We start from the raw sequence: 72089 nt of genomic DNA, 5'->3' as shown, positions 1-72089 counted from the left end.
TTGATTCATGGAGTCTCTTCCAGGAGACTTCATAAACGTAGGGAATTTTGTTCTGCTCACATTTGTATCTTCATATTTAGAAGTTGCTCAATAAATACAATGATCAAATTAAACCATTACTGGTTCTATTAGTGTATATCAAGCATAGCAAGGAGGATTCATTGTGATGTGTCCATACATGCATATGATGCATTTTGATCAAATCCAAGCCCTCCTAGCAGATACTGGTTATTCTTCACTATGGCTAATATTTCCTTTGCTACCAGTTTTTCCCTTTACTCTCTTCATCATTAGCACTAGGCACCACTAGACACCGTTAGTCTGGTGAACATCCTCCTGGACTGTTCACATAGTTTTACCTCTCTTATTGTTCACCCCATTTCACTTTCTGTTGTCTTCTTTTTATTTGATATTTAAGCCTTCTGAAAACCAATTGGCTTATAGAGAAGGATCTGGGTTATATCTTCCAAATTATCTTATAATCTGCCAAATGGTTCAGATGCCACTCTCTGATCCAAAATAGATATGATCATAATAGCAAGATTACAGAGCCCCAAACCCCAGATTCTGTATATAAGGGACTTCCTGTATGGCCTTCTTGAAAAGGTGCCTTGAACTTGGCAGACTTCCAGCGTCACCATTCAAGGCGACATTTGGATGTATTACTTCATGAGCAAGCATAGAAGGGAAATGATTCAGAAGAAAATGACCAAAGGTAAGATGTATCACATCTTACCACTTGGTGTTTCAGGGAAAACTTAAGTTTTCTGCTTGCCTTGCCAGTGCTGTGCAACTGTATCATTCAAGTAGTGAAATGATTAAAATGTGGACCTCTAGAGAGAAGAAGCAGGTTTCAAGTGTAATGTTGGTATCTTATACAGGAAGTTTGTTTTTTGGTTTACTTGCCACTCTTGTTGAATGCTTCTTCTTTCTCTCTTTGGAAGATCCTTCTAAACAAAGTTGTTGGTTTGAAGTTTTCTCTGGTTTGAAAGGTTATCTGTGTCATCTGTCACTCTGAAAAACTTACCTGTATAATGTACAAAATATCATGGTTGTTCTTGTATCAAGAAACACTATGTGTGCGTGCACGTGTGTGTGTGTGCGTGCATGTGTGTGTGCATGTTAGTATTGAGGTTTGGATTTTAGGCCTTTGGCTCTCATTCAGCTTTCTTATTTACACCTGGTACTCTACCACTTGAGTCATGCCTCCAGCCTGGCTTTTTGCTGGTCAATTCAAGAGGGAGTCTTGAAAACTTTTCTGCCTAGGGTGGCTGCAAAATGAGATCCTCTAGGTCTCAATCTCTGAATAGTAAGGTTTACAGGGATGATCCTTTGACAGGAGGGGATAGAGTAGAGTTTTTCTGGATTTTAACATGTATCAGGGGGGTCAGGAGTTTGGCCTGGTGGTAGAGTGCTTGCCTACCATGCACAAATACCCGGGTTCGATTCCTTGGTGCCACATACATAGAAAAAAGCCAGAAGTGGTGCTGAGGCTCAAGTGGTAGAGCTCTAGTCTTGAGAAAGTCCAAGGACAGTGCTCAGGCCCTGAGCCCAAGCCCAAGACTGGCAAAAAAAAAAAAAAAAAAGATGTATCAGGGTCTGGGAGCATGATCTAGTGGTAGAATGGTTCCCTAGTATGCATGAAGCCCTGAATTTGATTCCTTGATACCACATATGCAGATAAAGCTGGAATTGGTGCTGCTGCTCAAGTGGTAAAGTGCTAGCCTTGAGAAAGCCTAAGGACAGTGCTCAGGCCCTGACTTCAGTCCCCAGGACTGGGACACACACAAAATTGTAACAGTGTGATACTGCATTCAATGGTAGTAAAATTTCATTGAAATAAGGCAAAGAAAGAATTTGCTTAAATTTATATTTTAGAAGATACTTTGGATCAGACAAGTGAACAGAAACTCCACATAACCTTGTGTATTAAGAACCTAGAAGGGCCTAAAAGAAATAATATATAATTTGGACTCCATCTGTGACTGGAATGTTGAAATCATTCTCTTAATAATGTTTGTTTTTTTTTAAACACAGATTTTGTTGTGAATGAGGTTATGGAGTCTTCTTTTGGGGACAGGTATTTTGGGGTTACAGTCACTCCCTCTACTAGCTGTAATTGTGGCGCCATAGCTCATCTCTTTTTTAGCTTACTTTTGTGGGAATCCTGTAGTTGGTCTTGACAGTTACAGTAACTTTTTTTTCTACAAGGGAATAAAAGCAAGTACAGCCTTTGGTGCAATAGTGGACTTTTGTTCTGGTGAAAAGCCCCTGGGATTGGTGGCTCATGAATCACTCTGGTCAGATCCTTGGACAAAAGCTCTTCTGGTTGGCTGTCTGTGGGTCAGGTTCCCACCCTGCCTTATCTCAGTCATACCCTTGTAGGCCAACAAAGAGACTGGGTGTAGGACGTGGCCTAGGCTGGATTTTTGCCTAGTACTTGGTAAGGTCTATCTTTTACCCTAGTGATGTCAAATGAGATGTCAAGAGATGGAAATGCAGTTTGGAATAGCCTATATACAGCAAACAGAATGTTATCAGCAGATACAACCAGTGTGATATTAGGAGTGCATGCGTCTTGGACTCAAAAATTTGGGGGAATGATTCCCCCCCCGCCCTCAGGTTACTTTAGTTGATGATTTTGTACACATAACTTTTATTAACTGAGTGTTGTGTAGGTTTATACATTTGAAAGTGAATACACTAAGAGTTTTGTTGGGGCACAAGGCTAACCTGGATTAAGAAATGATAGGGAAGCAGAGTTTATGAATGTCCATAAGCATGAATCCATAAGCAGGAGCACCTTGGAGAAGCAGTACCCCATCCATTTCACTTACGCCTTGAAACCAAGATGCTGAGGGACTTGTTGTTTCATGTCACCATGTCATTTGTGGCAGAAACACAATTAGAACTCAAATCTTCCAAATTCTAGTTGTACCAGCCTCAGTATCTGAAGCCTGGATTCAAATCCAGGTTACTGTACTTATTGTCCTTTAAGCTTTCAAACCTTAGAGTGTGGCAATAAATAATCCTTCTCCACCTGCCTCCCAGGGTTGTGGGAAGTAGAATACATGCCAAAATATTTTGCCAAAAACTTACGTAAGTGAAGGTTATATTGCATTTGTTTGCTTAATTCAAAATAGTATTATTTGATACCATCTGGTTGGTAAAACCAATGTTGTAAATAAAATCATGAAAATGAAAACCTATTTTGTCATTTTACCCCTTAGTGTTTTGTGCAGGTTGTGTGTAATAGCACTCAATAAATGCTTGTCAATTTATGGAAGAGCGATTATTTATAGATTCAAATGTGTGAGAAGAGTTCACTAGTTAAAAAGCCTTGTGTATATTTATATATGTGTGTGTGTGTGTATATATATAGAGAGAGAGAGACTATAAGTCCATTTTTCCATACTATGGATATTATTTTCCTTTCAAAATGATGAAGAAAGCAATTATTTTCTTATTTGTTAGGAAATATTATGCATTTTTAAGTTTTAAGTTTTGTTTATTTTCCTGACTCAAGGCAGTATAATTTGCTGACTTTCTCCTAATTTATTATTGTCATCCATTCTAATTCTTTACAAGCTCACTAATAATCATTGAAAAACCCTATGGAGCAATTAATTATTTATTCTTTTGAAACATCTAGACCGCCAGCACTTACCAGAACACTTTTTGCACAAGCTTGGTGAAGACACGCTTTAGAACTATCAGTATTATGATATGAGATTTTATGGACTTGAATTTTACATTATGAGAAATTAACCATTTTAGAGGGTAGAAATCAGTGTGCACAGAATACAATAATATTATGCAATCACTACTTGTAATTCCAGAACATTTTCATCACCCAAAAGAAACTTCCAATTCACCTTGCTTCTAAGACTTTGAAGCCACCCATTTCTTTTTTTTTGCTTTATTTTTTTATTGTAATTAGTAAAAGGGTTACATGATATTTGCCAGATAGAAGGTGCATTAATTTACATACATTGATACCCTTTCACATGTCTTGGTACCCGTTTCCCTCCCCCCCACACCCCCAACCCGTCTTGGTTTTCTCCCCTTCCCTATCAAATTTCAAATATCCAAATACAAATAAATTCAATATATCAGATAACAAAGTGAGATACTATACCAATATGAGATAACCAGGGGACAGCAAAGGAGATGAGAGACAACATAGTACATTAAGGACAACAATCATTCATTATATGAAGCCACCCATCTCTTTTCTGACTACAGATTTATTGGGACAATCCTAATTTATTGTCTTTTGTTCCTCTGTCAGCCAATATGTCCTTTACTGTCCTGCTGGTTCTGAGGAACACAGTCACTTCCAATTTTCTCATTGCAAAAGAAGATTTTAAAGAGAAATCAATTGAGCCCTGACACATGCATGAGAGGCATTGGTCAGTTACTCCAGAAATGGCAGACATGATATATATATATATAAAATACAAGTTGGTATGTGCCTATTCATAAATACCAGACAGTCTCAGAATATGAGACTGAGTCTCAACTCAAGTACATTAGGTAAGACAGGCATCACGGGCTTGTGTCATTCCGTACCTCCTAGCTACTTGCAAGGCTGGGTTAGGAAGCATCTCTGTTTGGAGTAGACAAGTTCTACTCCATGGAAAGCTGCAGGTGGTGGCACATGCCTGTTCTCTTAACTACAAGAAGCCTAAAATAAGCAGCTCACAGCCCACACAGGAAATAAGTATCAATCTCAAAAAAGAAACAAAAGGATTGTATGTAATAATGTTCCTTCCTTCATTTATTCCTTCAACAAAGACTGAGCAGCTAGTTTCTGGACAGTGTGTCATGAGCAATTGTAGCAGGCAATCCAAGTTCAAATTCTTAAGGGCAGAGAGTTTTGTAAGCACTAGTTCTTACAAATGGTGACATGCTAAGTAAATATATTCTTAGAGAGGGACCCTGGAAATACAATCACACACACACACACACACACACACACACACACACACACACACACAATTTAAAAGCCAAAGCTCCTTTAACTAGTGATTTTTCTCCCCTAAAGCCTTTGAAAATGTTTAATAATGTATCTGATATTCACAGAGAGCTATCTCATGCATTCTCTGACCATAGACGGGTGCTCCCAATGGCTGACTGAGTTGACTGCTGAACTAGTCAACTTGTTGAGGATTGTTTAAAAGCCTCTTCATCAAGTGATCTGCAAATGTGCACATATTCAACCCCACTGTTGTCTCCCATTGAGACAAGTCCCTTGATGCCTTGATGTCTAGCCAGTCCTCTTCTCTGTGTGTCACTCATGTGGATGTGTTTGTTAAGATGGTCTGTAGGCAGCAACATGGGAAAACATTGGCAGGCCATTAGAGTGACTCTTAAAAATACCAATAATTTTTGGCCTGAATTTACACTTAATTTAATCCTTTTTCTGTTGTTCAAAAGAAAGAAATAAAATTATTCATGGAACTAGGACCTGGGAACCATAGCCCCTCCCCAATATCAAGGGTGCCTGGGCTGCTTTCATGATAAGAAGTTTCAGGTTCTTCCATTGAAATGCAAGGGACCAAAGAGTGTTTGTTATCTGTTGCCTTTCAAAGCCCTCTAAGCAGTGAAATACTATCTGAGCCAGTGAAAGAGATACAAGACCAGACTAGCAGATGTTGAACCCCAAAAAGGTGAAAACATTCTCAAAAACTGCCCGTATAACTTTATTTTTGTGCCTTCAGGTGAGAATGTCTAACTAAGGGAACGTGAGCTACATTTTAGTCTTATGGAAGAGGTTTAGAAATTTTATGGCATAGGTGTCATAAAGAAACCAGTTACACATTGTGGTAAAGAGTTTTTCATATAGCAGAGAAAAGATGACTTGCATAAGAGTGCCTCAATGAATAATTTGTAAGTTAGATCAAGAAACACTGGGCTTTGGAGCAATGTTTTACTCAGGAGGTTCTTAGCGGAGTCTTTGCCATTGAGCCCATTGCTTGTCCTTCAAATGAAGATGTTCACGTTGTAGTGCACCAGACTCAAGACTGCCATTTGACCTTGAGAATGAGTAAGGACCTTTAATGATGCTTTCTTTTGTTTTCCACTGGACTTTGGTGGCCACATCAAGATTCCACATCATAGATGATCGTTTTTGTTTTTGTTTTCCCCTCATTAAGCTTGACTATTTTTATATTTTGCATACTTCTCTGTCTCTCCATTCTTCCCTAGTGATTTCCATCCTTCTCTAGCAATCTCCATGCCTTTTCTCTTTCAAGTTAAAACTCTTTCCTAAATCTCTGTTTTCTTCAGTAAGTACTGCAGTAAGTACTCTGCAGAATGTCACACAGAATGCATTTGGCTAAGTTGGGAATGTATTTCTATAAGTAATTTGTCTGGAGGATATTGTTTTTTAAGATTTTATTAACATTAATTTTTTATATCATATTTCAAATGTTATGTTTAACAAATAAATATTCAAGAAGGGAATCTCTATATACAATCACTGGCACTTAGACTTTAAAACATAATTAAAATCAAGCCGAGGGTTTGTATGTCATAGATACATATTAATCTAAGTAATAAAACATTATGTCTATAAAGTATAGAGCCCATCATAGATTTTTATGTCTATGTAATTACGTTTATATCTCTAAGACCATGTCCATAACCTTGGGTAACCAAATATTGAGTCTTTGCTCTTGTACTGTTTGGATCTAATATCCACATATTAAGGTACCATGTGCCTTTTGTTCCTTTGGTCTTGACTTATCTCATTCAACATGATTCACTTTAGTTTCAACCACTTCCCAGCGAAAGCCATTATTTTACCTTGTCTAGTGGCTATGTAGAATTCCATTGTGTGTGTGTGTGTGTGTGTGTGTGTGTGTGTGTGTGTGTATATATATATATATATATATATATATATAGCTTTTTTTGTATCCATTCATCTGCAGTAGGGCATCTGGGTTGTTTCCATCGCTTGGCTATTGTGAATAGTACAGAGGTGAACATGGCTGAGCAGGTGTCCTTATCACATCCTGGATTAGATGCTCAGGGTAGATGCCCAGGAGTGGTATGGCGGGATCGTAGGGAAGGTCTATTTTCACTTCTTTAAGAAACTTCCAAATTGCCTTCCAGAGTGGCTGAAATTGTTTATATTCCCCCTCAGCATTGCAGTAGAGTTCTTCTTTCTCCACATCCCCACCAGCAAAATGTTTATTGTTGTCTGAGTTCAGAATATTGGCCATTCTAATTGGGGTAAGGTGGTATCTTAGAGTTGTTTCTATTTGCATTTCCTTTATGACCATGGATGATGAGCATTTTCTCATATGTTTTTCTTCCATTTTAACCTCTTCTTTTGATAAGTCTCCCTTTAGTTCCCTTGCCCATTTAGTGATTGGTTTGTTGTTTTTTTGGGGGGGAGGTTAGTTTCTTGAGTTCCCTGTAGATACTAGATATGAAGCATTTGTCTGATGTATTATTGGTAAATATCTTTTCCCAGATGGTTGGCTGTCTTTCTACTTCAGTAGCTATGCTTTTATCTGTGCAGAAACTTTATTTTTAGATAGCCCCTCTTGTTGAGTCTCTCTCCAATCTGTTGTGACCTTGGGACTCCCTTCAGGAAGTTTTTGCCTGTGCCTATGAGTTCCAGTGTTTCTCCTACTCTATCATGTAACATTTTCAAGGTTTCAGGACTGATATTGAGGTCTTGGATCCATTTTGAGTTAATGTTTGTGCATGGTGATAGGCTGGGATCAATTTTTAGTTTTCTGCATGTGGCTGCCCAGTTTTGCCAGCACCAATAATTGAATAGGCTATATTTGTTCTACTGTATATCTCTGGCTCCTTTGTCAAATATAAGTTGACTATAGGTATATGGTTTTTATTTCTAGATTTTCTACTCTGTATCATTGATCTTCTGGTCTATTTTTGTGCCAATACCTGGAGGATATTGTTTTAACTTCTCCAATTAAGTGACTGTGTGCTTTGTATAAAAAGTTCTTCCTCAAACCTGGAAGCAAGAAAGATCTGGTCATGGACTAGAATCATATCATTCATCCTTCTTATATTGTATACATGTATGCTCTGGGATTCACATCCCTGTCCCACACGTCAGGCTGCTGTCATGTCTGTAGCCTTTTGAGTTGCTTGGCCTTGTCAATCCCTTCTATTTTTTTTGGCAGCTCTTCCGGGTAAAGAGTCTTTGCACAGCCTGTCTGAATCATTCTGTTCTTTCTCTTTATTTTGTTAAGTCCACTTCAATCATTTAATAAACACTCATCAAATATTGAACTTTGTGTCAGACATAGTTGCTGGCCCTAAGAGTCATGTTCTGAAGATAAACAGCACAATCTGCTTTCATGGGGTTTAAATCACAATGACTAGAAACAGATAGTAAAATACCACATATGTGGTTATTTCTCTGCATAACCCTTATACCTTGGTAAATTTTAGCTTGTCTCACTTCCTCTGGGACATCTTCCCTGAAGATTATTTCTAAGTGCCAAATGTTAAAAGTTCCTATATTGCAATGTTACACATGTCAGTATAATTTTCCAGTTAAACCCTGCACCCACCACTACCCATGCAAAGGAGGACAGAGACTAAGCCTAGTGACAAGCACAGCATAAGTACTCAGTAAATTCTTCCTCCATGGAAGAATTCAGGCATCCCATCAGAGCAGCTTTATAAAAAGACACTTTTCACAAATGCCTTAATCAGGGTCAAATTTAGTTGGCTTTAGTAGAAATTCAAGTGACAGAAAACAAGAGATAGAGCGGATGGCCTTCGGGGATGCCATCCTTGACACGTCAGTGATAGATCTAAGGGCAAAAAGCTCCAGAGGCAGGTCAGCTCCTTCCTGATACCCAGGAACCATTGCTGGTGTTTTCTTGGATTGGGAGTAAATCTGTTTTTCAGACTGAGCATAGCAGGCTGGGAAAAGATTTTCCAGTGCTAGATTGGGTCCATGAGCTGACATATATATTCTATTAGCTTGATTTCCACATTCATGCATATATAAATCTATGTAATATATATTTAAACCTCTTCTTTCTGTTTTTTCCTTTCCCTCCTTCCTTCCCTCCATCCCTCCTTTTCTTCCTTCTTTCCTCTCCCCCCTCCTCCTGTCTTGTGACTACCGATTAAGATTGAAGATTAATCAATCTTAGCTCAAGATCAAGTTAACTAATCTTGGATCAAAAATGTTTGAAAATCTAAAAAAGTGTCCATCCTGTATAGAGATTTACACTTTACTTGGCATTATTCTCTGAAAAATTCAAGATACTTATTTAAACAGCATTTACCATTTACATTGTTATGTATTACAAATGTCATGTAGAGATGACTTAACACAAGCAATTACATATAAGTAATGAAGAAATAGTAGACATTTAGCCCAGGGACTTGATTGTCTAGAAGTTTTATCATTGAGAGGCCTAGAAACAATCCCTGAAAGACACTGAGGTATGAGTTTATATCAAAACATTATGCCATGTGCTATCAATACATGCAGTTTTCATTTCTCAATGAAAAGTAAACTTAGAAATTATTTTTCTTCAGATATTATTGAAGTGGTTATTTCCATGAATATTAAGGAAAATTCTAAATGATACCAACAAATAAACAACATTTTCAATAGAAACCAGATACTATGACTCAAATGCCATAAATCTTTGTATAATTCTACTAAAATAAGTCTTCTTCTCCCAGTTGGCACTCTTCAAATTTGATGTTTGGTAAAGGAAAACTATCATTTTTTCTTCTACTTTTTGTCGCTCATTTTCCTCTTCCCTCTTCTTTATTCCCTCCTCCTACCTTCTCATACTTTTTTTTCTCGTTCTTTTGTGATATCTGAAATAATACCAGACAATCATTTGTTATAATCATCTTGGAACTGAGGGCTGTGACTCTGCATAAAAATAACAGTATATGTATGCCAAACTTATTATATTGGACAAATAACTTCCCCACTTTCCAAACCCTGAGGATTAAGGTACCTTGATATGAGGCTATGAAACCCTGACTTACATATTTTATAAGATAGCTTTTCTTTTTCCAGACAAAAACTAAAACTCATGAGAAACATTTTTCCCCTCACTTTGATTACTGATAATTTTGTTTTTTTATCATTAAATAGTGTTTATAATAGTCATTCTAGTCTTTAATGAAATAATCATGGATAAATAGATCTGATTCATTTTTGGCTGACACTACAGTGTTTCCCCCTCCCCCATCCTCATTGGAATTCATGCCATAAAATGCATTAGCTAGTGCCAGTGGCTCCCATCTGTAATTGTATCTACTCAGGATAGTCAGATCCGAAGTGCTAGTAAGCCTGTTGAGGCAAGAAAGTGACAAGAGACTTTTAAGTCCACTTAACCAGCAAAAAGTTGGAAGTGGAGCTATGACTCAAGCAGTTGAGTGCCAGCCTTCAGTAAAGAAGCTAAAAGACATAGCCCAAGCTTTGACTTATTCTTGGCCCCAGTTCTTGGGGCTTGGGGGGAAAAGCACTCTGCTTTTAGGCTGTTCCTAAAAATGGAACCAGACATGCTGTGAATGTTAATATGCTCCAAGTATTAGTTCACAGGTACATACAGATTCACAGCCTTGCTTTGTGAGATTGTTAATGTCACTGGTTGAGAGAATTTTAATCTCCATGGTGGACCTCTTTCAGAAAGAAAGGGGGAGGGGAGGACAGAAAGAAAAAGTACACACCTGCAACCTATTTCTTTTTGAAGCAAAGCCTTTGAGCAGATGGAAGATGAGATAGAAAAACAGGCCATTTGCCAAGAGAGGTTTGTTTACAATACAGGCAAGTTCCTTCAGAAGTTGATAGGAAGTTGTTGCCATGGAAATGAAGAGCAATCCCTGCAGGGTTTTACAAAACAAATTCCTATTACAAATGTACCTGGATTTGAAGATGATGGAGATGGGAAAGGGAAACCTGAAGAAGTTTAATGCTTCTCTCTATCTTTGCAGAAGTTGTTTTCAGAGCCTGCCTGTGCATTGCCTGGTGGTGTAATGTGGTATGTAAAGTAGGCAAGCCAAAGATTTGTTGCTGTTTTTCTCTACTGAATGGAATTCCTAACTGGAATAAGCAAATTAGACAGTGTTCAAGTGTGGAGTCAACAGTACATGATATATTACAACTTTGGAACACGAATGTTTATAAAACTTCTGGAAAGTAAATTATCCTTATTAAAAATGAGCTGAAAAAGCATTTTGGAATGTAGACTTCAGTAGCACAGTGCCTATACTTGTGGTTTACTGTCCCAGGAATACACATGTTAACCTTTAACCAATTAAGTAAGATGAAACAAAAATCCCTGAATATAAAATGTGGTCCTGTTCCAAAGCTTGATCTTAAAGACTAGGGAGATAGCTCAGTGGTAGAGCACACAGCCACATATGCAAAGTCATAGGTCCCCTGGCAAAAGACACACACACACACACACACACACACACACACACACACACACGCACATCTAAGCTTTCATTTTAACCACTCTGACTTCCTACTTTGCTGTTGTTGTTTTTTTTTCAAGTATAATATACAAAGGGGTTAGCTTGCAACATGTCAGTGTATGAACACAGTCCTATTAAGGTAACTCACCCCTCTCATCACTCTCGTCCATCTCTCCCAACCCCAACTGAACTTGCTAAGAAAGACAGCTCACAAATTATGTTTTATGAAGAACAAATTGGTTTCTAGACAAAATGTAGAGAATGCTTAATCAGCTGTTTCTGCTTTCTCCTACTCCTCCTTACTTTTTCTCTTCCTTTCTCAGTTTCAGCACCCTATGATGCCAACTTTTCTTTTTCTTTTCCCCACTACCCGTCCTTTCATCCAACTAAGGTTGGTGCTAGGTTTTAATTGAACAAAGCAACACCTGTGTTTTTTTACTCAACTTCAAACTCTTATTCCCAATCCATTTCTTCAGCTGCCGACAAGGGTTGTTTTCAGTGACAACAGGTAATTAGCAACTTCACACAGATGGAGGAAGAGCAGTCTAGAAGCTATGGAAACCTTTGTTGTCTACTGCTCAAATTCAGTTTTGAGGCTGGTGATCAAAACACCGTTTATTAGACACCGAATAGTAAGAATATGGAAGGAATGACAATTTTAAAAATTAAAAAAACCAACAAACAAAATCGAACCTGAGTTGGAAACTTGATTTCTCTTCTTGGCTTTCACGAGAAGCAAAGATAACTCAGAAAACTTGCCTAGCCCATTCTAAACTTAGTTTTCTAAAACTCCACTGATCACGTAGCAAAATGGTTAACATCTTGTAATTTTATTATTCTCATAGAATCATCTAATTCAAACAATAAAAGATGCCCATGGTTTTCAGACGTCTATAAACTTTTTTTTCTACGCCTTTTGTCATCACACACACACACACACACACACACACACACACACACACACACACACACACTGTTCTTTCTCCTTCACATGTTGTTTCTATGATACACAATAAACCAGTCAACACTGTTTTAGCCATCGGCTGCCATCTGGTAGGATTTCCAGCTCACTGTCTCACTTACTCCTCAGTTGCTGTCTTTCTGTTTGGACTGTACAAGGAGATTCTCTCCAGAGAGTGTGCACATTGAAAGCTTGCCATAAGGGTTGATCTGCACTCCTGTGGGCTTGAAGACTGGTAGACAATGTGAACATTCAAACAGAGGAACCAAGGCAGATCAAAGGCTGTGTTCTTACAGATGTTCAGTGTCAGAGCTTGGACAATCGGAAGTGGAGTACTGAAACATTGTCTCATAGCCGTGTGACTTCACACTGGGAGATCTGCATTACTTAAACTCTCCTGTTTCCTCATTCTAAAATATAGACATTAGCACTACTTACCCTATGAGGTTGTTTAAATGAAATCATAACATGTAAAATGCTTACAGCCAGGTCTGGCAAAGAGCAGGCTATCCCCTGGTATCTTGTTCTTCCTGGGATTAAAAAAATTAAGTTGTCAGGGATCTACGTTAGATCTCCAGTTCCTAGAGTGGCTTGGTTTTTCCCTACTTTGCAATTAATTTTATGTCTTTGTTGATTGTTGCGTCCTGTGGCTCACTATTTTATTCTACCATACGCATTGTATCCTGTATCTAGACTAATCTTCATCACATAAAACTAAAGGAGAGACCATTTCTCATCAATGTAACCTTCTGAAGAGGGCTCTATGGAAGTAGATTGTCTTACCTCACTGAAATCTATCACCCACTTAAAGGCAATTAGTTCTATGGTTCAGGAAAGGAGAGTATTGATTCCCCCCCCCCCCTTTGATCTGATGGAGTAGTTGACATCTTTATGTTTTATTCTGCATTGCAAGAACTTGCCAGTGGGTATCTTGTTCACAAGTGATATCAGCCTATTTGTGTATAATGGAGCATCATTTAAGCAATAGGATTTCAGGACATGTTCCTTGATGTGCAGATATATTTATTTAATTATACTTTAAAATAGTGAGAGGAAAGATGAAGGATAAGAAGCTTTTCCCAGAAAAGCTCAGAAGCTCTCTGTCCCCCCTGTTTTCGGGATTTCAGAGTAGAGTTGGGCTTCTATCCTTGCTGTTTCCCTCTGCTAATGATGCTAGTAATTTACTGCTTGCTCTGCTGAATTTGAAAGAAAGATCAAAGCTGGGAGAGGTGTCTCAGGCCTGTAATCCTAGCTACTCAGGAGGCTGAGATCTGAGGATTGTGGTTCAATGCCAGCCCAGGCAGTAAAGTCCATGAGACTCTTATCTCCAATTAAGCACCAGAAAACCAGAAGTGGCACTGTGGCTCAAGGAGTAGGGCAATAGCCTTGAGCTGAAGAGTGCAGGGACAGCGCCCAGGCCTAGAGTTCAAGCCCCGTGACCAACAAAAAACTTAAAAAAGAAAGTAAAAAGAAAGATCAAGAAAGCTTATGATTTCATTGCAACCTATTTAAAAGAACCTACCTCTCCCACTGTGTTAATCCAGATTTTTCTATTATAATGAAAGAAAAAGATTTCATTTGGCCCATAGTTTCTGAAATTCAAGCCCATAGTGCTGGCATCAGCTCAGATCTAGAGGGCCTTCTCCTGGCATAGCCCTCATGGTTACATGATAAAAGATAAGATCAATAGTCTCTAGGTTGTGTGTCTGGTCTCCAGCCTCCTTCTAAAGCCACCAGGAATCCAGGTACTGGCGGTTCATATCTGTAATCATAGCTGTTCAGGAGGCTGAGATTTCTTGAAAGAGTTCAAGGGATCAGACCATTTTCAAACAATGAAAGCTGTATTTTCAGTCACATTTTCTCCTACAGTCTAAGAGAGGACATTGAGCAAGCTTTGGGTGCTATACTTCACTCCCTGAGCCTCCATTTTTTTCAACTAGAATAAACTATTGATAAAATAACAATTACAATGGTTGGCAGCAAGTATTTATAAAATGGAGCCATTATTATTATTCCCTTTCATATATTACAAGGTACCTGCTTATCAGTCCTTTTGTGAACATTCATTACTCGATCATTATTTTCCTTCCTCCTTTTCTTCCTTTCTTCTGTCCTTCCTTTCTTCATCCCTCCCTCCCTTCTTCCTTCCTTCTCTCTTTCTCTCTCCTCTCTCCCTCACTCTCTCCTTCCTTTCCTTCTTTCTTTCTTTTCCTTTCTTTCTTTCTTTCTTTCTTTCTTTCTTTCTTTCTTTCTTTCTTTCTCTTTCCCCTCCCTCCTTCCCTTCCTTCCCCCTCCCTCCCTCCCTCCCTTCCTTCCTTCCTTCCTTCCTTCCTTCCTTCCTTCCTTCCTTCCTTCCTTCTTTCTCCCTTTCTTCCTTCCTCTCCTTTTCTCCCTTCCTTCCTTCTTCCTTTCTTCCTTCCTCTCCTTTTCTCCCTTCCTTCCTTCTTCCTTTCTTCCTTCCTCTCCTTTTCTCACTTTCTCCCTTCCTTCCTTCCTTTCTCTCTCTTTCTTTCTTTCTTTTCTCTCTTCTCCCTTCCTTCCTTCCTTCCTTCCTTCCTTCCTTCCTTCCTACCTTCCTTCCATCCTACCTTCCTTCCTGGCTGCCATGAGGTAAGCTGCTCCATTCTGACATTCTTTTCACCACTATAGACTGACGCTTCTGAAACTGCATCTCAGTTCATTCTGTCCTCACTTAACATTGTTTTGCATAGATGTTTTGTTGCACTGTCAAAATACTAACACAGGACCAGGAGTTTGGCCTAGTGGTAGAGTGCTTGCCTACCATGCATGAAGACCCAGGTTTAATTCCTCGGTTGTCGGGGTCCTTCGTCCCCAGTCCCCCTCTTCTAGTAGGAGGATGAGGAAAAACACACCCTGACCAGGCCAAGCTATGAGAGGAAGGGGCCCACTGTACTCCCACACCCAGCCTTCTTACCTGGAGCACGAACAGAGACGCCACGCAGCTTCATCAAGGCAGGAAGATCTCTCTCTCTTTATTCCCTAAATCCCTCCTCCTTATATTGGGTGAGGGAGCCTTTCAGTATAAAAGATGGACAGGACAAAGAGGTCCACGTGTTTTATTCCTATTACAAGCCTCAGCAGAAAGTTATTAGACATGGCTACTCGGCCCCCAACACTCGGTACCACATACATAGAAAAAGCCAGAAATGGTGCTGTGACTCAAGGGGTAGAGCCCTAGCCTTGAGAAAGTCCAAGGCCAGTGTTCAAGCCCCAGGACTGGCAAAAAAAGAAAAAAAAAAACCTAACACAAACCATATATGCAATTAATAACATGAACGCCCAATTAAAGAACTAAGCTAAGCTGAGTGTCGAGGCCCATGCCCATAATCCCAGATATCAACAAGAGGATTGCAAATTGGAGCCCAGCCGTGACTACCCACACTCAAAAATAGTACTAGGATATATTGCAGCTTCCTATAGACCACTCCTTCCACTTACATCTCTTTTGTTATTGTTCAAGAGGGCTCTTTGGTTATCATTTCATTATATATGCTTATAGACAAACAGCAGGTTTTTTGTTATTTTTTATTTTATTTATATAATATATATATGATACTATTTATTGGTATCTTATTGTATGGGTTCTTTGGTGACTTTAGTTTGTTTTTTTTTTAAAGTTGTCCTTATAATTCTGAAATTCATCCATAGAGAATTAAACAGTTGAGAGTTTTCAGGTTTTTTTAACTGATGTTTAATATTTTCTTGATGGGGAAATAACAGTATGTATATTCTAATTTGGGGCATTTGGGCTGCTTTCAAGCCATTTCCTCTGGAAGCAGTGCAGCTGATCATCTCCCTCTGTATCTCTCTTCACATGCATTTGTAGGTTACATAGAAGTCCTTCTATTGCACTGGGATGCCACACTATTAAAATTTCATATTATATATATATATATCCTTCAAGGAAATCATAAATAATTTAGATGTCCTTCACTCTGGCTAAGTGGATGTGAGTTCATTGCTCTTGAGTTCAGGCTTATGGAGCTGAGACAAGGAGAGATTAGAATATTTGAACTTCGAAATCCACTATCTTATGTAGTTTTTGTGGAATTGTTTTACAAAATTTGAGAGGACAGAGTTGTTTTTCTGTTAGCTGTGTTACTCTTTGTGATGTAGTTAAACTCTATGGGGGTTCCATATTTGGGGTAGTTGGACTATTTGGAAGTTCTAAGATGGTTTGCTTTGGGAGGCATAGTATTCTGCATGATAGAGCTAAGTTTATTTCAGAGATTAAAATATATATTCATATACTTTAGATATAAGTATGTGCACTTAATATAGTATATACATACATACATGTGTATATATATATATGTATGTATGTATGTATAGTCTCCAAAATTTTCTTTCCAGTCCACTGAATAACTTTTTAACCTGTTCTCCTGAATAAAAATTCACCCCTACCTTTTTTTTTGTTAGTCCTGGGCCTTGAACTCAGTGCCTGAGCACTGTCCTTGGGCTTTCTCAAGGCAAGAGCTCTACCACTTTAGCCACAGCACCATTTCTGACTTTTTCTATGAATATGTGGTACTGAGGACTCGAACCCCAGTCTTTGTGCATGCTAGGAAAACACTCTATCACTAGGTCAAACTACCGGCCCCCAAAATTAACCCTTTTTAAAAGCTAATATATTCCTCTAACAGCATATACAGAGTAAGCAATTTAAGAAAAGCAGAAATAGTCTTAATTACAGAATAGAAGGATGTATAAGTTTCTCAAAGTGGGGACAATTTAAGGGAAGAATGATGTTCCCAGGGTCCTTTGTGATAGCATGGGATGACTTTTGCAGGCCTGTGATACAGTGCTAGTATCAGAGCTTGATATTAGGGCCTCATGCTTTCCTTTGGCTAATGCTATACTTTTGAATATGGCTAATGCTATACTTTTTTTTAAAGATTTTATTAACATTGATTTTTACATCATATTTCAAATATCATGTGATGCTGTACTTCTTGAGCCATATTTCCAGTCCTACTTTTTTGTGAGTTCTTTTGGAGATAGAATCCCTTGAAGTTTTCTTCCCAGGCTAGCTTTGAACTGCGATCCTCCAGATCTCAGCCTCCTGACTAGTTAGGATTACAGGCATGGGCTCACCAGCACGAGGTGTGCAGACAGACCTGTATTTAATAGTACCCAGGCAGATGGGGTAGATTGATGAGTTTCATGGGAAGTAAGCTGATAATATTTGTGTAAATGTGCAGAGAGACAATGTTTTCCACAACAAGGAACTCATAGGAAGAAACTTGTTCTTGCAGCAGAGCCAGCCACCTTGGCTACCTAAAGGTATTGTTGTTTTTCATTCCTATCCTGGAGTTTGAAGTCTGTACCTGGGCTTTGCCTTGAGCTTTTTGCTCAAGGCTAGTGGTTTACCACTTGAGCCACAGCACCACTTCCATCTTTCTCTGAATAGCTTATTATAGATGAGGCTCTCGTGGATTTTCCTGTCAGGGCTCACTTTAAACTGTGGTCTTCAGATCTCAGCCTCCTGAGTAGCTAAGGTTACAAGTATGAGCCACTGGAACCTGGCTTGTCCTGAGCTGTTTTTGCACCAGGCTAATGTTCTGCTACTTGAGCCACAGCTCCACTCTGGTTTTGTTTTTGTTTTGTTCTTTTGGTGGTTCCTTGGAGATAAGAGTGGCTCAGTCTTTCCAGCCCTGGCTGACTTCAAGCTTGCTCCTTCAGTCCCAGCCTCAGGAGTAGCTAGGATTACAAGCATGAGATGTTGATACTTAATCAGCCCACAGTCTCTCCCACCATGGAAAGTCACATTGTTGTAAGGTTAGGACATGGATATGTTGGGGAGAGAGAGAGGCACTGTTCTGTTTTGTCAGACTGTTTAGATAATTGCAATTATTTTTTACTCTTCCATGCGTGTATTATAAATTTCGTTTGGAGATCCTAGGCACTATTTTTCTACGAGTATGTCACCAAAAACCTTGCAGCCAACCGCAAACCCAAATCCCTCTATTTCCATCATATCTTAGCACTTAATACTGTACCCACTTCATTCTTATAGAAACGCACCACTCACTATCCTCTTCTATGCATTATTGAAAACCAATATAGCATTTCATGTCTTCAAACCCCTTCTCTTGTTTAAAAGAAATGTATTTAGATTGATCCATTACTTGTAATTAAAATGTTCTTCTTTTCTAATGTCTTATCATGCCTCTTATTCATGGTCCCAATAATATACATACATACATACATGCATGCATGTATACATACACATTTATTTGGAATAAACAACTAAGTTTGGGCTTAGAAGTATGTGGTGGCATTTACCCTTGTCCTCTAGGTAAACACTTAGAAGATATTCTAACAGATCATTACTGTTCTTAAAACATTTGTAGCATGCTTCTGGAATTTTCTAATGAGGAAGAGTTCATTTCCCTCTTACTATTTCTTATGTTATTATTTGTCTTGCCATAATATTCACAAAAGGGGATTTCATGAATACCAGCATATATTTTTGTTGTCTCTTCAAACTCTTCTCATCAGGATAGAGCCTCAATTTTAAACAGCTGCATTTTTTTTTCACTTTCTCTTCACTGATGTAATACACTTTTGACTATGAATGAAATGACAGGATGATAAGTGTCAGACATGCTGGCCTTTCTTCATACTCTTACTTAGTTGTTTTGAGTTTAGAAGAATGTTCTAATTGATTGTATGAAAACAGAAAAAGCCAATTTACAAGCTTAAGAAAATGCTTTATATGCATCAATAGCCTGTTTATTTTCCTTTATACCAACACAGTTATAAGTCAGTCAGACTATCTATCTATCTATCTATCTATCTATCTATCTATCTATCCATCTATCTATCTATCTGTCTCTGAAGAAAAGACCTCATGGAGGCTAAAGCAGCCAGAGCCTAGGAGACATGAATGTGGCTGTGATGGTTGGTTAGCAGTATAGGAGGGATAAGATTGGGGCAGTCAGCAGGAAGGACTGCAGCTTTCATAGTTGTTGAGAGTGGAAGGAGGTGCAAAAGAGCAGAGAATGTTATACCATAGCATCACACACTCTCCCCACAGAAACAACTTGGTAGCACCATTAGAGGTATGTCTGTAGCAAACAGAAATGAGTTGGAAGTGATGACTTCATTTCACCATGATGTGTCTCCTTTTCACTAGGCTTGTCCCTCTTATTCATGTAATGGACACAGATGAGAATAAAAGCATATTATCAGAAGCTCCTAAAGTTAGGTACTGGTAGCGACTTAACAGTGTCACTAACTACTATGAAACGTAAGCATCCCATCTGAAGCCTTTCTTGAGATAAGTATAATAAATATCTACATATGTGTGTGTATCTATAATTTGCTGTATGTCCATTTGCACTTCTAAGTTTATAATGAATTAATGTCAGACTCAGGTTCAGTGGGGACAAGGTTTTGAGATGGAAGATAGAGAGTAGTGAATAATATGAGGGTATTAGGATTACAGAAGGACAGACTCCCTTGTGGTTACAAGGTCCAATAGAGGACCTAGACTCTTGTTTAGAAATGTTCAATTTAGTAGGGAAAGACAGAGGAAAAGAAAATATTAAAACTGCACACAGACAAGAGCAACAGAAAGACAAGTAAAATTTTCCAAGAAGAGGGCACAGAGGGAAGCTAAGGAAAGTCAAGTGTTTGTGTGCCTGTCACTCTGGGCTCCTCCTGTTCTCTTATTTTGACATGGGAACTGTGAAGTGAATTCTTGAGAGGAAGACACCATTGCTAACCAGATATCTATATTCTGTGATGTAAGTACTGCGTGTTAACCGATTGCGCCACTGGAGAACCCTTGCAGATATCTGTATTCTGTAGCCATACTTTCTTACTGGGTTCATTCCCAACTCTTTCTGCCAGTAGTCTTTTTGCCCACATTTCTGGTAGCATTCCTGGAAATAATAATGTGATACTGTAATTTGAACCGGGAAGCAGGAAAAGAATGATTGAAGATGGTACTAGTCTACCAAGCAAAGAGCCTTCCCTTCCTACCTCCCTCTTTCTCTCCCTCCCTCCATTCTTTCCTTCCTGTCGTCTGTCTTCCCTCCTTCCCTTACTTCCCTCCCTTCCCTCTCTCCCTTGCCAAGGCAGGAGGGGGGGTGTTGATTATAGGGATAAAAAGTCTTATGTGACTGAGGCAACCAGAGGGACACCCCACCCAACCTGTGAGATTTGAGCGAGGGGGCATGCAAGGGTTCTATAGATTTGTTATGTCAAAATGTGAGTGTTTTTAATAAGGTTCCTAGGGGAACCTTAGGCAATTAGCTAATGGGCCAGTTGTTCTACTGAGTCTCTTCAGAGGATTCTTCTCTTTGTATTCACTTCTCTTTTTCTGATTAAGCACCATTACATTTGAGAACTGATTATTAGCTGCTACATTTAGCATTAATTTAATCCTAGTGTCAAATTCATTTTTCTCTTTTATAATTGATGGGGATGGGGAGGAGGAGACTATATCAATCATGGTTTTATTCATTCAAGAAAAAAGGGAGGAATTTATATCATGGAGCATGCTATTTCTAATACCAGGGTAAATAGCCTAAGAAAATAATTTTGAATTCATATTTTTGTTCTTGCCAGTGTGAGCTTATGGTTGCTGAATAACTTTATAGGTCAATCTTTCATTTCAGCGATTACAAGAAAATGAAGATAAAAGTACTATGTCAGGAAATTAAGATTTAGAGAACATAATTATAAATATCTTCCTTAATAATTTTAGGTATCACGTTTGCATTGAGTTAACTTAGGAACAAGGCAAATTAAGTATATATATGTATAGATATTTCTAGATATATCTATATATAGATATATCTTTTTTTTTTGCCAGTCCTGGGGCTTGAACTCAGGGCCTGAGCACTGTCCTTGGGCTTTCTCAAGGCTAGAACTCTACTACTTGAGCCACATCACCACTTCTGACTTTTTTCTAGTGTGTGATACCAAGGAATCAAACCTGGGTCTTTGTGCATACTAGGCAAGCACTCTATCACTAGGATAAACTCCAGGCCCAAACTGATTATATTTTTACAAATTGTAGAGATTCTACTTATCTGACAAACTTTGAACTAACATAAAAGTAGAAAGAAAACAGATCTGATAATAACATGTTAGAAAAACAAAAATAAAGTAAAAAATAAAAAAGTAAAACTTAACTATTTGTTGTTTAACTTTTCCCACAATACTTTATATTGTGTTCTTTAGCTAGCACTAGTTAAAAATTTACTCACCAATTCATTTGTGGGACATATGTCTCAGCCGACATGTGGTTAACTGCAGATAATTTGAGCTTTATCATAGAAAGCAAGTTTCACGAATAGAGTAAGATACTATACCTATAACCAGCATGTATGGTCCTCAAATATTTACAGAAAAATCAAGAAAATGCTTTTGGATAAGACTGCCAGGAGTAAAGTTTGACCCACAAATTCATTGGCTGTACAGTGCTAAAGGTTATGTTTTCTAGAGGATAACACATCCATTCACAGTAGTAGCATTTTTAGAAGGAAGGAGTTAGAGGGATTTATAGTAATGGATTGTTACTCTCTCCATCATGCCTAGGGAATAAGCTTTCTAACCTGCTGGATTCTAGTTAAAGTCTTAAAGATGATCCACTTGATAGAGGTTTGATTTTTTTCCAAGCATAGAAGAAAATGGGAAGGGGCTGAAAAAAAAAAAAAAGAAAATGGAAAGGGGATGAAGAAGGTTCTCCTTGTTGATACCAGTTCTATCTAGTTTTTGTAATGTCAGTTACCATACCTTGAATGTATTTTTATATAGGGGTGAGATGGATTTGGTTTACTTCAGGACTTCAGTTGTGTTTCCCAAATAGCTATTTGAGTTTTTTTTTATGGCATCTGTGATCCTATTTGGCTTTTATTTCTATTTATTATTGGTTCAGTGGGTTCATACAATCTGCCATCCTCAGTGCAGTATTCCAGGTTGCAGTTGGCAGTTTCGGCTGGGAATAAGGATACCAGTCTCCCTTCAGTGTTTCCAAGATAGCACTGCCTTGCACTGTACTGTCCTACTAATTAAAAACGGTAGTATAATTTGCTACCTAGAAATAAATTGTGTGCGTGTGTGTGTGTGTGTGTGTGTGTGTGTGTGTGTAATTTAGCAAAGTTCGTGGACTACCTATCAGAAACCATAAATTAGAGGTTTATTTTTTCTGATGATATATATATATATAATTTGATATTGGTCATTGAACCACAGAAGGGAATAATTTGTTAAATAATGAAATAATCTTAGTGGCCTTATCTTTTCACTATTCTAAGAAATGCAAAAAGACAAGGGAAATACCAAGTAATCTTTTTGCATTGTGGGTCAAGAATTCAGACAAAGCATAGTGGAAAGACTTTACTTCTATTTCATCATGACAGAGGCTTTACCTAAGGGAAGATTAGAATCATCACATCAATCAAAGCATCAAATGGGAAGACTTATATGGTTAACTTATATGGTTAGTCCATGGGCTGAGGTGACTTGAGTACCGGACTCATAAGGCTTCGTCCACCAACACTCTGACCCATCTCTGTATGCCTGGACCGTCTGGCCTGGCAGCCACTGGGTGGACTTGTTGACGGGGTGGCTTGGAGCTGAAGAATGTGCCTTCCAGCAAAACTGGGTGGCAGTTCTATGGCCTTTGGTGACTCAGCGTTGGAAATAACTTCTGCTGCACTGGTCAGCTCTGTTGTGATCACCATGGATTCAAGAGTAGTGAGTAGACTACTTCTTGGTGGGAGAAATGTTAAAAGGAATCCTAGCTCTACTTGAAAACAGCCCTGGAAAGCATGTATTTCCTCAGAATTAGCTTCCTTTGGGTATTGTGGGTAGTGCTTAATAGTTATTCTTTGATGTCTCTGTAACTGTTCTATGTGCATCTACTACTCTATGAGAAAAAGGTAAAGAGCTAAATTTTATTGGGTTCTCACTGGCTTCATGTGTTCTGTCTACTCTTTGTAAACTCATTTCATCATTAATTATACCTACTTTCTTCTGGGACTGATACCTTCTTAGTGACTTGAGGTGTTTCTTTCCAAGTTCATTGAGAGCTGGAGGAGGATTTGGCTTGGTGGCTCAGATTCCTCAAAGATTGCCTATCTGCACTGATCTAAATGAGCCGACACTCTGCGCCCTCACTAAGAGCCTATCTCAGATTTGCTCCCAGAGTTCTTATTGGTTTTTCTTCTTTTTGGCAGTACGGGGGTTTGAACTCCTGAGGTCAAACTCCTTTCACTTGCTAGGCAAATTCTCTGTTATTTGTGCCATCTGTCCCAGGTCGTTTATGCTTGAAATCAGTTGTTGGAGTTTTGTTTTTTGTCCACATATAGTTGATAGGTAATGGCTTGTGTTTTTTTTGTATATACTTCCATATTTCTAGAATTACAGGTGTTAGCCACCTTTCTTGGTTCCTTCATCTGGCGAACAAATAAAATTAAGAACAAGGATAGAAGAGAGCTCAAATTTCTGCTATGATGACAAATGTTGATTACCACTTAAATAATCATAAATATTTGGAGTGGCTTTATGAAAAGGTACAAGGTCCTTGAAACAAGAGGACAGAATCTGGTCCTTAAAGAAAAGTATACAAGTTTATCTGGCCTTGCAAAAATGTATGTCCAGTATAAAATGTGTATCCAGTTATATGTTACATTATTTGATAAGTAATGTAGCATATAACCAGGAAGAGCCATGTTTTTTTGTCAGTCGTGGGACTTGAATTTTGGGCCTGGGCGCTGTCCCTGAGCTCTTCAGCTCAAGGCTACTGCCCTACCCCTTGAGCCATAGCACCTCTTCTGGTTTTCTAGAAGTTAATTGGAGATAAGAGTCTCATGTTTTTTAGTGACTGGGCTGGCTTTGTACCATGATCCTCAGATCTCAGTCTCCTTAGTAGCTAGGATTACAGACATGAACCACTGTGCCTGGCTGGAATAGCCATTCTTAATAGGTAGCTGATCAAGAACGAATGCACAACGAAAGCCAGGCAATAGTAACAAAGAATGCTTGGTGCTGAAGGCGACTCTTAAGAGGAAAAAGGAGATTGATTATATATGATGAAGTAGACAAATTAGAGTGGGAAGGAAACAGAGTCTCTGTACAATTCTAAAAGGTAAAGTCCTCTGCTCTCAAAGGGTGTGTGTGTGTGTTTGTGTGTGTGTGTGTGTGTGTGTGTGTGTGTGTGTATGAATCATCAGGCTTGAACTCTCAACCTGGGCACTATCCCTGAGTGCTTTTGCTCAAGGCTAGTGCACTGCTACTTTGAGCCATAGCATCACCTCTGGTTTTCTGGTGGTTAATTGAAGATAAGAGCCTCATCTCATCTTCTTTTCTTGCCCAGGCTGGCATCTACTCAGCCTCCTGAGTAGCTCAGATTATAGGCAGGAGCCCTCAGTGCCGGGCTCAAAGGAGATTTTTGACCATCATGAACTTCTGTGGCTAAGTCTAGCTGCCTGGGGGTATTTCCTGACCAGTACCTTCCTCTCTGCCACCTGTATCTTCAGCTAGATACCAGGACCATAGATTTACTCCTTACCAAATCAAAGTTCATGTTTCACTAGGCTTGGTGTCTTCTGCAGAACCAGAACTTCAATCAGCACTTCAATCCAGGATGTGTCAGTTTCATTTTATAAGGCCTAGAACAGATGTAGGCCTATGTCTCATGACTTTCTCATCCCTTCTAGATCTCCATTTCCTGACTTGCTTCTCCTGGTGTTATTCTTAGGTCTGTTTTAGAATCCAGAAACTTTCCATAAAACAGTGCTATTCCTTTGGAGCTCTACACAGCTGATTTTATCAAGTAATCATTATGGTAGTTAAGCTCTATTATTTTAGGGGCATATCAGCTCTTGTTGAGTGATTTCAGGGCATAAGCCAAACATAAAACAAGCAAGCGTGCACAAACACACTCTCTCTCTCTCTCTCTCTCTCTCTCTCTCTCTCTCTCTCTCTCTCTCTCTCTCTCTCTCTCACACACACACACACACACACACACAGCACAGAGTCTTACATGTATGTTTGTTCAAAATGCTCTTTAAAATATTCAACATATGGGCCAGGAGTCTGGCCTAGTGGTAGAGTGAGTGCCTAGCATGCATGAAGACCCAGGTTCAATTCCTCGGTACCACATACATAGAGAACAAATGTCAGAAGTAATGCTGTGGCTGAAGTGGTAGAGCTCTAGCCTTGAGAAAACCTAAGGACAGTGCTCAGGCCCTGAGTTCAAGCCTTGAGACTGGCAAAAATATTATTCAACATATTTTTTTAATGACAAGTAAAACATGTAATTTCTTAATCATTTATTGTCCCTACTAATACAGTTTTGTTTGTACTTTTTTAAAAAAAAAAAACCTGTTCTCATTTCTTATAGAAACAGTTTCGGGCTTCTGACTGGCTTTCTGCCACCCCTTGTGCAGATGCAGGTCACAAATCCCCAATCCAAAGGTTTCTCTCCATCTCAGAAAGGCCAAGTCAGAACTGGCCTGCAGAAGCTGTCATGGTTGTCCAAAAGTTGATTCAATACTCTTTATGTTAAAGCATTGATCTTCTGAACAATGCGTGCTGGCTCTTTGGGGCCAAGTTTGGGGAGGGAGAGGTTGGTTTGGGTTAGGTCCTAACCTGGTTATCAGGAAAGCTCTAACACCAAAGACTCTAAATTTGACACTCACATCCTCACAATGGAGATGAAAACAAAACGGAAAGCGATCCTGTAATTGTGATCTGGTAATCTGAGCTCTGCCAGATCATCATCTTGCCTGGCTGGTTTTGTGGATGCAGCATAATTGTGACACAGATTCCAAAGGATCTCCAGGGCTTGTGGGTGGAGTGGTATGTTATGTAACCAACCTGAATGGTGGCAAGTTTATCCAAGGCTGATAACGAACAATTCACAGGTACTCACTTTGGTCTAAAATCCTGTGCTGGAATTTCACAGTCAAATGTACTTAGTTAAGGACTTATTTTCTGGTTCAGATTTTAATTCATTGTATATATGTATAATTTCTTAATTGTTATACCACATGTTTCAGTTGTGTGTCTAGTTGAGCAACAATGCTGGTAGGTGGTAAGAAATAATATGTGTAGCTGGGTGCTGGTGGCTCATGCCTGTAATCTTAGCTATGCAGGAGGCTGAGATCTGAGGATCTCAGCAAACAATGAAATGGACAAGAAATCCTGTTAGATTTTTTTTGTCACTTTCTATTGTCTAGATATTTCCATTATGGCTGATCTGACACAACCATAGTGACATTTCTGAACACAGAATTAGGAAGAGATGTCCATTCTCTCTGGAGCTACTACAAGCCAGAGTCCTGGAGGGATAAGTTGGGGAACTGTGTATTTAGTTCTCTCAAAAATTTTCAGCTTTATTAGAGGTAACTTCATATGAGACATTTACTCAGTTTTACTTATCACTCCAATGTTATTTGATGACATTTTCTATCAGCATTCATTCAAATGCCATCCAAAGTTAACTGATAATTTTGTCTGGCAATCTGGTAAGAAAATGATATCAGCCACTCCAACTATTGACTTCCGGCTCAGACCCTTACTAACTCTATAAAATGTATAACCGATATGTAATAAGACTGACTTTTCCCTCATTATCCATCTCATAATAATTGAGCACTGTGAATGTTGAGGCTGTAGCTTGGGAGAAACTAAGCTACAGAGAGGTGATCCTAGCTGGCTTTGAGCACTGACTATTCAACTCACAAGGGCAGGCAAGTAGCAGCAAGTGGCTGAGTGAAGAAGGAACTTCATTGACATCAAGGTCTACTGATGTTTATTCTGGGTTCTGTCTGCCATAATCTTCCCAGCAGTCCTGAAGGAGACTCATTTTGCTCCAAAGCGCCCAGCTTTTTGCAGGCTAGGTATGACAGGTTCAATGACATCTGTCCTGTGAATGCTATTTTATATAATTTCCTCAGTAGGCTTTGTAGAAGAATATTTTTTGATAATGATTTAATTTTTCTTCTGAGCTTGTTACCTGTGCTTGTGAGGGGAATAAGATTGAGGGTTGGGTGCTTTAATCTTGCTAATTAACTCCATTTTTGTCTCTTCCTGTTTAGATTATTTCTTTTGAATGACTCAGGCTCTTTAGGGTAAATGTTCTGTACAATATTTTGTAAGATATTCACCCATTTTCTCCCTCATCTCTGGGATGGAGTCATGTTCCACAGAGTTTGGGGCCACGGGAAGACCTTATAATACAGTGTCAGTAGCCTCTGACTGACTGCATTTTTGTTCATTTATTTTTGCAGATGAAAGTCATAACCCTTTTCTTTATATTTGTAATATCTTTAATTAGAATCCCTATTAGCATACATTACATTGCATTGCAATTAGTTTCATCCTTTTCTCCCAGCATTTTTTTTTCATGGTTCTATTAAGCAAGACCTAAAGAATCACAATCTGATGACATTTGTGTCTGCCTGTTTTTTTCTTCAAGTCCAATGCCAGGTCTGTAGTAGCTGATCAATTCAAGAATGAAAGAAGCAAGTCTAGGAAGCCTTCAGGCAAACAGGCAATAGAAAAAGCCTATCTCAAATGCCAACTGTGAGGCAGGGACAGAGTGACTCGGCATGAAGCTGTTTCATGACAAGTGTATTACAGAATATTGGAAACTTCACTGTCAAAAACTAGGACGTTTTCCTCAAAATTTTCCATTGTGAAATATCTTGTATGAACTAGTCAAGCAACGGGGAATGTGAACTGATGGTCCAGATTCATCACTTTTGATAAAATAAGTAGACACAATAAGATACTTTTTTTTAACAGCTTTAACGCAAATGCTTAGTAAATATAATCCAAGAGCTTAATAACTGGCATGGTGCTTCTATTGTAACCAATTGGAAGTGTCCCGAATCTCCCTTCCCTGGAATAAATAGTCATCTTTTTATTTCTGTGCCTGGAATGAGGCAATGAAAGCCCAGCTCTTGAAGCTATCTTGTAACCAAGATAGCCGGGAAACCTGCTAGCATACTGGTACCCAGAGCTGGAAGGTCATGTCACTGATAGAAATGGGAGTTGCCACACTGGGCTTCATGACCCACCTCTAGACTTCTTCTTAAGGGAGGGTCTACATGGTTGGAATAAAGTCTGCCATTGTACTTCCAGAGATAGGTGACCAAAGAAGTCAAAAGAGGCAGATTGGACACAGAAATGAAGGCTCTTTTGCAAGGTAGTGTGTGCTTACCGACGGAAGTAAGGCAGAAGTGAATCAATTTATGAGAACTCTTTAGAACAGTGTCTGACTCATAATAAGCACCATGTATTTGTTATCATTGTACTATTGTTACTATTGCTGATAATACTACAACCAATTATAAAAGATTTAAACTATTTGTTATTTTTAATCAGTCCATTGCAGCCCTTGGTAGTTAGAATTCTGTTCACCGCTTCTACAAGATCAGCTTTTATAGATGACATGTGTGTGATATCCTGTTGTCTTAACTTGTCTGTCTGAATCTGGCTTATTTCACGTAACACAATACCCTGCATAAACCTCCAGGTTTATGGATATTGTTGTAAATGAGTGAATTTACTTCTGTTTTGAGGATGAATAACATTTCAATTTGGACACAAGCATACTTTCTTCAGCTGCTTATCTGCTGATGGACACTTAGTTGATTCCATATTTTGGCTATTGTGAATGATGCTACAGTTAACTCTGGGAATGGGATTGCTTCTCTGACATCCTGATTTCAAGTCCTTTGGACCTAGTGAGGTGGCCAGATCTTAACAGTTTTAAAATTAAAAGTTAATAATTATTGTAGGAAACTTAGTACAAGTAAGATTAAAAAGAAAAAAAATAGGCAAGTGAGATCTGAGGATGGATGTTCAAAGCCAGCCCTTGCAGGAAAGTCCATGAGACTTATGTCTGATTAAGCACCGAAAAACCAGAAAGCTTTCAAGCCATAAAGCACTAGTTTGAAGGGAAAAAAAAAGAAATCCTCAAAGACAGTACCTGGCCCTAAGTTTCAGCCCTAAGGCTGACACAAAAAAAATCAAATAAAAAAAAATAATCTACATGCTCTCTGATGATAATCATTATTAGCAGTCCAGTCTATATATCAAAAATTGTATCATTTTTGTAGTGTTTTTGTTTTCACTTAATTACACTATTGCCTTTTAAAAATGTTCCATTTTCTTTTACAAATGCTATTGAGTTGAGATATTCAATTTTATGAGATAGTACTATCTGTATTTATAAATATATATTTGTATGGTTAAAAATAGCATTTGGCTTCATTTAGCAGGGTTTTCTTTCTATTACGTATAAAGAGCCTTCTGTTCTTTTTGTGTGTGTGTTTGCCAGTCCCGGGGCTTGAATTCAGGGCCTGAGCAGTGTCCTTGGGCTTTTTCCTCAAAGCTAGCACTCTGCCACTTGAGCCACAGCACTATTTCTGGCTTTTTCTATGTATGTGGTCCCAAGGAATCGAACGTGGCTCTTTGTGCATGCTAGGCAAGCATTCATTCAGTAGGCCAAACTCCCAGCCCCAGTCTTCTGTTCTTTGAGAAATTATTTCTTCTAACATAAGAAATTTTTTTGCTTGTTTAAAAAAAATGGGTAATACAATTGATTAATAAATCATTCCCTGGGTCTGGCTTTGGGTCTAAGGTTTAGCTGTGACTATTTCTCCTGAGATTCACACTGTGTATGTAGATTGTCAGAATGTACTATCTGCTGAACATACTATATGCTACTTTGTTTTAAATATGAATCCAACTCCTGCAGAGTGCTAGTGTTCAGGCTTTAAAATAAGGTGTGAAAGGGTCTCTCAGCTCTGTGGAAAGATCTAATCAATATCTGAATCTTTATTTTTAATTTTATTTTTTATTGCCGGAGTAATGTATGGAGGGGTTACCGTTACATTCGCCAGATAGTAGGTGCATTACTTCTCACACCTTGATACCGCTTCTCATATTTTTGTCCCCATTTTCCTCCTCCACCCCCTTCCAATCATCTTGTTTTCCCCCTTCCCTTTCCAGTATCTGAATCTTTAATGGTCTTTGGCCCATCTGCCATACTGATGTCAGTGTTTCTGAAATACTATTTTCAGCTCAGACCAAACTGATGCTCCTAAAGGTTAAACCAAGAATTTAAAACGAAATGAAATAGTTAAAAATATCCTTCATGTTCAGTATCCCAAATGAACAATTGCCACTTGTTTGTAGTAAGAGAAAAATATAACAATCTGACCAAAGAGGTCAGCATAGTATTTTGTATAGAAAAAGATTAGAAATTCATCTGTCTAGAAAGCCAAGATAGGCAACTGAGTGTAAGAAAAACATTTAGAATTTAAATATTTAAATTCCTTTTTATGGCACCCTTTATTATACAAAAGATACTAGCTTTCTTTGCTTTATTATCTGTACCAGGTAGTTCTACATAATGTGGATTATATAGAGCATTCTGCTACCACCTTTTGTCTTAGTTTGGGTATATTGTGAATTCAAATAATTCAGATCTGGCAACCCAGAATCACTGTCTTTATAGTTTATGACATTTAAAGCTAGAGAAATTGTCAATTGACAGTGAATACATTTTAGTACCACTATTCTGAAACAAGACTGCCTTCCTTTGATACTGACATTGGGAATTCACTGAACAATAAAACCATTGTCGGCACAAACCCACAATTCTGTATAGTTGAAAAGGTCAAAGGTTGTAGGAGAATGGAAAGTAAAATAAAAAATAATTAAATGTTGCCTAAAAGTATTTTCTATTTTTTTTTGCAAAGAGTGTTCATTGGATAAAATAAACTTTCTTAAAAAAAATCCTTGGTGACTTTTCACTATAAAATATTTAATTATATTTGACTGTAAGTTCTCATGTGCACATGTGCTAAATCACAACATGGTGTGATTTTAAATGTCTTCTAAGAAACAGAAGCTAATGAGGAAAAGGGCCAAGTTCTGGGGTGAATTATTCATGGAAAGTGACATCTGCCAAGCTCAGCGTCTAATAAAAACACAGGGCAAGTAAGTAAATGTTTCCTTTTCTTACAGACATTGAAATTTTTGTATGAGACAGATGTTGTTACATTACCTGACTCAAATGACTACTAGAGAGTGAAGAATAAAAACAGCATTTTACTTTTTATGGTTATAAAGTTAAGTGATCTAATTTAATTTGCTCATTTAAATAAAAGACATTTTAATAGCCCTATAAACTAGGACTCTGTTAATTAGTGGAGAGTTCTGCTGCAATAGGATATATTTCTGTTTATCTCTGCTGTAGGGAATACTAGGGGCTTTACAAAAACAATACTTAATGACCAGGGTTGTATTTGTTAAGGGTAAAATCACTATATTGGACTTTTCAATGTCTAAGGATTGTTTCACTTTAAAATTCTAAAGTATCTCTTAATGAGAAAAAGAATTTTTTAGCTTTGGTCAACATCACAGAAGTAGAGAGCTTACACTATTCTGTATTCCTTACACTATGATTTAACTGCTGTACCATTGGTAAAAGTGGATGCATAATAATACATTAAATCCTTTGCTATTTTATATTTTTGAAATGTGCAATTATTCATGGTTCAGGGATAAAGAATTGAAATTTGGACTTTGATTGTAAATAGCACAACAAAATGATAGGAAATGATAGAACAATTTAATTTCTCCAACAGAAATTGTTGACTTTTAGGCTTTGGTATAGGACCCTGGGACAGTGAAGCTGAGACTGAAAATCTCTAGTTTCCTCTCAGACACCCCAATGTTGGCATGGTTAGAGCTCCTCTTGGACAATCTTAGAGGGCAACTAGTGCACTGTGTGCTGGTGAACATTTAAATCCTTTGAGAAGCTACCAGGAACAAGGTCACAAAAGTGCCTGGATGGATGAGAAAGATCAAAGAGGAAGTGGCCACAGAATGTAGGGGGGGATGATGAGAAAGTAGGAAAAAACTAGACGTCAATTATGTTGTGGTAGTGAAGGGAATTTCATGGATTTAACAGTTGTCGAATAGCCACAAAGGAGAAGACACTGTGCATGGAGTGGCCAGTTAAGTGGTTCAATATGCAGTCATCTGTGACTAGTTACATGTAAACTTTATGAATGAAAACCAGTAGAACTCAATTTCAATTCCTGAATCTATTGGCTCTATTTGAAGCACTTGGTAGTCTCACTATGACTAGTGATTACCATAATCGACAAGCGACACATTGATGTCATCACAGGAAATTCTTTTGGAGAAAGGAGCAGAATGAATAGTGGTTCTGGTACTTTTCATGCTGGTAACCCATGTGAGGAGATTAGGAAAACAAATAGCTGTCATGAAATGAGTAATTTAGGTGGCATAGACAGGCTCATTAATGAATGAAAACAGCTCAAAGCTCAGGGTGCTTATGAGACAGTTGTATTTTGGACATGTATGTTGTCACAGTGACTAAAAATAAAGGTGACTAATACACATACTTAACAATGATGGAAGGCACAGTGAGTGACAAAATCTGTTAAAGAAACCGTGAGTTTCAGACAATATCATGTAGGCTGGGGTAAGGACTCAGGGACAATGAAACCATGACATTGCACAAATTAACATTGACTAATAAAAAGTTGGCAGGAAAAGACTTGAGGAAGACAGGGCACCTGAAATGATTCCATTGGGCTTCTGATGCTAAGTCCTTGAAAACTGAGTTGAGATTTCTGAAAGGGAGGAATTGTTAAACCACTAGAATTTCTGAGTAGAAAATATGATCTGAGTATTATTTCAGGAGAACAGAACTGGTAGTGGTGTGAAGAGTGGATTGGGTGGGGGGGGGGATATGTTGATAAACCCTAGTAAAGTGTGTTGGAAATAGGGACATGTGCAATTGTAAGAATCTGAACTTGAGAAGCTCCAGCTTACTTTGGGCATTTACTGTATTAAACCCTCAATAACTTATTTTGTCACAGTACTCTTAAAAATCTATGTTGTCAGAAATCCCAAAATGATTGATTTCTTTTTTTTTTTTTTTTGCCAGTCCTGGGGTTTGAACTGAGGGCCTGAGCACTGTCCTTGGGCTTTCCTCAAGGCCAGCCCTCTACCACTTGAGCCACAGCACCACTTCCAGTTTTTTTCAGTGTATGTGGTGTCAAGGAATTGAACCCAGAGCACTGTACATGCTAGGCAAGCACTCTGCCATTAGGCCAAACTCCCGGCCCTATGCTCTATTTTATTATCAGCATTGTCAGACAAATGGAGATTGCTCATGGTTGAAAAGCAGAGACACAGGCAGGACTGGGGTTCAAGAAGACAATAGAGAAGGAAAAGCTAAGGGAAGAGAAATAATGTAGCTTGAAGAAAGAAACAGTCAGGCAATTTAACAGTGGAAATTACTTGGGAGGTTTAGAGAGTCAAAGTCTACATCTAGAAAACATACACCCTCAAAGACTATGTCTTGAGTCTGGAATATGGCCTAGTGGTAGAGTACTCGCCTAGTATGCACAAAGTCCTGGGTTTGATTCCTTGATACCACATACAGAGAAAAATCCAGAAGTGGAGAGGTGACTCAAGAGCTAGAGTGCTAGCCTTGAGAAAGCTGGAGGCTGGGAAATGCTGTACTGTGCATCACTTTTCAAGTTTGCTTTTAATCAAGGCCCATGGTAGAAGTATTTATGCTACAGTAATTGGCAATCCCTGATGACTTAGGCTGGTCGACTTATAATATTTTGACTTGGTGATGGTGTGAAAGAGATACTCATTTGGTGGAAGCTATATTTTGAATTTTGAATGCTAATCTGTTTCGGAGCTTATGATATGCGGTCAATGGATGTCTGGTTATGGTCGTCAGCCACAGCCGGCTGTCAGCCATTTGATTCAAAGGGCAACAACTGATACTCTTCAGTGTGCTGTATTGCTGAGTTCTGATGTTCTGCAGGTTAAATACATTCTCCCACTTACAGTATCTTCAGTGTGGGATGGGTTTAGCAGGACATAGTCTATCATAAATGTAGGGCTGCCTCTGTGTTCAAACTGTGCCCAGAAAGCTATGTAATCATGGTGCCCACAGAAACCACACAGACAAGATGAATCTGTTCTTTAAAATATGAGGCAAGAAAGTTAAGCCACTGGTTTCTAAGTAATCAGTCGTGTGAGAGCAGAAAAATGAGTTCTTCCCAAGTAAAGTTTCTAGTTCTTGGTGTACAAATGGACTTATAGTGCTTGTAATGTCACACTCTTCCTAAGCCACACATACACACACACACACACACACACACACACACACACACACACACACACGCTTCATACATAGTAAGAACTTTTGAATTTATTCTTCCTTTCTTGCTGTGCCTAGCACTGTTGAGGAATCACGAAATAGGAAGGAAACTCCCTCTTTCTGAGTTCCTTGTACAAGTTTTACGTAGCTTGGCCTGTGATTTATGGACAGGAAAGCTGCCTGCACAGTTACGTTCTGTTCATATTAATTGAGTTAGATGGCTACCTGCCTTTAAGTTTAGATAATAAAACTCAACCTTTACCTTTATTTTATTTATTTATTTATTTATTTATTTATTTATTTATTTATTTATTTTGTGCCAATCCTGGGCTTGAGCTCAGGGCCTGAGCACTGTCCCTGGGCTTTCTCAAGGCTAGAGCTCTTCTACATGAGCCTCAGCACCACTCCCCGCTTTTTTTTTTTCTATGTATGTGGTACCGAGGAATTGAACCCGGGTCTTCATGCATGCTAGGCAGGCACTCTACCACTAGGCCAAACTCCTGGCCCCAACCTTTATCATTTAGTGGGCTTACCTTGGTCTGATTTTAGTCTGAAACACAGTGAGGGATATGTTCTTATAATGTTGGTAGGATGTTTGGTTTTGCCTGAAATGGTCCTAAGTACTTTTTAAAATTAGTGTTTAGGTATTTTTGTTGTTGTTATATTTAAGTAGTATTCGAGGGGTTTCAGTTCAACATATCAATTTGTGAGTATAGTTTCTCTTGATCAGTGTCCTCCTTTCATCATTCTTTCTCATCTCTCCCAATACAACCATTCATACATACATTAAATATTATGATTGCATTTTCTCATTCTTCTCTCCATTTGTCTTCTCTCCCCTTGATTGAACCTTTACCCTGACAACTGTAGCCATTTTATTAAACTATAAGTTATTTGTTCAAAGGAGTTATACCATTAGAATCCTCCCCTGCATAGACTGTACTGTCTGGAGCACTTTCCTTGTACTCTCTAATTTACTCCACCACTATCCTTTTAGTTAGAAACTCTTATATACCCATTTATCAGATGAAGCAGAATCAGAGGTCAAGAAACTTTCTCAGTCATTTATTTAAGCATGATTGAGCTGTGATGTCACTTCAAATTTGTCATGCTGATCTTAGTATTTATTGTGTGTGTGTGTGTGTGTGTGTGTGTGTGTGTGTGTATGTGTGTGCTTGGTGATATTGGGACATGAAATCAAATAGTGGGATATTGGGAGCCATTGCTCAGTTTTTTCACTCTACTAGAGTCCTACCACTCAAGCCACATTTGCATTTCAGGCCTTTTGGTGGTTAATTGGAGATAGGAGTCTCAGGAATTGTCCTACCTGGGCTGCCTTCAAACTTTGATCCTTAGATCTCAGCCTTCTGAGTAGCTAGGATTATCAGTGTGAGGCACCAGTGTGTGGCTTGTGTTTATTTTTAACCATTAAGCCATATTGTAAGGAAGAAATTCATTTCTACAAGTGGTAAGAGCTTCCAGGGACCTGGTAAGTAAAGAATGATATCCCTATGGGTTTTAGTGACCAAAAATGAAGATTTTTGTTTTGTTTTCTTTATTTATCTTACCATCTGCCTTACTGAATACCTAGCTATTACCTTTATGGGCTGTGGGGACAATCAAGGTCAGGGTACACACAGAGAAGACATTTGTTGTGGAGATTTCCCCTCCTCTGAAACCCCAGATCATGATGGATTTAGTAGTACTACCAATAAAATGCCAGTGTAAATTCCCAGGTTGAGTCAGTGTCTTCATTGAGAAAAATCTGTACCAAATTCTTCTGAATCTTTCTTAATTCCAAACAGTAATGTTTAAAAGAACACCAGAATAATAATAAGCAATGAATCAGACACTTTTGAGACTTGCAAGTTTGACAATAATTATTTCTGGGATGCAATTTAGATATCTTGTTGTGGGGAAGAATTCATTTTCTGAATCTCTAGTATGGTACAACATGAATTCATGGCTATAGGGCTGAAAGGATTGCTCACAAAGGGAACCGATTTCAATAGCAAATAAGGGTTTGTGGAACTGATGCCATTTCATGAGCTGGGTGTGTAATGTGGCCAGGCCGTCGGCTTTTATAGTGTCATGTTTGTATATATTCACGCTTACGCATGGACATGCATCTATTATAGCAAGTCAGTGAAATAACCAGAGGGTATGGAAATTCCTGCCCAGACTTGGGGGTTTCAGACATGCTTCCTTTCTTCTTCACACCCATCCCATTTGAAACTGAGAAACTGCAGATCGAGCACAGACTTGGCAGGCAAGGATTGCTGACTGTTTTCTTAAACGCCCTTCCTTTCTCTACAGTAGTACCTATTTTGGGGGCACCAAGGAGCCTCTAGCTCGCCTCTCAGGCTTCCGAAGGGTATTCAAGACTTGTTTGGAACACATAATTTATGCTGCACTGAAAAATAGCCTAGATTGTAATGGTGCCCAGAGAATCCAGGCTCTCAGAAAAACCAAGATCCCATTAATATGCAGTATTTCATTTACAACCCCCTCCTAAGTAGGTTTCAGAGGATAATGCCTTGTTTGAATAATAATATAGCACATTTTACTATTCCAAGTGCTTTTCTATAAATCATCTATTTCATTTTATATTTGAAGCAATGAGGGAGATAAAAACAGGATTATTACCTACAGGCAATCAAAAGCACAGGAAGGTCAAGTGATTAACTCAAAGTCACATTGCAAGTTCTCAGCAAAGCTGAGATTAAGAGTGTGCACCTCCATTCTCAGTTTAGCTGGGTCTTTGTGAAAAAAAAATGCTAGGACTCAGAGCTTCATGGACAGAATACTGAAATCTTAGGCAATGCCTCTGCTTCAAAGAGTTCCATTTCCGTAGCTTGCTTCTGGTATCATTTATTGTTGGTTGCATTTATAGGAGAATTTTGAACTAAAATTTATAACAACCTTTTCTCTTAGAAAGTAACTTTTTCCCCCCTTGCTGTTCATGGGGCTTGAATTGTGGGCCTGGGCGTTGTTCCTGAACTTTTCTGCTCAAGGCTACCACCCTACCCCTGGGCCATAACACCACTTCCCATTTGCTAGTGGAGAATTGAAGATGAGTGTCATGTTCTTCAGTGCCTGGGCTGGCTTTGAACTGTGGTCCTCAGATCTCAGCCTCCTGAGTAGCCATTGCACGTGACTTAGAAAATAACTTTTAAGAACCTCACTAGAAAACACATCAGACTCTTTTCATGATTAGTTATTATTGTTGTTTTTGAGATATCTCTGATTTTGATCCTCCTACTTCAGCCTTTCCAAATGCAAGGAATCCAGATGTTTGCCTACCACATCTGGTTTGAATATCAATTTTTATGCTGGGGACAGAATCTTAGGGCCTAATAAATGGTAGGAAATCAACTTCTTAAGTGAAATTTATAAATTCAATGGTTTCCCTCATTTGTTATAACCAGTAGAAACCTTGGGCTCTCCTAGCAGAGATTTACAATAGAACAAAACCTAGATAAATAAGGCTATATAGTATGATGCTGAATGAAAGGACCTCCAGGATATAAAAACAAAAGCCATATAATGAATGATTGTTGTCTTTAATGTACTATGTTGTCTTTCATCTCTTTTGCTGTCCCTTGGTTATCTCATATTGTTACAGTATTTTACCTTGATATCTGATATATTGTATATATGCTTATTTGGTTATTTGAAATAGGACAGGGAAGGAGGGAAAACAAGATGAGGGGCGGAAGGGAAGGGAGGGAAATGGGGACTAAGATATGAGAAAGGGTATCAATGTTTATGAAGTAATACACTTTCTATCTAGTGAATATAATGTCACCCTTCTAATAATTACAATAAAAGATGTATGAAAAAAATTAGAGACAAGTTGAACATAATAATGGTGACTCTTCATTTTTTTTCCCCACTGTGCTATCATTGAAACTCTGAGCTTCACACAAGCTAGACTCAAATTCCTCTACCGAACTGTATCCCCAGCCCACCTTCAGTATTTGCTTCTCACCCATATGTTTCATGATAGGAATGGTCTTGAAAATAGGACAAATAATAGGAAAGCCTTTGGTTTTCTGAAGCGTTGAGTAATAAGAGCTGAGTTGATAGGTATTGTATATCCTATAAGTTACTAGATTAGTTTAATTGGTAGTTAAGTAGTTTTAGCTTTTTAAAGATTGCATTTTTTACTTACTCACATCAGCAAGGAAAAGTCTGAGAGCTGACCATATGTTTTTTAGTTGGTGGTGGTTTTTTTTGTTTTTGTTTTTGTTTTTTTGCCAGTTCTGGGCTTGAGCTCAGGGTCTGAACACTGTTCTTGGACTTTCTCAAGGCTAGAGCTCTACCACTTGAGCTACGGCACTTTTCCAGCTTTTTTTTTTTTTCTATGTATGTGGTACCGAGGAATTGAACCTGGGTCTTCGTGCATGCTAGGCAAGCACTCTACCACTAGGACAAACTCCCAGCCCCCTGACCATATGTTTTTATAAATGTAAATCCATTGGCAGTGGCCAAATCAATATCAGCAAAGAAAATAGTCTGAGGATATGCCATGTAGTATGAATGCTATTTCTATTTTTCCTGCCTACAAACATCCATGCCAAAAAATAAAAAGCGGGGGGGGCGGGGAGAGAGAGCACAGTGTCACTACCCATGATTTTTTCACTTTATTATGCAATTGTTAGATGTCAGCGTGGAGACTGTTTCCACACTAACAGTAGACTTACAATCACAATGGAATCCAAATATATCTTTGTCAGCAAAATATTTGACAAAACATTGGCATATTCTATGAATATTCAATAAATCCAGGCTGAATGAGCACATAAATTTTGAAAGCCCATTTCCAAAAGGAGTGAACTTTGGTACCACTGAATTCTGTACTTGGTCACAAATTTAAATATTTTTACCAAAGGTCTTGGATGCTATCCTTGATGGTAGGGTTATAGAAGTCCCAAATTATTCAGAATACTTGGATAGCAAAGAGAAGAAAGCATTTTAATAGTCTCCCTTTGTCTTGGACTCTGTAATGTACATTCTTATACTAGTCAGATCATTTCTTTTAGCCAAACACATATCCAAATCACATGACCAAAGAGCTTTGTACATTTAAAAAAAACAAACAAACCTGTCAGCATGCTTGGAAATGGAAAATACTACTTTGGGTAATAGAATGTGTGCATCTTAACAGATTCTAATAACTGAAGGGTAGGAAATTTTGCATGTAGTGTTAACAATTCAATATTTTAATTTTAAAAGCTTGTCATTATCACTTTTGACAGTTATCCACTTTACCAGAGAAGAAATTATATAGCAGGAGCAAGTCCTCAATATATAGAACTGCAAGAGAAAATGAGGAAATTAAATAAATTTTACTCTTCGTGGAAATTAAGATAATTCATGATATAATTAAAACCAACTGAAAATATTTTTGGCATCTATCAAGTGCTCAAATGCTTTCTTTTTGTATGTGTGCCTGCTGGTACTTGCAATTGAACTCAGGGCTTTACACTCTCCTTGACTTTTTTGTTCAAGTCTCGTTCTGTGTCATAAGCCACACCACCACTTCTGGCTTTTTGCTGGCTCAATGGAAATATGAATATCACAGACTTTTCTGATTGGGCTGGCTTCGAACCACAGTTCTCAGATCTCAGCCTTCTGATTAGTTAGATTTTCAAGTATGAGACACCAGTATTCAGTTACATATTTTGTACACTCGGAAGATGTACAATATGTAGTGTAATTTTTACGAGATCACTATGTCTCTAGAAGTGTGTTAAATCCTAGACATGGGTAATACCCACATGCTAACTTTGATAGCAAAAAGAGCGCAGAGAGGTTCAGAGATTCTCCCCAAAATCCTAGAGGAAATGTAAGACAGAATCTCATTCAAACTTTCTAGTCTTCATTTCTAGAAGAAATCACTAAGCCAGGCTTCCACTTCTCATGATCACCTAGTATTTTTTTTTTAATTTCTGATGATCATTATGCAACTTTCTTGCAGCTTTTCCACTGTTTGCTTTCCTGACTGGGCACTCAACAGCCTCTATTTTCTTTGCTTAGCTCGGGAAGCCTCCTTCCCAGCCTTTGTGCACTGCTGGCCTTTGGGTGATATTTAATGCAGCAACTCTCTCTACCTGTAGCTCACATCTCTGACCTTACAGCTCAATGAACTTTTCATTTACATGCACAGTCAAATTAAATTTGCCTAGCCTTTGAAAACTTACATCTGTTGAGTGTATAATTTGTATCACCATTTGTTCCACAGATGTGTAACAAGACAAATACCTGTCCAGGCTTACAAGGGATTCAGAAATGCTTACGTTAATCATGCTGGTGGAAAGAGGTTAAGGGCGATACAATAAATCAGTCTCCGAATGGTTTCACTTGGAAAAGCCTGGGAGAATAGGGTTATTTTTATCCTAGGATGCTTTTAATTTGAATCAAAAATGCTTTACCACATGTTCTGCCACAAGTTCAAAAGGATTGGTAACAAACATTTAATCTTTTTCTTCTCGGATTGGCGCTAAGCCCTCATCAAAAAGCATACGCAGCCAGGCAGCTTATCTCCACTGAGCTGCTTCCCTTAATGTGTTCCTAATTATAATCGTCTATATTGCTCACTGTGGCCGACAGAACAATATGGCAGTAATTTCTTTACAGGCCTCCCTGCTCTTTGAACTGTGAGTACAGAGGGTTAGAACAGAACCAGATCAATGGGATTTGAGTGCTGGCAAATCAAGCCAGATGTGATCTTTAGAGAATGAATTTCCAGCTGTTTCCCAGGGGGAAATAAAAGGACTTCAACAAACAGCTGAGCACCTTATTATTATCATCACCACCACCACCACCATCATCATCAACATCATCATCCCCAATAAATTCATTCACCACTCTTTACAATGTATGAGCATTCTCATCTCTTCCTAAACCATTACCAGCCATAGAGTCTCTCAAATGTTTTGAGTCAATGCTGTGTAGTACAGATAAGTCTGTGACTGATGATGTGGAAATCAAAGCATGATAATATTACACTGATTCGGTGTATTCGTCACTGTTTCATGATGTACTGCTGAAGTCAGATGCCTTATATCTATCTTCCAGGTATCAAATGCTCCCAAATGTCTGTCAGGGGGAGATAACCCCATTCTACGATGTGGGATCACTGCGCATGTGCATCTGGTCATCTTCCACGTCATCACTATTACCATCACATATAGTATCTAGTCAGTGCTTTTGGGTGGAAGGGAACTTGCTTTAGGTAAGGCTTTGTGCCATAGCAGGAAAGAGCAGGCTTAGCAAATGCCAAAGACGCTCTTGTGCCCTCAAAGAAGCCCCTAATGTAAGAGAAGTCACTGCCTGAGGCTGAAGTTATCATTGCCCCAGATAATACAGGAATCATTCATAGGAAAGCAGTGAACATGGCTCACGGTGTATGACTTGCAGAGTTAGCTGGTCTCTGTGAAATAATTTATGCCTTTCCACAAGCTCACTTTATAATTCATTTTTAGCTCTAGCTTGTTCTGGAGTGGCTTACTCTACTTGCCCTCTCTTTTCCAGAACTCTCTATAGGTAACCCACTCACTAGATCATGGCATTCTATATCCAGTGAAGGACTTTAGGAGAGCCAGTTCGAGTCAATATAATCTGTTGTCACCAAAATCATATTGGTTGAGTATATACAGGAGGTGTTGACATGGGAGGTCAAAGTCAAGAGACTACAAATGTTTAGTGTTTTAAAATATGGTTAAAAGGAGCACAAGACTGAGGGGCAGTGACCACAGGAGAGGAAAAATCTGGAAAAAGGAGCAGGCAGGTTGGCATAGAAGAACTAGACTTGGTTTATTCCTGGCTTAGAGCACTTTTGTCAACTTTCTTTACATTATTTTTATTTCTTTCCTTAGTCTGTAAACTCCCTGAAGATAGGAACCACACCAAAAGCTCTGGGGTTCATCACTTAGCTAAGCTAGGTATGATTTTTCTTTTTCAAGTCTAGCATTGGAGAAAAGGAAATACTGAATAAACATTTGTTCATCAACCTCTGTATCATCACTTTATTAAAGCACTCAGTACATGTTTGAAGAATATATAGTTTATAATTTTAGTTATACTGAAAGGACCTTTTAGACCCTTACCTGAAAAGATCCTGTAGATAGATAGATAGACAGTCAGACAGACAGACAGACATAGAGACATAGATAAATAGAATTATAGATTATACATGGACCATAGTTAATATTTAGATTCTTTCTAATTTGTTTCAGATAAGATAAATTTAGATAGGCATCAAAATGGTTTTGCCCCTGCCCTGGACATGCATGCCACAGGTTGGGACAGGCCATAGCTCTAGCAAAGTGTCTGGAAATTTATGACTGATTGTGATCAAGCTACAAGAATCATTCCTCTATAGCTAGAGCATTAAAGAAGAGAAAAGTTGTACTTAACTGTCCAAAGAAAATGTCAGGGACTAGCCAGGCAACAGTGGCTCACGCCTATAATCCTAGCTACTCAGGAGGCTTAGATTTGTAGCTCAAGGTTCAAAGCCAGCCTGGGCAGGAAAGTCTATAAGACTGTTATCAACAATTTACTAGCAAAAGAAGATGAAAGTATACTATGGATCAAGTGGTAGAGTGCTAGTCTTGAGAAAAAAAATTAGAGACATATCTGTGCAAGGGAAGAAATGAAATTACCTCAGACATTGAGAGAATTATCGGGTTTAAGGTCTCTACAAAATCAGTTGGCCATGGGCCAACATTTTAGTTAAGGTGGTAAATGTACCTCTATACTAAGGGTAAGAGGGAAGGGGCTTCTGAAGACTATGTGAAGTGATCACAACACCCCTAAGTCAGTGCTTTGCAAAACTTAAAAGTGAAACTCGCTTTTGCTATGAGTCTGTTACAATGCCTCCCTGTTCCAAGGCCATAGGCTGGTAAGCAAATCTAAGTTAAGCATTGTATAAATAAGGATAAATGGTTACTTCTGAGGGGAAAGGGCAAGTAATGTGATCAGGGATAGGTAAACAGTGTTTCCACTCTGTGTATTTTAGTTCAGAGGATGAATAGAGCGAGGTGACTGTTGCATAAGACAGCTCTATTCCTGGCTATCTTTTACAATCTATGAAGAAAAATCATAGATATTATGTGGGATTTCATTTTATAAATTCAGGAAAAAAATCTAGAATAGAATTTACCAGACTCATTTCATAAACCAGGTGTGGAGTGGCTTGAGCTAAAGACTTGTAAAACAGCCCATCTGGATGGAGCTAGTTGTTGGAGAATCTGGCCTTCTTCCTTTTAAATCTGACTCTGAAAGGATGAACAGTATGGCATTAAACAAAATGTTTAGCTTCCTTTTAGCAATGCATACCAGGCTCTTATAGCTTGTGTAAATACTCTATTTTCTGCCAGTTGAGTTGTCACAAGTTCTATAAAATCCTCCATTATCATTTTCAGGGAAAAACAAATCAATTCTAATTCAATTCAACAATTACACATTGATCGTCTGAAATGTGCCAAACATAATACGAACATGCATTTCACAGGGAAATTGGCCTGCACAAAGATATGCAGTAAATCATCTGCAATTTTATGAAAAGGGAAGCCAGGCATGTTAATGGAGTTTGTTTTTATAAACATGAAGTGTTTGGGCATGTTTGATTTTTCAGTTAGGCTGTTCAGCCAAGCTTAGTTAACACCTTGTAAAAAGTGAGTTGCTTCTCATTTCCTTAATAGAAAGCAGGGAGTAAGACTGTATCAGCTGGAAGCCTTCTGCTGTGTTCTTTCAACCTCTGAGGTTGAAGCGAAGATAGAAATCCAAGGCCAGAAAGTGAGTTTCTCCATCAAATTTAACCTTTTTCTCTCTCTCCATCCACTGCAGACCAGCGAACTATTGCAAAGCCGTTCTTTATTTCAAATGGCTAAGTTGGAAGAAAGGTTCTATTGATAAAGGATATCTTCACAGCATCTTGCAATATGTGGCTGGATCGTCCTTTTAGCAATCCATTCGGCCTTCAGGACATGCATGTTTCTACATCTGCGCACCTATCGCTTTTCTCAGTAATAGAATGTTAACTTAAGAATGTGATAGAATAGGAAACATGCTGTGGAACTTTTACTTGTCCTCTGGCCTTAATAAGCCACAGCTGTATCAGCAGCTGGTCATCGAAGGAGCCTGGTACTAGCCTCACCAAGAATCCTATTTAAAAAAAAAAAAAAACTAGACCAAAAGCAAACAGACCAGCCAGAAGGTTTTATCATCAAAGCCTACAGAAATCTGTAGGAACCAGTCTTTCCATTTAGATTACCTTAGTCTCCTCAGACTGAGATGATTTTTCACTAGTGGGACAGAGATTGTTAAATCAGCTAATTCAAGAAGTTTTTTTATTTCTTATAAATTCATCATCGTCAAGTTTAGCAAAGGAAAAAATATTCAAAACCTTGTTAACTCCCCTAATAGTGTGTGCTAAGCCCTTAGCTTATTCTCTTACCAATTACTGCAAAAGTTGAGTTAATTACCACTAATGATGGTTTAGATGGCATTTTCCCTGAAATAGCCTGACACAAACTTAATGAACCCCAAATGCTTACTCTTTCAAATTCAGGTAAAGCTAAGAAACAGCATCTGTGAGAGGATATTTATCATTAGCTTCTAGAAAGAATGACAATAAAAATGATTTAATTTGAAACTCAAGATATATTTTTGTTTTAATTACTTGAAGTGGCATTGTCTCAATACAATTTAGGTCTAAGATTAACCTGTATAGTTCATTGGACCGAATGATGTTACAGAAAAAATGGTGCATTTATTTTTAATCTGTGCTATCTCTTTTTTAAACTTTATTAACAGGATCTTTGTGATAGGCTCCCAGGAACTTTGCAGTAGCTATCATTAGAGCTCGTATCTTAATCTGTTCTTTTCTTCCTGAAAAACAATTGTTCACACAATTTCTGCATTGACATTTTTGCTTCAAGTCATTTTAATCAGTTTCTACTTACTCACAAATTTCCATGGGGCCGGGAGTTTGGCCTAGTGGTAGAGTGCTTACTTAGCATACATGAAGACCTGGGTTCGAGTCCTCAGGACCATGTACATAGAAAAAAGCCAGAAGTGGTGCTGAGGCTCAAGTGGTAGAGCTCTAGCCTTGAGAAAGTCCAAGGACAGTGCAAAGCAAAAACAAAACAACAAAAAAATCCCCAAAGAACAAATTTCCAATTACTTTTTCAGGTATGTGTGAGAAGTTTTAAAATTCCAAATCTTATATCTAACATTTGTTATACACATGTACATGTATGTAACATAAACATATATACACATAGTAACATATATACATGACCATGTATATGTATGCATGTGTGCATATACATATACATATATGCATATATATGCACACATATATATATGTATATATACATAAATGTATCTAAGATATTAATCCTAAATTCTCTTACCACTACTTTTGTCTGTGCAGTAAAGATTTCTATTCTTATCTGGCAGTAAAGATTTCTATTCTTATCTGGCTTTCATAAAATCTATAGACATTGATTAAAGGGAAAACACATTTTACATGAGGCACTGATATCTTGTACATAACAAAGTCATAATTAACAACAGATAAAAAACTAGGCAATGTCAAAATTAAAAACTTCTGTGTATCAAAAGACATAGTCAACAGCAGGAGAAGTCGAACTATAGCCTAGAAGAAAATACTTAAAAAAATAATACATCTAACGTGTAAAAAGGTTCTACAACTAAACAACCAACAACAACAAAACAACTCCATAAATGGGCAAAGGTTTTGAATAGGCATGTCTCAAATACAATAAGCTTGTGTAAAGCATGCTTATATAGTAAGCTCATGAAAAGTTGTACAATACTACTGTTCAATCAGGTAACACACATCAAAACCACTATAAGATGCTATCTCACATCCATTTGCTATTACAAACAGAAAAGCAGAAAAAGACAAGAATCAATGACGATGTGAAGAAAATTCAAACCTTGCATACTGTTTATAGGAATGTAAAATAGGACAGCCATGGTGGAAGCTAGTAGACTTTCTCCCAAAGTTGAACAGAGTACTGTCGTATAAGGTGGCAATTCTAGTTTTGGTTATAGATTCTGAATAACTGATAGACTTCAAGAAAGACATTTCAACACTTATGTTTATGACATTCATAAGAGCCAAGACCTAGAAGCAAGTCTAATGATTGGATAGAAAAATGCATGTGTATATATAATGGGATATTATACAATCTTAAAAAGGAAGAAAATTCTGGCATATACTACAATATGCATGAGCTTTGAGAACAATATGCTAAGCGAATAGTCACAAGAGACAAGTGTTTTATAATTCCACTCATGTTATTACCATATATACTTTTTATACAAGAGGAAAGAATAATGTGTATATACAATGTAATAGATACAGACTATCATTATTGTAAGACAAAATGGTTCAACAGATGGATAGTAGTAATGACTCTACAGTTTTTCCAAGAAGAAACAACCAAAATAACAAAATAAGTACAACATATAGTGCCCACATTTTAGATTCTAGGTACCATTCTCCAATAAAAGAACCAATATTCCCTGAAATAATTGTCTCTCAAGTGGGCAGGTAAAGACACAGTGAATCTGAAAGATTTTTTTTTAAGCTGATAAGTGAGTTTTTTTGAAACTGAAAGAAAAGCAGCAAAAAAAAAAATGTAAGGAGACTCTCCAAAAACAAAAAGAGGCCCCAAAGAGGAGTCCCTGGAGCAGCTTATAATACCCAAAGAAAAGGAAGCATCAGTAGACATGTATAAAATATACATCTATGTGTCCATAGTAATATGAATCAACAATAGAATAAACTCATAGAGGAGAAGAGACAAATCTTCCTTAGGGAAGAATTTTAATTTACACATGTCAACACTGTTTTCAGCATGAGGTACAGCTTAATTTTCATCTCCTCAAAAGGTAGATAGTATAGTTGGCTTATTAATAGGGTATAGAAAAAGTATTTTTGTAGTGGAAAAGTTTGCAAACAGTATTTAAATGAATGCTACTCCACTGTGATAAGAAAGATTAATATAATGTGCTCATTCACTTGAAATACTGGAAGGGTATCTCTGTGTCATACTTTCTTGAGAAAAATAAACAACTTCAAGGTAAATTTTCAAATACTAACCAGTATTCTTCAAGGTGATCAAGTTTATGGGAAGCAGGAAAAGCTTGCGGAGCTATTGTACTATAGGAAACTGTTGGAATGCAATGACTATATATAATATGGTACCTTGAATAGGAGTCCTTGAGAAAACAAAAGAGACCAGTAGAAGAACTGGAGAAATCTGAGCTAAATCTGTACTTTAATAGTAGGTGCCAATCTGAAATGATTAGTTATAAAAATGGTTAAGATAAGTTATCAGATTGGGGGACACAGCAGGTCAGAAGTACATGGCAGCTCTCTGGGTTAAGTTTAGAGCTATCTTCACAGTTAACATCCACTTTAAAATAAAACTTCCTTTAATGAAAATGAAGGATGATACAGGACACAGCTTCTTGATTTAGCATGAAAAACTCTTTTAAAAAATTGTAATTAATAGAAGGGTTACAGTTATATTCACCAGATAGAAGGAGCATTACTTCACACACATTGATGCCCATTCTCATGTTTTGTCCCCATTTTCCTCCCCCAAATCCCTCCCCTCATCTTGTTTTCCCCACTTCCCTTTCCTATTTCAAATAAACAAATAAAGGTATATCCAATATACCAGATAACAAGATAAGATACCGTAATAATATGAGAATAACCAAGGGACAGCAAAAGAGATGAGAAATAACATAGTACATTACGAACAACATTCACTCATTATATTGCTCTTGTTTCCATATCCTGGAGGTCCTTTCATTTAGCCTCATCCTATATGGCCTTATGTATCTAGGTTTTGAGCTATTGTAATCCTCTGCTAGGAGAGTCCAAGGTTTGTACTATTTATGACAAATGAGGGAAACCTTTGAGCCTATGTTCCTTTGGGTACTTCAATTAATATGATTTTTTTCAAGTCTTAGCATGAAAAAACTATCTCAAAGCAAGTGCAAATCAGATACTTATGGAAACATTTTCTAAAAAAAAAAAAAATCAGGGGCCGGGATTTTGGCCTAGTGGTAAAGTGCTTGCCTAGCATGCACAAAGACCCAGGTTCGATTCCTTGGTGCCACATACACAGAAAAAAAGCCAGAAGTGGTGCTGAGGCTCAAGTGGTTGAGCTCAACTTTGAGAAAATCCAAGGATAGCACTTAGGCCTTGAGCTCAAGCCCAGGACTGGCAAAAAAAAAAAGAAAGAAAGAAAGAAAGAAAGAAAGAAAGAAAGAAAGAAAGAAAGAAAGAAAGAAAGAAAGAAAGAAAGAGAAAAAAAAAAGATCAGCAAAAACAGGGAACAATTTTCTAGGCATCTGCGCCTTACCCCTGTAATTCTAGCTTCTCTGGGTGCTGAGATCTGAGGATTGTGATTTGAAGCCAGCCAGAGCAGGAAAGTCCACAAAACTCTTATCTCCAATTAATCACCAGAAAACAGGAAGTGACTCTGTGGCTTAAAGTGGTAGAGCCCTAACCTTGAGCAGAACTCAGGAACAGCACTCAGGCCCTGAGTTTGAGCCCCCTGACTGGCAAAAAAATTGAGGGAACTAAACAAGTCATCATTTTACTATTAACCTGTATATTCCAGTAACAGCAAAGAATCAATTGAAGCTAATCCTAACTTTTAGAAAAGTTTACTTATGTTACTTGAAACAAGATATGTATAGATAGATAAATATTTAATAACTTTCCTAGGTATCCGGAATATCAATCTAAATAAGTATGTTGGAAAAAATAAATTATTAATGCAACCAAGCAGCTTACGCTTTCTAGGAATCATACATATGGGCCAAAAAATTGAGAAATGGAAAAAGCAACTTACAGTTTATATATTAGTATAATAGTATGCAGGGTTATATAATTGCATTTTCAAGAGGTTTTGCAATATTAATTCAGGTGTCCTGCACTATAAAATGAAGATGCCAAATTATATAGTGTAGTTTCCAGTTGGGAGGAAATTATGTAAATATAAACCCCTAAAATTGATTGGCTTGCAAATCAGATAAAAAATGATTGAATGTTTCAGTAAAGCTGGGCGTGGTGGCTCACGCCTGTAATCCTAGCTATTCAGGAGGCTGAGGATTAGGGTTCAAAGCTAGCCTGAACACTGAAGACCATGAGACTCTTATCTTCAGTTAACCACCAGAAAACCAGAAGTGGTGCTGTGGCTCAAGAAGTAGGCGGTAGCCTTGAACTGAAGAGCTCAGGGACAATGCTCAGGCCCAGAGTCTAAGCCCCACGACTGACAAAAAGTGTGAGTAAGAAGAGGAAATACAAGAAATAAATATATTTATAAAAGATGAAGAAATGGCTCTTCACCTATTCAATGAGAGTTTTGACGGAGACTAACACTGTAATTGAAGTTTCTTTATGAATTCCATGGAGGAGAGATGGGAAAAGTAAGTTTAAGGTACACATTGAACACAGCAAATGAGCAATAGCATGAAAAGAATGATGAAGTCAGAAATGGTGATATAAATTTGAGGCTTTTTTCTTTCCAGTCCTGGGGCTTGAGCTCAGGGCCTGGGAACTGTCCTTGGACATTTTTTTGCTCAAGGCTAGGTCTGTCATTTGAGCCACAGCGCCATTTGCATCTTTTTCTTTGCATGTGGTTCCAGAGAATCTAACCCAGGGCTTTTTGCATGCTAGGTGAGCTCTCTACCACTAGGCCATGCACCTGGCCCTCCCCCCCCCCTTTTTTTGTACTCAATTTATATCCAAAGACAAAACAATTATTCATAAGTAGATTTACATATTTGAACTAGTGGGAATATTTCTGCCTTCCTTGCTTTAGCATAATAGACTATCTCAAACCAATGGTCAAGCAATATTTATATTTCTTCCTAAAAAAAAAATCCCTCTTTTCTCTAATTCTTTTTTCTTGTGTAATCTATTGAATGTTGTGGGGGAGAGGGGAATAGGGAGGAAAGGAAGTCACAGAATGGTGGGAAATAGAAGATATATTTCAAAGACTTTCTAACTAAGACTCATGTGCATGTCAACCATTAGTCTTTGAGACTAATGGTCTTTGAAACTAGTAGGTGTACAGTTGTTTACTGCTTATTGAATTGTGCTTTTCAGATGATTATATTGTACATTACACAACTGTTGGGAGCCGAATGCAGGGTCAGGCTGGCCCATGAATCTGCATCACTGAGTAAGATAACCACACAAAGAAATGAGCTGTCATTATGAACGCCATGCCTAACTTTGAGCTATATCGTTGGTATTGTGAATCACTTTCTGCTGAGACTTGATTGCCATTGGGTATGAATGTGTTATTGCTTTATCATTCTCTGCTGAGACCTATAGTGAGAGTAAACATGTGGACCTCCTCCGTCCTGCCAGCCTTTGTGCTGATAGGCTCCTGCACCCTATATTAGCTGAATATCCTTTTCAATAAACAAGCTCCTGCCTTGACAGGTCTCCCTGACCTGTCTGATTGTCCTCTGGTGAGGGAGGGCTAGGTGCGGGCAGTTAGTCAGCCCTCTCCTTTCTTGGCTCATCCTGGTCAGGGCGTGTTCTCCCTATCCCTCCTGCAGGTCGGGAGGGACTCAGGACTAAAAACCCCGACATACAACTACAGTATGTAGTGCTGGAGCATGGATGTGGTATATGAGCAGAATAATGAAAGTGACAAAATTGATAGACTGGGGTTATCCCTCAGACATTATATGTCAATTCAAAGATAATAACGTATCCTTATCAGTCAAAGCTACTTAAGATAGCCTTTCATAAATGTGAACATTCACATACCATCTGGGCACTGTTGGCTCGCATTTGTAATCCTAGCTCTGGAGGCTGAGATCCAGAGGATGAAGGCTTGAGGCCAACTGGGCAGAAAAGTCAACAGTTGTAGCTCAAGTGGTAGAACTTCAGTAGAGCAAGCAATCCAAACAAGTATGAGTTCAAACCAGGTAACAGAAACAAAAACTGACCTGATGTAGGCACTTATGATACATGCATGATATTGTATACTCATTATAAAATCTAGACAAAAAATGTATCACCTCACAGTTATCTTTTTGTTGCAGTCCTTCATGAATACATCACTATTCACAATGGGTATCTGATTCTACAATTGATCTCTCAAATTTATTCCTCCTTCTGATTGTAATTATATATCCTTTCACAACCCCCCACCCAATCAGGGACTATCTTCTGCTGACCAATGCTATACTATTTATGACTATATATTAATAATCTTCCAGAGCACAAGTTCTTGGGCTACAAGATGATATTAAAAAGTTGTGTCTAGGGCTGGCAGTTTGGCCTAGTGATAGAGTGCTGGCCTAGCATGCATGAAGACCCAGGTTTGATTCCTCCGGTACCACAAACATAAGAAAAGCCAGAAGTGGTGTTGTGGCTCAAGTGGTAGAGCTCTAGCCTTGTGAAAGCCCAAGGACGATGCTCAGGCCCTAAGTCCAAGCCCCAGGACTGGAAAAAAAAAAACAAGTTGTGTCCAGTGCATGTAGAATTTTGGTTCTTTGCTATTTCTCTAAATGCTGAGTGGAATTAGAAATCTGCTGGGATATTTATTCAGTAATATAGTCCCTTACATAGACACATACTTGAGACATGTCCTCTAACTACACACTACAACTTGACACTCAGCCCCTAAGGAACAAAGTCAGTGCATCAGCCCAAATAAAATGTCTTTACTTCTAACCCCATCTTCATCTGCTCTATATTTCTGTTAAACTTCTTCATAAATATAAGCTTTGTAAAATTAAGACAGAAAGTGCAAATGTGGCCGGAAAGAATGAAGAGTTCACAAGCTTAGGACAGAAAGGGAATTACACTGAACTATTAAGCTCAATTAACAAGTGAAAAATGAACTAAGTTGTTCCAGGGTAATTTTTAATTCTGTCAAATAAAGAGGAACCAGACTGCAAGGTAAACTCTTATTTATTAGTTTTGGTTAATGAGTTTTTCCATAAGCAGAATTTCTTAAATTTTATTGAATCAATAAAGTCACCATTTGGAAATCTGGTTTTTCCCACCAGAGTAGGATTTTAATTGAGCATACAGCAAACACCCGGGTGTTGTAAAGTGACTCGATAGAGGTGAAATGGTCTGTGGGGCCTATTATTGGCTTAGCTGACAGGATTGTAGAGGTCTTTTATTTAAATTCAATCTCCGAATCTTATATGAATTTGTTTTCATCCTTAGGATGATAGTATTTTCCTTGTATTTATTGCTGATGAACAATTATATGCATTTTTTTCTTGTCAGTCGTGGAGTTTGAACTCTGGGCCTGGGCGCTGTCCCTAAGCTCCTCAGCTAAGGTTACTTCTCTACCCCTTGAGCCACAGCCCCACTTCCTGTTTTCTAGTGATTAATTGTAGATAAGTGTCCAAGCTGGCTTTGAACCAAGATCCTTAGATCTCAGCCTCCTGAGTAGCTAGGATTATAGGTGTGAGCCACTGTGCCTGGTTTATATGCATTTTTATAAGGGGACTAAAGTCAAACTGTCACCTTGAAGGAGAATAATGTATCTTTCCTTGTAGGACCCAACTAGATGGGGGTATGGTGACTTTTTTGTAAGATATCTAGGTTTTGCTATGTTTTATGGCCAAAGGACACAGTCTACTATAATCAGCTGGCTTATAAACACCTGCTTTTACTTACTAGACAAAGAGAAGCATGCTGGGAAAGCATCAGTTTGTTTCAGAGACTCAATAATAGCATAAAGAATGTGTTTTAGACGTAATCAAACTTCCTTCCTTAAAGTTATTGGCAAAAAGAAAAATCCCTTCACTGGTAGCTCCAGGTCCTGACATTTCTGCTTATATGTTTTGTTGTTTTGTTTTTGTTTTTGCCTGTTGTGGGCTTGAGCTCAGGGTCTGAGCACTATCCTTAGACTTTCTCAAGGCTAGAGCTCTACCACTTGAGCCTCAGCACAATTTCTGGCTTTTTTTCTATGTATGTGGTACCGAGAAATCGAACCCGGGTCTTCATGCATGCTAAGCAAACACTCTACCACTAGGCCGAACTCCCAGCCCCTCTGCTTATATGTTTTGAAAGGCACAGGAACGAAATGATTACATGAGAACTTGGAGACAGTCCCCTCACTTCCAGGAGACTGCCTAAACTGGGAGGAATGAGTACATTTGACCTTCGTCTCGGAAGTCATGTGTTGAGGGACAAGTAGTATACAGAACAAATGCTTTTCAGTTCTGTTGTTCACATGAAGCATTTGTTTAGCTACCAAATGGACAGCTCTGCCTGAATTCAGCAAGGCCACAAAGCCAGACATATCAAGAAACCAAGTATGTGCTTCGCTTCCCTATCCAAAAACTCTTTCTGTAGTTCCCACCTCGTAAATGGTTCTCCCAGGAGTAGGTTCAGGTTTTGTAGGATCTGGAGCATAACAAAAACACTTGTGAAGAGATTTTTTTATTCCTAATTGTTGTCTACTGAACCATTCTGATTGCACAGCAATTATAGGGTGGTATGGGCAGATGTTCAATTCTTTCTCCCACACTAAGTGAGTTGGGCCTTGCTAAGCTGACATACCTAAGGGCCACGTCCTTTAGATCATATGGGTCTCGCCTCACCAGCTAGTTGTTGCTCATGGCTTCATCTTCACTGCCCTACTTTTCCAATATAGGTGTGGTTTCTTGTGGGAGCTTCTGCCTTCTGCATTAGGCTTATGAATTAGAGGCACACATTTGACCAGCCATTTTTAACACATTTTCCATCTTCCATTTTCCATCTTGTAAGAAGTCAGCCCAGGCCTTTGCACACGTGAGTATATGAGAAACTGCTCCGTTACTTAAGTCTTTCTCTGTTATCTTCAGGGTCTAGCCTCCAGAAAGTCAAGTCTGTGGTTATCTTCACTTCCCATCACCACCTCCTGGCATTGTACTGCAAGTGTATTCTGGATGAAATAGCCATTTCCTGGAGACACTGCTATGTTACTCATATGTCTTCCTGAAAAGAACCATCTCCAATTATATGTCATTAATTATTATCAGAATAATTGGTGGATTCTTGGACCACTTTTCTATCTTCTTTCTTTCTTTTTTTCTTTCTTTCTTTTTTAAATTCAAGAGTGCAAAAGAGAGTGGGAAAAAGCAAAAAATTATCCATCCTACTAAGAAAGGAAACGGTGGATATCCATAACCGGATATTAGTTTCTGATGGGTCTGTGTTCTTCTTTCCATGAATAACAGTTTTACAGCCCAGCAGAATGTCAAAATTTCCCTGTAGTCTCTTTTTCTACTCCAACTCTTTAATTCTGATGCTCGTATGATGGTCATTTAAAAAATTTGCTTTTTGATTGGTTATTTATTCTTGAGATTTCTTTCCAAGACACAGAGCAGAGCATTTATTGTTTTATTAATTTTGGAAAGGGGATGAGATCAGGAGGAAAAAATAACATATTTGCATTCAAGGCAATTCAGCTATTAAGCTTGAAAAAGCCTTCAGCAGCAGAAAACAGACAAGACATACGTATAATTGACATTCCTCACCGACCCAGCTTACAAAACTAATAATCATGAAAAGGACTCTCCTCTTAAGGATAAACCACATGAAGAATTTTATTCTGAGTGATTAGCCTTTGGAGCTGCAGAGCCATGATCAATAAACTAAGAAGTTCTTATTTCTGAAAGCAAGAGAGTCCAAGCCAGTGCAGACAACCACCATCCCCAGCTCAGCCTGTGAGATATTCTGGTAAAGGTTAAGTCCATAAATTAGAAACATGGCTGCTATGAAAATAAGCTTTCTGTCCTATAACAAATAAAACTTTAATTCCAGGCTTTAGAACTCCCTACTTTTGTTGGCAAGTGCAACTTTAGCTCTTCTTCTTTATGTGCTGCTGTCTGTCCTTCACATTTTATTGGTCTTGTATGCTAAAAACACAATTTATCTGCCCCCAACTCCTGTGTTATGATTAAAGTAATGCAAAAAAAATCAGACTTGCAAATATGTAGACATTTCATGATTTCTTCCACGCACACCTGGAACCCAAAGAGCACCAACCCACTATCCACTATCATCAGCAGTGTTTCTTTCTTTTTTAAAAAATCAAAATCATTTCAATAATTGTCTTATTTTTCCCAAAATTCACTTCACAGTTTCCCCCTCTAATATGAAAATCTCTAACATGAGGTTAAGAGCATGTTTCATGTCTCCTTTTCAGTTGTTTGACCAGCCACTAACAGGCCCTGACTGGAATTTTCTTAAGTTGGGCTTTGATTTGTGAGGAAGGTTTTAAAAGCTAAAAGGGGTGGGGGTGGAGTTGGGGGCAGGGTGGGAATTGGTTCAATATTTCAAGCACAATGAAACATCTCTTTTGTCACTTGATTTCCCTGCTGTATTAATTTGTGGTTACTCACCTTCTCCTCAAGAGATCCCCCAGAGAACCCTCAAATCTCAATCTTTGTGATCTGACACATGAAGGGAACTTTCTCCCCGCTCCCTCTCCAGCCAATTACATCTCAAGTGTAATAAAACCTAACTGGCTTCCTTTGAGAAAAAGGTTGCAGGCAACCATTGGTCACATCTTGGTTCCCGGCTCACAGCATATCCTGAGGTTCAGGATCTCTGTGGCCCCTGCCGGAGGGAGGGAATGTTGGGTTCTCTCACTGAGCCAAACAATGCTGGAATGTTTTTTCCCTGTCCATTCACTTAAACAATGTGCCATTCTGTACCTCATAAGCACTTAATTTATTCCAACTCTTTGGCCTGACCTGTAATCCCCCTCTCCTTACCCGTCTGACCCATCTGTGTTTCATTTCCCACTCATCAGCATCCAAAGAGTTAGGCCCAGGCCCTATTTGGAACCATTAGACAGAGATTGGCAGTCTTCCCTCTTCCTGCGCCACATCCTCCGCTGGAAAAAAAAAAAAAATGACCATCAGATCAGAGAACAGAGCCTGCTTTGTCCCCTGAAACGCGGATCTGGAAGCATTTTCAATCATTTGCACTCTATACCCACTCAAACGCATTAATGTCATCAACATTAGGCCTGTTGTGGCCATTTTTTCCCCCCCAGCAAATAGCTTGCTAACATTCCAGGCATGTACTTCCCTGAAAACAAGACTGAGACAGGGCCCTGAATATTCAATTGGAAAATCACCAAGAGCAAAAGCTTAGCTTGGCACGGCTGGTGTTGATTCTTAATAAGTGACTTCCTAAAGCGGACGCACGGGGCTTACAGCGTCGATGACTTGTTTGAAAAATATTTTGTAGGTGCCTCACACCACTTTATTTCCTGTGGTGTGCGTCATATTGTGAGCTATTCCAAGCCAGCCTGGTTAAGCATGCTAACTCTCCCCCCCAACACACACACACACACACACACACACACACACACACACACACACACACACACACCAAGATTGTGGTGTTCAACTAAAAATGTCTTTTATACAAGATGAGCTCATAGCTGTTAGTGCTGATGTAGTTTTAACTGCTTGGATACCAAGTACACTTTGCACGAAAATGTGCCCAACAGGGGGGAAACCTGAGCAAAAACCATATTTCATGGTGTCTAACCTGGTGGGATACTGTCCCAGTAGCAGTTGTTTCTTAGGAGGGGTGGGGGAAGTTGCAGATTTAAGTACAATGCATACCTTTCACTTTCATTAAAAAGACTCACTGTTCTTAACATATTACCAAAGTCAAGGTGCTGAAGACATCTGGAACGCTGGAGTAAAATTAACCCTTTTATTGCTCCAGGTATTTGGAGCACAGTTTAAGGAACTGGAGAAAACTATTACCTTAACAATCCAATTTCCCCAAAGGACGCAAAAAAGAAAGCCAAAGACCTCATAGTCTGCCCAGGAATCGAAAATAGATACATGCAGAATTTGTGTAAGGATCAAATAAGAGGTGCTTTGTCAAAGATCTTGAGGAACAATTAGGATTCCAGACACAAGAAGGGTGCTAGCATTATTGTGGGCCCACTGTGTGCTCCAAACAGCTTTCCATAGTTCTGTACCACATAGACGTCTTCATCTGAACTATAACATGGGTATTGTCATTTTCATTTTGCAAAGAAGGAAAGAGAATCCCAGAAAAACCCAGCAAACTCCGAGGCCATATAGTTGATTAATTATAGAAGCAGGCTTCCAGAGTAGGTCAGTGTGAATGCCACAGTTGTAGTCTACCCCCTACCTTCATACTCAGAGATAAAAATATTCTCAGCTCTATTACGGCTGTTATTATCTGCTAGTGTTCAAAGGATGTGTGTTTGCCATGGTATTATGGGACAGGACAGGAGGTGAATATAAATCTCTGTCGTTTTCTTGCCGGCCTTTCTCCAGCGAATAGGTTACAGAGAGCATCTCGTTTGGGGCTGGTATCCAGTGGGTGCCTGGTGGCTTTTAAGTGATTAGACATTGTACATGCCATCTCTGGATGATTTGTGTCTCTACAATAGGGCCTTTTATAACAGAGAAGAGAAGGCTTGATGCCCCAGACACTGCCTGGGCTGTGTTTGCCTCTTGGGGCAAATAATTTCCCTTGGTGCTAGGAGCAGCTCTGACGTGGCTGCTCTGCCCTTATGTGGCCTGTTGCTTTGAGCTCCAGAGCAGGGGCCTGGTGTGGTCTGGGATGAGGCAGGCATGCAGCAAGGTGGAGCCAGGAGAGCAATAATAGTTTGTCAGAAAAGGCGGTCATGAGTGGATCTATTTCTCTGTTTCTGACAAGGCAACTCAATGTCCACAGGGAGTGACCAAGACACAGCCAATACACTACTAGACACTGTACAGCATGTTAGAGTGGAGGGGGCCCTCTCTCCCCCTCCCCCTTGGGGAAGGCACACAGGAAGCTCTTCCCCATTAGACAAGTGAAAAGGGGGCTTTGTGGTGGTATGCTTTGTGTGTGGGTGTTTTGTGTCTGTTGAGTTTACAGGCTAGAGAATGAAGCCCAGGGACTATAAATTTGGAGTTGATTGTTTATGACCTAAAATGTATTGCATTATCTCAAGGAAATCTCATGTTTCTCAGTCCAGATTTGCAAACCAGGCCAAGTTTCCTTTTCTCAGTATGCAAATCCAACTTTTGGGAGGACCCCCCCCCCCCACACACACATACAACAACTCTGACTTTTTACAATCTTTGTGATTTAATTAAGCTAACAATGATGTCAGTTGTATGACAACTCTAAGATGGATCTCAATTCTCAAGTTGTAAGTAGTTTATATTTCCTACCTGAGGCATTGGGGGAAGAAATCTTCTTTCAAGTGAGTCAAAAGCAAACTTTAGAAGCAGTTCTGACTTCAGATGTGACATTTGGGGATTATTGCTAGACAAACACATTGATTTCTTTGATTCTTGTTGTTTAAAGTTGACCTCAGAACTATTTAATGAGAAGACAACATAATGGGGGAAAAAGACAACATTGGGGGGAAGAGATTATTATTTTTTCCTAATGAAAGGAGATGAAGTGGACGTTCATTAGAAATCAGTTTTCATTTCAGCTTTTTATAACCTCACTAAAAGTTACTTGTTTTGAGGCTGAATATTATTTGCATTCTTATTTGCATAACATCTGTATTGTTATTCGATTGTTGAGAAGCTTCTTTGCTCTCTCTTGTAAGAGAGACTTTCATCCTTAGGAAAGTAGTGGCAAGAGACCATACGAGAAAATGTCAACAGACCAAAATTGTATGATCCATCACTAGGTTTCAGCATAAATTTGGAAATACTGGCTAGAGCAGCTGGAGTCTGAACTCATGACGTTTGCACTGATTTGAGTTTTCCCTAAGCTAGCACGAGAGCAGGCTTTCATGTTTACCATGGACATAAATTCACTGGGGCTCTTAAGTAAGGACTATGTTTGAAAGAGGTGAGTAGAATGCTGGGATTTTCTCTTAAGATTACACGTACCCCTTCAAGTAAAGCTCCATGCAACCCTCCTTTCCAGGGCTGTGCACACAAAATTTCAGGAAACAGCAGGTCTTAATTAGGCCTCCAGTTTATAGTTTCACCTGAAAAAATACATTTAAAAATCATATATATTTGGCTGTCGAGATTTTTCAAGTCAATAAATTCTTGCTAATTAATCACATTAACAGTGCTCCTTAAAAGTTGAAACAGAATCAGAAAACAAACCAAATTCCCCATAAATATCTAACATAAAGGCCTATTCACCAATGCATTTTCAACTTCTAAGAATTTTACAAGTGTTTTTCCCTCCCTGACAGGACACACACACACACACACACACACTATCACTTCTTTAGTTGTTATTATCTGCAGAGGAAAGCAATTCTGGTGACCAATTTTAATGCTTCAAAATGGCATCAGGGTATGAGTATCTTGCTATTTGGTGTTCAGGCTTGTGACAATATTAATAGATAAGAGCAGAAACTCTCTACAGCCTGCCACTGTGATTCTCAGAGTTGTCTTCACACACACACCCCCACACACATACACAAAACAAAACTAACAGTGTAGACACAGAGGAAAGGTAAATTGGAAAGCAGAAACTAAGGGAATGAATACATACTTCCTCTTCTTGTCCATTCATCATTGCATTTTTCTAATGAACACTAATTTTTAGTATCAGTGTGTTCCAGCAATACTCTATTTGATGACTTGCTCTACTACAACACACGCTACTTGTAAAACAGAATGGTGTAAAGTTACTTTAGAAAAATAAACAAATAGGTACAAACTTCTGCCTTCCTCAGTGGTATGTTTCCTGTGAAAAAATGGTAGTGTTGTGCATAAAGAAAATAACTTCCCAAACATCTAACTCTTAGTTCCTTGAGTTTTCTGATTGTCTATCAAGGTGTTGTATAAAAGCCTGTTGTCCACAATTCACCATCGATTTACTAATACTTGGTACAGCAATTCACACTTCTTCCCTGGGATTTCCAAATGAGGTCCATCCTTTAAAGAGAAAAAGATTCAGTTCCCACTACTTACTCATTTTGTTTTTGTCAGTCCTGGGCTTGAGCTCAGGGCCTGAGCACTGTCCTTGGGCTTTCTCAAGGCTAGAGCTCTACCACTTGAGCCTCAGCATTACTTCTGGCTTTTTTTCTATGAATGTGATACCAAGGAATGAAACCCGGGTCTTCATGAATGCTAGGCAAGCACTCTACCACTAGGCCAAACTCCCCACCCCAAATTTACTCATTTTTATCAGCAACTTACTTTGAATTATTGAGAAAAGAGAATTTTACTTTCAGATGGGTCTATTTTAATTTTCGGCAAAGTGTTTCTATGTTATTGGGACGATACAGACTTAATTTTCATCTTTCTATGAGAAGAAATGCCTCTATATATTTATGCTGTAACCCCTTCTCTTAATTACAGATAATTATGGCAGAGGCACTCTATGTAGAGAGTTCAGGATTGTAGATCTAAGTTTGCTTTATGTTTTGTGAAAAGGAAAAATACCCATATTTAATAAATACTTGTTCTTGGACAGTATAAAGACATCAGCTCTAGAACTTCACAAGTAGTGCAGATACGGAGATGGGTGGAATAAATGTACTTTAGCCAGGGGTCAGCGGGAGCCAGAAGAAGCCGAAAAGTCTGGAAACACCACAAGGACTGTGGGGACAAATAAAGCTTCTCAAGGTCCTAACATTATCTAGAGAATCTCAGATTCAGGTGAGACAGCCTAATGGGAGGTTCAACTTTACTTTGAATGACTCTTTGTCAATAATGTGTTGAATTAATAGAAAGGAGGAAATGAAACTGAATAAATGGAGTTGTTCTGAATTGGCAGGTTTAGGTCTCTGCTCACCTCATAGTGAATAATCTTCTACTATAGCTTCTCATGGCGCAAAGAGCAAAGCCAACTCTTCCTCTCCACCAACATGGCCTTGGGTCTGCTCCCTGCCTCCTCTTCCACTTCACACACATAGTTCTTCTCTCAATGCCTTAGTTTCATGAGTAAGAGCTTTGTTTTGGTCTTCCCTTTTCAGAAAACTCTACTTCTCATAGTTTAAGAACCTTCCCCTGAGGCTGGGAATTTGGCCTAGTGGTTAAAGTGCTTGCCTAGCATGCACGAAGACCCGGGTTCGATTCCTTGGTACCACATATATAGAAAAAGCCGGAAGTGGTGCTGAGGCTCAAGTGGTAGAGTTCTAGCCTTGAGAAAGTCCAAGGACAGTGCTCAGGCCCTGAGCTCAAGCCCAGGACTAGCAAAAAAAAAAAAAAAAAAAAAAAAAAAAGAACCTTCCCCTGAATTAGATGCTTTTACATCACTAAGTTTTCTTCTGCTGTTTCATTTGGACACAATATAATTTTATACTATTTTAGTACATTTAAAAATTGTTACCACATTTTGAAATGATTTAATTAATGTTTATTTGTTATTATTGTGTCATCAGGTACAAGTTTTTTCTTACGATTACACAACTACTTACTCTCTGGGATATACTTAATAACTGTTGTATAAATAGATAAGCCAATGTAAAGGGATATGTAACTTCCTTAGCCACATATATAGTATTTGACAAAATTTTAATGAGGGGCCTGGGAGTTTGTCCTTGTGGTAGAGCGCTTACCTACCCTGCACAAAGACCTGGGTTTGATTCCTCGGTACCACACTCATAGAAAAGCCAGGAGTGGTGCTGTGACTTAAGTGGTAGAGCGCTTATCTTGAGAAAAAAACCAAGGACAATGCTCAAGCCCCAGGACTGGCAAAAAAAAAGAGGTAGTTTTCATTAATTTTTTTTTTTACCAGTCCTGGGGCTTGAACTCAGGGCCTAAGCACTGTCCTTGGACTTTCCCAAGGTTAGACCTCTGCCACTTGAGCCACAGCACCAATTCAGGCTTTTTCTATGTATGTGGTACCAAGGAATCAAACCTGGGTCTTCGTGCATGCTAGGCAAGCACTCTACCACTAGGCCAAACTCCCAGCTGAAAACAAGCTGTTTTAATATGACCATAGTACTGACGGTCTTGAGTCATCATTGCTAAAGAGACAAATAAATTTAAGAGTAAAATTCAAATGACAAGAGGCTTTAACACCTTCTACATGATTATGACATGCATATATTATAATCTTGATTCAAATTATTCATAATTCTATATTGTAAATACCAATAGATATTTAAATGAGCAAACCTATATGAAAAGTCACTCAGACTAATTCCATTTCCATTTTTTAAATATTCAAACAATGAGCTATTGTTTTTCAGCTAGAAGTCTGGCAAAGAGAGAAAAAGTTAATACTAAGCTGGGCTCAGGCTTGGTGGCTCACGCTTGTAATCCTAGCTTCTCAGGAGGCTGAGATCTGAGGATATCGGTTCAAAGCCAGTGCAGATATGAAAGTCCATGAGACTCTTATGTCCAATTAACCACCAGAAAACCAGAAGTGGTGCTGTGGTTAAAGGGGTAAGGTGGTAGCCTTGAGCTAAAGAGCTCAGGGACAGCGCCCAGGCCTAGAGCTCAAGTTCCATGACTGACGAAAAACAAAAAAAGGAAAAAGTAATACTATTTTGTGTTGTCAGTTATGTGGGGAAAAAAGGTACCTCTGTAGATTTTTCTGGAGGGCAAAAAGGGAACCCATCACAAGGTTTAAAACATGCATATCTGTTGTTCCATTATTTCAGGCCTAGTAAATTATTGTATAAAAATAGGGGTAACAATGTTTAAAAATTAATGTATCCACTATTTGATGAATGTAGCTATACACCCCTCTATACATCACCACAACAATAAAATAAAATTTTAAAAAAGAAAAACAAGTTCCAATTCCACAAAATAGTAATAAAAACCTCTTCATAACACCAAAAAAAAAAATAGTTAAGATTCAAGTGTGTGTGTGTGTGTGTGTGTGTGTGTGTGTGTGTGTGTGTGTCTACTGGGCCTTGAACTCAGGGCCTGAAAACTGAAAACTGTGCCTAGCTTTTGGGTTTTTTTTGTCTTTTTTCATATATTTTTATTGTAATTAATAGAAGGGTTACATGATATTTGCCAGATAGATGGAGCATTAATTCCCATACATTGATACCCTTTCACATGTCTTGGTCCCCATTTCCCTCCCCTCACCCCCAACCCTCATCTTGTTTTCCCCCCTTCCCTATCCAATTTCAAATAACCAAATACAAATATATCTGATATATCAGGTAACAAAGTGAGATACTGTAACAATATGAGATAAACAAGGGACAGCAAAAGAAATGAGAGATAACATAGTACCTTAAAGACAACAATCATTCATTATATGGCTTATGTTTCTATATCCTAGAGATCCTTTCATTTAGCATCATACTATATGGCCTTTTGTATCAAGGTTTTGCTCTATTGCAAATCTCTGCTAGGAGAACCCAAGGTTTCTGCTGATTATGACAAATGAGGAAAACCATTGAGCCTAAGTTCCTTTGAGTCTGGCTTACTTCACTTAATATGATTTTTTCTAAGTCTTTCCATTTCCTAACAAATGGGGCAATGTCATTCTTTCTGACAGCAGCATAGAATTCCATTGTGTACAAATACCACAACTTGTTGATCCACTCATCAACTGAGGGACATCTAGGTTGGTTCCATATCTTTGCTATGGTAAATAGTGCTGCAATGAACATTGTTGTGCTGGTGGATTTAGTATGCCCTTGTTTCTGGATAATTGGGTAAATGCCAAGTAGTGGAATTGCTGGGTCATAGGGGAGCTCTATGTTTAGTCTTTTGAGGAACTGCCATACTGCTTTCCATAGTGGTTGAACGAGTTTGCACTCCCACCAAAAGTGCAGTAGTGATCCCTCCTGGCCACATCCCCTCCAGCATCTGTTGTTATTAGTTTTCTTGATCCTGGCCATTCTAACTGGAGTGAGGTGGAGTCTTAGAGTTGTTTTGATTTGCATTTCTTTTATGACCAGAGATGTTGAGTATTTCTTCATGTGTCTATAGGCCATTTTTGTTTCTTCTTCAGAGAAGACTCTCTTTAAGTCTTTGGCCCATCTTTTAATGGGATGGTTGTTACTTTGGAGATTAGTTTTGGAGTGATTCAATTTTTTGAGCTGTTGATATATTTTAGATATGAGGCCTTTGTCTGTTGTATGGTTGGTGAAGATCTTCTTCTACTCTGTAGGCTTCTTGATTAGTTTACTAGCTATGTCCTTTGCCATACAAAAGCTCTGCAGTTTAACGCAGTCCCACTTATCCAGCCTTTCTCTGATTTGTTGTGATTCTTGGTCCTTATTAAGAAAGTTTTGACCTGTGCCAAGGAGACCTAGTGTATCTCCTATTCCTTCTTGTAAAGTTTTCAATGTGTCGGGTTTTACCTCCAGGTCTTTGATCCATTTGGAGTTAATTCTAGTGCAGGGTGACAAAGAAGGATCCAACTTTAGTTTTCTGCAGGTGCTTAACCAGTTCTGCCAGCAACACTTGTTGAAGAGGCTATCTTTCTTCCATTCTATTTTTTTGGCTCCCTTGTCAAAGATTAGGTAGCCATAGGTCTGTGGTTTAATATCTGGGTCCTCAGTTCTATTCCATTGGTCTTCAGGCCTGTTCTTGTGCCAGTACCAAGCTGTTTTGATAATTATAGCTCTGTAATAGAGTCTAAAGTTTGGTATTGAAATTACTCCTGCGCTGTTCTTTCTCTAGCTTTTGTTTTATCACTAGCACTGTACCATTTGAGTCATAATTTCACTTCCAGCTTTTATTAATGGTTAATTAGAGCTAAAAGTTTCATGGACTTTCCTGCCTGGTCTGGCTTTGAACTGTGATTCTCATATCTCAGCCTCCTTTAGTAGGTAGGATTACCAGCATGAGCCACCAGCTTCCAACTTTCAAAAAATATCTTGCAAGAATGTTTATTTCAGGATATTTTATAGTGTAATTAATTTGGAACTTAGTTAATTGCTAATTCTTCATTGCAATCAGAAGAAATTTTGAGAATAACCATCTTACTTAATGGGGCTTTTAGAATCCCTAGTAAATGGAAGCTGATACAACCATCTTGGGAGACAACATGACTTAATCTCTAAAACTGAGCAAATATTTTCTGTGTCCTAGAAATTCCACTATTTAGATGTAGATCACAGGGAAAGTTGCACATAAGCCCAAAAGACATGAAGGTTATGTTGTTAACAATATATGCATATACACACATATAGATCAGCTAAATTATTTGATATCTGTATTAATGTTGTTTATTTTTAATGTGCTACATTATTAGGAATTGGTGTGATATCTATTCTTAGATGGATGTTGGCCTTTGTATCTTATTATGTGATCAATTTTTATAAATAGTCTACATAGTCTAGATATGAATGTTTATTTTTGATGTGTTGGACACAGAGTTCTATAGATACGTATTAGATCAAGTTTTCATGCTTTTCACATATTTTGAATATGAAATCACTTAGAAAGTCATTCTTTTCTGTGTGTGTGTGTGCGTAAAACTGATAATTTAAATATGTAGTGTCCTAATTAGAAAGTCTAATTCAGTGTTAGATGGCTTTTCCTACCTTTCTCACATTCGTTTGATTGAGTTTACCTTTTATCGTAAGGGTGGACTATAAGCTTATCTTCCTCTGGGGTCTACATCAGTCTACTTAATGGGACCTTAGCAGAGAGCATGTGGCTCACTCAATCATGTTCTTTTGTGCAATGCTTTTTAAAATGCTTAGTTCTCATTTGGGGGCTCTCAGACACTGTAAATTGTATTTACTTGAATCTTATGCCTGTGTATAAGCTTTGGATATAACTTTTCAGAGGTAATTTTTTCCCATCAAGTTTTTAGCTGGAATTATGATGTAATCTTTTAGTGGATTTTGCTTTTCAGTGAGTTTTCCTGATATACCTTCTTAGTGATCCACTGATCATCAATACTGAGTTTATGCAGAAGGAACTTCGAATTCTACTGTCCACATTTCCTAATACTATGGCCATATGTTCAATATTTCACTTTACCTTAAAATGTAAGCTCTCAAATTTGAGGGAGTTTCAAAAATTCTAGTCTGGTCTCAGTTTACCTCTCATGTTGTTATTTGCTATATTGACTTGAAACTATATGTAATTCAACTATCATTTTTTAAATTGGTTATATATTTTAAAATGACTTACTAACACACTTGTTTCATAGCATCAATGTGTGAAATTCGAGAATCCATGTATGACATTTAGCTCATTGCCTGAAATATATGCAATTGTAGAGGCGTTGGATTTTTAAACGACTAACTGAAGGAAGAAAGGGCATTTGGCGTATCCTTTCAGTGACGACAAATTGTCTGAAGTTTCTATTTTACTCCCTCAAAAAAAATCATTGCACAGATTGCACATTAAACATTGAATTTTGCTTACTATTTAGATGAGAAGAATGCCTCTTTGATTTCCCCTGCAAGTAAAGGACAAAAGTAGCTGTAAGTTAAGGATGTAGAAATGCCAGGTTAAAGAATTTCATTTCCTGATATTCATGGACGAAGAGAGCCCAGTGAAGATGTTTCCAAAACAATAGGAGCACCCCCTCCCCCTTTTCTCTTTTCAATCTCATTTTTTTTTCCATTGCAAGCAGCTGTGCTTTTCTCACTCTGACAATTCTGAAATCAGGGAAAGTCGTTCTTCATCAAGGCTTTTAGAATGTGCTGGCAGAAGCGGCTTCTAACAGTCGGCTGCTGAATGCTCAATGGGGCTTGATGATACAGGAGGTTAAAAAGACCACAGTGATTATTCCCTTCTCTTCAGAACTGCCCCTTGTCTTATTACAGAACTCTAATTCTGCCAGAAACCAGAGATTATCTAAATAAGCTGGAGCAGAAGTAGTATTACATAAGCAGGGAAAATTCTATTTTTTTTTCTTTTCTAGGAAGGTAGGTGACTTACAACATTATTATATAAGTTTCATACTGTACAAGTTACACATTTCAGGTATACAATCCAGTATTTTTTAAGTCATCAGAAATATGTACTTCACCATCCACATGACCACCCCCCCTTTTTTTTTTAAAGCATTTTTATCACCACAGAAAGAATCTCTGTACTGGTTGTTAGTAGTAGTCTGTACGCCTCATCTTGCATGGGTGTGTTACCAGTATGGCCCTTCTCAAAGGTGGCTGTTTTAAGAAATGATTTGAGGGGCTTGGAGTTTGGCCTAGTGGTTAAAGTGCTTGCCTAGCATGCACGAAGACCCAGGTTCGATTCCTTGGTACTACATATATAGAAAAAGCCAGAAGTGGTACTGAGGCTCAAGTGGTAGAGCTCTAGCCTTGAGAAAGACCAAGGACAGTGCTCAGGCCCTGAGCTCAAGCTCAGGACTGGCAAAAAAAAAAAAATGATTTGATTGTGTGGGCTTCTCCCTCGTGAAAATGCAGCAGGGTTCAACAAAGAGAGCGCCTCTCTCTCTCTCTCTCTCTCTCTCTCTCTCTCTCTCTCTCTCTCTCTCTCTCTCTCTCTCGCCATGTGATGATGCAGTGTTCAATATTCATTATGTCCATCATCTTGGATCCTTTCCAAAAACTGACCGACAAGTGCCTTGAGCTTGCTCTTCTCAGCCATCAGACCTGGAATACATATTTCTTTGGTTTCATTTTTTGTTAGCTTTCAAGGTCAAGTGATCATTGTCATTTGTTAATGAACCAAAAAACATTCAACTTCTGTCTTCTCTTCCCTATGTCTAAGCAATCACTAATCTGTTTTCTTTTTTGAAATTTAATTTTATTGGCAAGGTGATGTGCAGAGAGGTTAGTTACAGTTACATAGATAAATGAGTACATTTCTTTTCAAACATTGTTACCCCCCCCCTTTGTTTTTCCCTCACTTTGCCTACCCCTAGGCCCCTGCCAAGTTGTAAAGTTCATTTCCAACATAGTGTCATGTGAGTATTGCTGTCACCATTGTTTCATCCTTTGTCCTTTGTCTCACCTTTTGGTTGTTCCCCTTCCATTTCCTAAATCAGATAAATACACATACAAGACACAGGGTACCAAAATCGCATACAATGACAACAGGGGATAAACCAAAGGAGAAAAAAACAAAAGAAAGAAGAAAAAAATGTCCCATAGTACATTTAAAACAACCACAAAAACTTCTTGTTTCCATATCTTGGAGTTCATTTCACTGCCTCATTTTATATGGTCATATATATGCACATAGCTATTGAGCTATTGTGATTCTCTTCTGGGACTATCCCAGATGTACACTAATTATTACAAATGAGTGAAAGCATGAAGCCTATGTTTCTTTGGGTTTGCCTTACTTCACAGAATCTACTTTTTACCTGTATACATTTATGCCCTTCTTCTGGACTTACTTTTTTTTTACAGTGGAATCATAGGATATGTGTCTTTTGTGCTAGGCTTTGTTTGGCATAATGTTTCAAAGGTTCTTATATGCCAAAATATATATTATTTTATTCCTTTTTAAGGCCAAATGATATTCCATTGTATAGCTGTAACATACTTTATTTATCCATTCACCAGTTGAGAAAAATTGAGTTGTTTCGTATCAAATGCCCTACAGCCAATGCGATTGGATCAAGAAAATGTGGCATGTGAAATGTACAACTCTTTAAAGGTAATTTGAAAAATAGTGAATTTTTCTACTTTTGGCTAGCATGAATGATCCTAGCCATAAACATTCATTTATCTAGGAGTAGAATTGCTAAATCTTACTATAACTGTCCATTTAATCATCTGAAGAACTAGATTGTTATCCAGAGCTCTGTTTGACATTCCTATCAACAATGTAAGGTTTTGATACCTTTTTGTCCATGACAACACTTCTTATTAGCAGACTTTTAAATCCTAACCATTATGAAATTTTTTGTTACAAGTTGCTGCTCCAATTGTGTGATATCTCCTCAGATTATTTTTTGCCACTCCTGGGGCTTGAACTCAGGGGCTGGGCACTCTTCTTGGGCTTTCCTCAAGATTAGTGCCCTACCACATCAGCCCCAGCACCACCTCTGGCTTTTCCTATGTATGTGATATTGAGGCATTGAACGGGGTCTTCATGTATGCTAGGCAAGCATTCTACCTCTGGTCCAAACTCCCAGCCCTCTCCTCAGATTTTTACCTTATCAATCCCATTACTAAGTCAAAATAATGAAAGTTTTTGTTTTTTCTTTTTTCTCAAACAGGGTCTTCCAGTCAGTGGGAAGAAAATTTCCTACCCTAAAATTTTACAATTGATAGGAAACCACTGATCCCATAGTAACAACAACAAAAAAAGATGAAATTGGGTATTGATGATATAGAAATGTTTCCAAGATGTTTTTAGTGAAAGAAATATGAAGATCAGAGCAACAGAGGATAACTTGAGAAATGTATAGAATCTCACCTTGACTTTATGAAACTAATCATTGAAGAGTTAGTGTCAGGGCCTAAGGAAAGATAGACAGGAGACCTGGGATTGTCCACCAAGGTCTGTCTTTCCTTCAGATAACATGTGCATTGACCCTAATTCATAATTCACAAATCCTGTGCTATGTTTTAGAACAACTAAAGAATTTATCGCATTGATTGTTTTCATGCTATTTCTCATATAATATGACTTCTTGACAGGCATTTATCTTTCTGAAATGTTAGGTAATTGTTAATAACTTCTTAACCAAAGGCAACTTGGTGTGACTGCCAGCTGACTTGAGGCAGCTCAGTATTCTTGAAAGCCAATATATCAGCAAGGACATTTGTTTTTTAAAGTCTACTTCCACTTGAGGTGCTTGCTGTTTCTCTGGTTATTTAAGAACTTTGAATTAGGAGACCTAAATTAACTGACACCATATTTCTGATTTATTCCAGTGAGGTTTATTGACCTTTCAGACTGGAGAGTTGGGTACCTGCCCGGCTGAGTTGCTTCTTAATCCTGCTGTGGTTTCACACCAATGTAAGAGTTTTGCTAAGTAGAAAATAAGAGAGTCCACAACCTTGTTTCAGTTTCAACTAGACAAATGAGAAGAAAAAGAGGACCGGGAGTTTGGCCTAGTGGTTAAAGTGCTTGCCTAGCATGCATGAAGACCCGGGTTCGATTCCTCGGTACCATATACATAGAAAAAAGCTGGAAGTGGTGCTGAGGCTCAAGTGGTAGAGCTCTAGCCTTGAGAAAGTCCAAGGACAGTGCTCAGGCCCTGAGCTCAAGACCAGGACTGGCAAAAAAAAAAAAAAAAAAAAAGGAATTGAGGTACAACAGAGGTTTTAAGAGAATTTATGAAATGAAAAGGAAGATGGAAGGTTGTTTTTTCATACCTTCATAGTTTTGATTTTATGACTCTATTTTGTTGTTGGTGGTGGTGGTCATGGGGCTTGGACCCTGGGCCTGGGCACTGTCCCTGAGCTCTTCAGCTCAAGGCTACAGCCCTATCTCTGAGCGTGGGTGTTGTCCCTCCACATTCCAGCTCAAGGCTACCACCCTACCCCTGGAGCTACAGGCCCACTTCCGGTTTTCTAGTGATTAATTGGAGAGAAGAGTCTCATGGACTTTAGTGCCCGGGCTGGGTTTGAACTACAATCCTCAGATCTCAGCTGCTTCAGTAACTAGGATTATAGGCATGAGCCACGGCATGTGACTATACTTTCTTTTCCATTAATTTCATTTTATTTTTCTGCATTATAATTAGGTTACATGTATATTTCAGCTTGGAAAAATAGGATGGAATTTATCACCATGTGGATGAGAACAATATCAGAGAATAAAATGTTACATATCATCCAATTGTGTTCTCAAAGGCAAATGTACTATCTGTATAACAACTGTGAAAGGTCACATATTAGGTAACATAAGTTCATTTTGAAAATAGACTTCACAATATTTTCAATTGTTATGTTTTTACAGTCTCTTTGAATATATGGATTGTTTCATCTCTTAATTCTTTTCTATTATGATATCCATACATTAATAACGAATTCAGAAAATACATAATCTCATATAATTCTGATCGAGTCCTCTTCCTGAGACAAATAATAGCAGAAAATATTATTTTAGCTCTTGACTTCATTGTGTAATTCATAGTTAAAAATAGTTCCTGTTATTCTGGTGCCAATGGCTCACACTTACAGTTCTAGCTATTCATGAGGCTAAGACTGGAGAATCGCAACTAGAAGCCAGACCAGAAAGACAAATGTGGAAGATTCTCATCTCCAATCAACCAACAAAAATCCAGAAATGGAAGTGTGGCTCAAGTAGTGTAGTACCAGCCTTAAGTAAAATGTGGAGTGAAAGTGCGAGGCCTAGATTTCAAGCCCCAAAATTCCCTTATGTGAGGGATAGAACATCTGTATTTATGTTCATGTGGATACACAGTTGTTCCAGCCTTATTTGTTGAAAAGACTGTATTTTATTGTCTTTGCTTCATTTTCAAAGATTAGTTGATAGGGTGTATGGGTTTATTTTGGACTCTTTGTTCTGTAGCACTAACCTATTTGTCTTTATTTTTTGTATTTATAAGCCAGTGCTTTGATTACTGTAGCTTTATAGCAAATCCTAAAGTTAATAGTATCATCTTTCCAACTTTGT

This window comes from Megascapheus bottae, chromosome 11 (assembly GCF_031878675.1).
Source record: "Megascapheus bottae isolate mThoBot1 chromosome 11, mThoBot2.hap1, whole genome shotgun sequence".
Lineage (NCBI taxonomy): Eukaryota > Metazoa > Chordata > Mammalia > Rodentia > Geomyidae > Megascapheus > Megascapheus bottae.
This window is presented reverse-complemented; position numbering follows the sequence as displayed.